Here is a 71,274-nt window from a genome sequence, read left to right as displayed (position 1 = left end):
GACCTTGGACACAATGAAAGGACCCTCCCAAGGTGAATTCAGCTTGTGTAGCCCCTTGGTGTCTTGTATACACTTGAGGACCATGTCGCCTGTGTTAAACGAATGTTCTTTAACATTGCAATCATGATAGCGGCGAATTCCATTAAGGTACCTTGCTGACTGGACGAGTGTTGCACAGCGAGCTTCTTCGAGGTTGTCTAAATCTAGACGCCTTGTTTCTTCCACCACAACCTCCTCGTATTGCTCGACTACTGGAGATTTCCACATGACATCGGCAGGGAGGACGGCTTCTGATCCAAAGATCAGGAAGTAGGGTGAGTACCCCATAGGCTTGCACGGCTGTGTGCGAAGCCCCCAGAGGACATTGGGTAGCTCCTTGAGCCACTTGCCAGATTTAGTGTTTCCAATGTCGTGTAGTCATTTCTTTAGAGCTTCCAGTAACATCCTATTAGCGCACTCAACCTGGCCGTTGGCCCGCGGATGAGCATCGAAGACGTATCGGACATCGATCCCACTGTTCTCACAGTATTCCCAGAACTCGTGGTTGTTGAAATTGGAGCCCAAGTCTGTGATAATGCGGTTGGGCAAGCTGTAGCGATGGACAATCTCATCGAGGAAGTCGAGTACTCTGTCTACCTTCAGGCAGGTCACTAGCTTCACCTTGATCTACTTGGTGAACTTGTCAATCACCACGAGTATTCGGTTGAAGGCCCCGGGCACCGTAGGCAGAGGGCCAATCATGTCTAGCCCCCAACATGCAAAGGGCCACGAGGGTGGCATAGTGATTAACTTGTAGCCGGGGACATGCTATTGCTTGGCGAAGAATTGACACCCTTGGCATGTCGGACTAGTTCTTCAGCATCGGCAAGAGCTGTGGGCTAATAGAAACCTGCCCTGAAAGCTTTGCCCATGATCATTCTTGAGGAAGCATGGTTGCCGCAGATGCCCTTGTGTATCTCCTCCAATATGTCATTGCCATCTTGTCATGAGACGCACTTCATGAGTAATCCTGATGATGCGCCTCATCTGTAGAGCTTGTCCCCGACTAAAATGCAGTTCTTGCTGCGTTGTGAGACTTGTTCTACTTCTGTCTTGTTGGGAGGCAACTTGTGCTCCTTAATGTAGTCGATTAAAGCGATTCTCCAATCTACATCGATCATCATAACCTCTTGGTCTGGTGCATCGTTGCCTCGATCGGTGGTTTTAGATGGTGCTGGCTCCACTAAGGATGGCTTGTGTAGCTCATGGACGAAGACCCCAGCTGGAACTTGAGAACAAGTAGATCCAAGCTTGGACAAGATGTCTGCGGCTATGTTATTGTTATGAGCCACGTGATGGAACTTTAGATCTGAGAACTTGTTCTCCAGTTTGCATACTTCAAGGCAATACGCATCCATGTTGTCCTTGTGGCGATCCCACTCATCATTGATTTGATTGATGACTACTAGTGAGTCAACGTAGACCAACAACCACTTAATTCCTAGCGAGACTGCCAGGCGGAGCCCGTGCAGAAGCGCTTCATATTCAGCTTCATTGTTGGAGATCTCCCAAAAGATTTGCAACAAATATTTGAGTTGTTCGCCTTTGGGAGAGATTAAGAGTACTCTTGCGTCGGTGCCCTCGACTTTGAGTGATCCATCAAAGTACATAACCCAATACTCTGGGTGTTCTGCCGGTGTGGGTACTTGATTTTCCTGTCACTCTGCCATGAAATCGACTAGTGCTTGCGACTTGATATCAGTCCTTGACTTGAATTCCAAGGACAGGGCTGCGAGTTCTACAGCCCACTTGGAGATTTTTCCTGTTGCGTCTCAATTGTGGAGGATTTCTCCCAAGGGGAAGTCTATGACAACGGAGATATTGTATTGCTGGAAGTAGTGTCGTAGCTTCCGCAAGGTGAGTAGTATTGCGTATAGCAACTTTTGAACTGGTGGGTACCTAGTTTTAGAATCCGACAGCACCTCACTGATGAAGTAGATGGGCCTCTGTGATGTGAACCTGTGGGGTTGAATCCCAATTTTTTGATGAGAGAAGGGGGATAAGTCGATTTGGGGATGGACATGGCCCGACTACAACCATCCAAGGATGCTGCGCCTTAGCAACCGATACACCATCTCCAATGGTCGTTGCGATCTTGTGGAGCACGATCAACCAAACCACTAGGGTAATTCCTACAAGCAATCGAGGAACAAGCAAGAACAAGTAGAACAACCAACTCAATTGCAAATATGGAGATAAAAACAAATCTGAAATCACAAAATTGGGGTTTTGAATCGAGTAGAACGGATGGTCTAGTCGACACACGCGTCTAAATGGAAGTAACAATGGCTAAACTTTGAACAAAACAAAACCCCACTATTCTTTGTGATGTCTAAGGGGTATGTGAATGTGGTAGGATGACCACCAGGGTGTTGGGGTCGTGCTCCAACCCTAGGACGCATCCCTAATGGACCCAACTTGATACACAACACTTTGGACAGAAAAACCTCTCGGTAGTAATTTGATCATTGTGACTGCCTCAGAACAGATATGGACATGAGCCCAGAACCATATGAAAATATACTTCATAAGGATTCCATCAAGTACTTGAACATCCAAAACGGAGTCTAGATGAAGTCATGGTGGCCGTCCCAAGTTGGCGTAGTGCTGCAGTCCGAATCCAGCCCCAAAATATATTGGATTTGATCTCTTTCTTTCCTTGGGCTAAAAGTGACGTGGTGGCCTAGTGGAGTATGTTGGGAATACTTGAACTTGGTCCCCAATCATCTTATTTGGTCCTCCATGCCTTCCATGTGTGTTTAACACTCTTTTTGATCCACATATGTATTTCTGAAAATGACAATGAACACACATCATGGTGCAACATCAATTCATCAAATGTATCAAATAAAATCATGATAAAGAATTGCTTCATCTTTGAATCAAAACTTGGTAATGTAGTTGTATCTGAATAGGTGATGTCCTCATCATTCTCCCCTTCTTAGCTGCAAGTTGTCCTCGACTTGCTCCAATGGCATTCAGAGGTGCTTGCTTTGATGTTGGAACGCGGAGCGACGGCCATGCTGCATGGCCACAACCAGCAATGCTCCCCTTCTTTAGGCTTACCCTGTTGCATAAGGGAAAAACTAGAAAAACTTTGCAAGACATTATTTGACGGGTCCATAGACCCGGGGTCCCCAACGGAACTGCCTTCCCGCGACACTTGGCCCAACGAAGGGCACAACCACAACGCGCACCTGGACCGACCCGGCTATGCGTGGCCAGGCCAAGGCCTCAATCCAGCCACTGGACATTTTCTCCAACCAGGAAGCCTAGTCGGCACCCCGACCAGAAGGAGCCAGTCGGTGGTAGGGCCACAGCTCGATCCCGGCTGAGTTCTCCCAACTGAGTTCTCCTGACCAAGTCCCCCTGACTGGGGATGCAGCGTACCGCTCCTCCCGACCGACTCAGTCGGGGCCAACTGGGACAACCAACCGGGGATGCCCTCCTAGTATGGGCCCAGGGAGCAGGTGGGATGGATAACGAGGAAGTGCTCAGGCCAGCCAGCTGTATGCAGAGCCGTACCCCGCCACACCCTGCGCACACCTTGCGTAGTGCCGATGTAAATCTACTCGCTATGACGGAGTGGCCTGATGAGGAGAACAGGGACCGAGGATGGAGGCCATATTGCACCAGACGACGTGAGCCCTGACAAGACTAGGTAGCGCCCAAACACTCACTCTCTTATCCTCTCCAAACTGTAAGGTTGTTCCCTTGTACTATAAAAGGGGACGGACCCCCCCCCCACTCTGGAGGGACTCTCTCTCACTCGGAAGTCCTAAGACTCTCAGACAAATGTTCTCTCTCTCACACACACACCCATACACACTTAGCGCATGTTTGAGTTCCTGCCACTCTCTTCCACTGAGACGAGAACAAGGCCAGGACTCAGGCACCCCCTCTCATACTCCTCTCATTTGTACCCCCACTACAAATTTTGAGCACCTAGGCTCAGGAATAAAGTCGACCGACTAACCCTGAAGGGACGTACGACGCATTGCTCGAACCAGTATACATCCTGTGTCATTATGTGATAGGCCATATCTGATCTAACGCACGACTAAACTACAAATATTTACATGTCGGCCAGATTTCCCACCGACAGTTGGCACCATCCATGGGGAAGACGATGTTGTGTTTGCATTTTGCAGGTCATCAGATGGCCCACCTCACCATCACCTTCGGCATGGCAGGCTCGAGCGATACGATTCGCTTTGGCTCGCTAGAGTTTCCTACTCCTACCCTCAGTGGGACGTGGGTTCCACCTATCTTCGCGTTGTTCCAGGCCTTCCGTTTCGGAAGTCTGGACGATTAGCTCGGGTACTCCACCTCCGCGAGGAGACGACTCCCCCGGCATCCCTGGGAAAGGTGGCTCGCATTGTCATCCGTGAGCCACTTGATGATCTCAATGTGGAGGCGCTTGCGCTCCACATCGAATCTATGTTGGGCACGAGCCCCACAGTTAACGACATGGATGCTGTCATGTATTCACTGGCTAACATTTTTAGCCAGCTCTACGGAGGTGCTCCGATGTCCCCGCCGTGCTCATCGTGCACCCGGCTCCCCTTCGGTCTTGCGTCCCCCGCGGATGCGTACACACGGGGGCTCTAGAGGGTCATGACATCGTCTCTCCACCCGTGCGAGCTCATAGGAATGGCGGGCTACGGTCCCACCTCCTTCCATGACCTCTGTGATGAGGAGCTCAAGAGCGACGGCTCTAGCATTAGTGACATGGTGGCGCTTGACCATCTCCCATCCTGGGAGTGCGCCATGGCAGACGCCCCAGAACAGCTTGTGGAGGTGGTAGAGTCTGTCGAGACTCACACCCTACCGAACAACCGCACGGAGGTCCTGGCGCAAGTGCAGGAGCATGGCGATGAGCTGTGACAACGGCAGCAGGACCAGCAGCCGCCAGTGCTAGTGTGCCTGGCGCATGACTCCGTACAACATGCACGCAACCTAGCAAGTAGCGTCCGGGGCCGTGGCCGTCAGGTCTAGCATAACATCCTAGTAGGAGGGTGTGACCTCGCACAATTCGCTCAGGCCAGATAGAACATCGCCACCATAGCGATGCCTCTGCGCAGCATCCCCGAGCCAGCTGATCCCCAGGAGTAGGCAATCCACCAGAACCTCTAGGTGCTGGTGGAAACTGTCGCCGTACAGTAGGCGGAGAGCTCCGCGTCATGATAACGACACGTGGCCTCCTGCCTGGCTGGCATGCTGGGGCCGCACCAGCCGAACCGCTCCATCCACTCACCCTTGTAGGCACGTCGGGTAGGACGGAGCGCTGCGGAAGCTCCATAGCCCAACCTGGCGTTAGCACCATGGCATCAGCCCGTGCGCGAGCAGATTGGGCCGAAACATGATGTGCGCAGTGTCATCCACGCGTTGGCGTGGCATGACGCCGACGTTGAACAGATGGTGGCAAGAGCGGCCGATGTGGCCCGCGACCGATCTGACGAGGAGTGCGAAGAAGTGCGCCCTAGGCATGGCGGCTGACCGAGCGACCAGAACGGTGACTGGAGCCCTAGCCCAGACGGACCGAGACCACGGGCCTTCGGTCGCTGCATCCAAAAAGCGCCTTTCCCATAGTGCTTCCGACCTCCCACCAACATCACCAAGTACATTGGGGAGACGAATCCTGGAGTGCAGCTTGAAGATTTCTAGCTCGCCTATTGAGCCAGAGGAGCCGATGATGACTATTTCATCATCCAGTGCCTCCCCATTTGCGTAGGGGAGTTCGTTCGAGCGTGGCTCAAGTTCCTTCCGCCCAATGGCATCCGCGACTGGGCAGAACATAAGAAGGTTTTTGTAGGAAACTTCCAGGGGACGTACGTCTGCCCTGGGAACTGCTGGGACCTTAAGAGTTGCAAGCAGGAACCTAACAAGACTTTGCTGGATTACATCCGCAGGTTCTTGAAGCAATGCAACTCCCTCCCTGATGTCATCGACGCAGATGTCGTCAGCGCGTTCCTGTCAGGGACAACGTGCAAGTCCCTAGTCCACAAGCTCGGCTGCATCAAGCCCCGGACCACCCGCGAGCTACTCGACGTCGTCACAAATCACGCCTGTGGTGAGGAGGTGGTCTTTACCGAGGATCGGGACAAGGGCAAAGCCAAGCGCGAAGACCGAGATGAGGGCCCCACCACGCAACGGGGCAAGAAGAACAAGAAGGATCGGTGACGCCCGATTGACCGGGCAACCAACCCCCGCCAGGCCAGCACGATCACTTCGAAAGGCTTATGGAGAGCCCCTGCACCAACCACGCCTACCCCGTCAAGCACCTCTACAAGGACTGCAAACTCCTCAAACGCTTCCTGCGGCAAGCCGGCAAGCCAAAGGAGCGCAAGAGCAAGGAGGTCGTGGCCAACAAGGAAGCCGTGATGGGCAAGGATGGGGATGGCTTCCCCAAACCCAAAACCTGCCTCATGATCTTCGGGGGATCCAATGCCGACCACTCCAAGCGACAGGGCAAGGTGCGTTACTGAGAGGTATGTGCGCTGGTCGAACCATGCAATCATGTTCGATCAGAAGGACCATCCTCCCTGCGTCCCCTGACCAGGTCAGTACCCTCTCATCGTCGACCCCATCGTCAACAGGATGCACCTCACTCGGGTGCTCATGGACGGGGGCAGCAACCTCAACATCCTGTATGTTGAGACCCTAGACGCCATACGCATCCCCCGGTCCGAGATCCAACCGTTGAGTGCGCCCTTCCACGGTGTGATCCTAGGGATGCAGGCGTATCCGCTCGAGCAGATCGACCCTGTGTGTCACATTCGGCAACTGCGCCAACTTGCGCACGGAGGTTCTGACCTTCGAGGTGGTGGATTTCCCTGGGTGCTACCACGCCATCCTGGGGCGGCCATGCTATGCCAAGTTCATGGCAGTCCCCAACTACACCTACCTCAAGCTGAAGATGCTGGGACCGCATGGCACCATCACGGTGGGAAGCACCTTCTCGCACGCCTATGCGTGTGACTGCGAGAACATCGAACTCGCCACCGGCCTCGCCAACTCCGCCGAACTCCCAAAGCTTGGGAAGGAAGCAGCACTGGCAATGCCCGACTACAATGAGCCGACCGCCGTGAGCGCCTTCAGCCCGACCGAGGAAACCAAGGCGGTGGAGATCGACCCCAGCGACCCGACCAAGACGGTGCGGGTCGGGACCAAGCTCCCGGCCAAATAGGAAAGCGAGCTCGTCGACTTCCTGCACGCCAACCGGGACATCTTTGCATGGAAGCCTGTTGACATGCCAGGGATGCTGAGGGAGGTTGCCGATCATGCACTATACATCGCCCCGGGCTCGAAGCCCATCAAGCAACGCCTGCGCTGCTTCAATGACGAGAGGCATAGAGCTATAGGCGAGGAGATCATCAAACTCTTGGTGGCCGGTTTTATCAAGGAGGTGTACCACTCGGACTGGCTCACTAACCCAATTCTTGTAAAAAAGAAAAATGGGAAATGGAGAATGTGTGTTGACTATACTGGCCTTAACAAGGCGTGTCCTAAGGATCATTTTCCTTTACCGCGCATAGATCAGATAGTCGACTCCACCCCAGGATGAGAAATCCTCTCCTTTCTGGATGCCTACTCGGGCTATCACCAGATTGTGATGAAAGAGTCTGACCAAGTCCTGACCTCCTTCATCACCCCATATGGTTCATACTGCTATGTGACCATGCCGTTCGGTTTGAGGAATGCTGGTGCCACCTACCAGCGGTGCATGCTACAATGTTTCACTGACCAGATCAACCCGCTTGACCAACCCGACCAGGTCGAGCGGCCAAATACCACTATTTCCATCTATGTGGACGACATCGTGGTAAAAACGGCTCGGGCAAGCGACCTGATCGCAAACCTAGCCACAACGTTCATGAACCTCTGAAGGTTCAACGTTAAACTGTATCCCAAGAAATGAATTTTTGGGGTTCCGAGGGGGAAGCTGCTTGGGAACATCGTGTCCGAGCATGGCATCAAAGCCAACCCCAAAAAGATATGGGTCCCATACGCAACATCAAGGGCGTACAAAGGCTCACAGGTTGATTGGCCACTCTGAGCCGGTTCATCTCCCGACTCGGCGAGAAGGGGATGCCGCTCTACAAGCTTCTCAAGAAGTCAGACGCATTTGTCTGGATGAAAGAGGCACAAAAGGCTTTGGAGAGCCTCAAATCATTGCTGACCTCAGTCCTAGTCCTTATCGCTCCCGAGCATGAAGAACCCCTCCTCCTTTACATCGCGGCAGCAACCGCATTGTCAGTGCCGTTCTCGTAGTCGAAAGGGAGGAGCTTGGACACGTGTTGAAGGTCCATCGACAAATGTACTTCATTAGTGAGGTACTCACTAACGCCAAGGTGCACTACCCCCAGGTCCAGAAGCTTCTGTACACCATGCTGATGGCAAACTGGAAGCTCCTGCACTACTTCACCGAGGACGAGGTAACGGTCATCACCTCATACCCACTGGGCGAGATCATCTGCAACCGTCACGCTGTGGGCTGGATCTCCAAGTGGGCGCTCGAGCTCATGGGGTACAACATCAAGTACGCCCCCCGCACCGCGATTAAGTCTTAGGCCCTGGCCGACTTCATCGTCGAGTGGACGGAGGTCCAGACCCCAACCCTAGACGTCACCCACGAGTATTGGATGATGTACTTCGGTAAGTCGGTCATGGGACCCGGTGCGGGGGCTAGAGTGGTCCTTATCTCTCCAGTGGGAAATAGGCTCCGCTACGCAATCCACCTCCACTTCAAGGCCTCAAACAATGTTGCAGAATATGAAGCCGTCATCAACGGGCTACGTATCACCATTGAGCTCAGCGTGACGCGGCTTTACGTCCATGGCGACTCGGAACTAGTGGTCGACCAAGTCATGAAGGAGTCCTCCTACAAAAGTCCACTCCTGGCAGCGTACTGCCAAGAGGTGCGCAAGCTCGAGGGCAAGTTCTAAGGAATCGAGCTGCACCACGTCCCGCGAAGGCACAACGACGCCGCTGACTCCCTAGCGAAGTTGGCGGCCAAGTGGGATCCACCCCCGGACGGGGTCTTCGTGAACGACCTCCACGAGCCATCCACCTACATCCGGGTGAATCCGACCCAGGCACAGCTCGGTCTTGACTAGGCACTTGGGGGCTCCAACAAATCAACGCGGCCTAACCCCGACCAAGGGCTCGAGGGCTCTGACCAGGACACTGTGGTGATGGCGCTCGACCCGACCGATTGGAGGGCACCGCTGCTTGCCTACATCCTCGAAGAAGTCCTCCCACCAGAGAGGACCAAAGCACGACGCATTGCTCGATGTGCCAAAATGTTTGTTGCCATCAGCGACGACCTTTACAAACGAAGTCCGTCGAGGGTACTCATGAAGTGCATCCCGACCGACCAGGGGAAATAGCTTCTCCTCGAAGTCCACGTAGGAATCTGTGGACATCACGCAGCTCCGTGTTCGCTAGTCAGGAAAGCCTTCCATCAAAGTTTCTACTAGCCCACAGCGCTACACGATGGAGAGAAGGTGGTCCGTAGGCGCGAGGGGTGCCAGTTCTATGCCCGGGAGACTCACCTGCCAGCGCAGGAACTCTAGACCATCCCCATCACCTAGCTATTCGCGGTCTGGGGCCTCATCATGGTCGGACCCCTCAGAAAGGCCCCAAGTGGTCACACCCACCTGCTCATGGCAGTGGACAAGTTCACAAAGTGGATCGAGGTGAAGTCCATCACCAACATCCACTCACAAGAGTTCTTCCTCAATATCATCTACCCGTTCGGCGTCCCTAACTGCATCATCACAGACAACGGAACAAACTTCACTGACAAGAAGTTCCTGAATTTTTGTGATGGTTACGGCATGAGGGTCAACTAGGCCTCAGTCGGACACCCGTGGACCAATGGTCAGGTCAAGCGAGCCAATGGCATGGTCCTCAAAGGACCCAAGCCACACATTTTCAACTGGCTCAAGAAATATGCCAAAAGATGGGTCGCGGAGCTCCTAGCCATCCTTTGGAGCCTAAGGACGACCACGAACTGGTTGATAGGGTTCACCCCCTTCTTCCTGGTTTACGGTGTTGAGGTGGTATTGCCATCCGACCTTGACTATGGCGCTCCAAGGGTAAAGGCGTTCGGTCCCGACCGAGCGCGGAGGCTCAACAGGACGCGGTTGACCTGCTCGAGGAGGCGCGTGAGACGGCGCTCATTTGCTCCACCCGTTACCAGCGGACCCTTCACAGGTACCATGAGAGGAAGATTTGGGGAAGAACCCTCGAGGTCGGCGACCTCATGCTCCGGAGGATCCAGACAACCAAGGACAAGCACAAGCTTTCTCTACCATGGGAAGGACCGTACGTGGTAGCTGAGGTGATCCGACCAGGTGCCTACTGACTGAAGGACAACGATGGCAACATCTTCACCAACACTTGGAACATTAAGCAGTTACGTCATTTCTTTCCTTAGCTCGGTTCATTACCAGTCCTTTTCCATTCAACATTTGCTCCTACAGCACCCCCGACCGAGCACTCTCGGCCTAGGTCGCTCGGGGGCTCCACAGGGGTACGGCACCACCCCCTCTTTACTTTTCGCATAACCACGCACTTCACTCGAACGAAAGGGTGCGCCCAAATGAAAGGGCATCCCATCCTCTAACTCACCCTAAAAGAACCTTATGCTCTAGCTTGCAGACCGATCGGACCCCGCCACGACTACGGTTACGAGCAGCTGAGGCTCGCGGGCCACACCCAGGTTCTTAAGGTTGCAGCCTACGGTCAACGGGTAGGCCTCAAAGGAAAAGGGCAAAAAGCATAAATTGCTTAAGGGTGAAAACGAGGACGGGTGGGACTAGCTCCCTGTCATAATCACAAATGAACTTAAAATTGTTCACTCAGGGGCTCATGATCCCCCCGCAAATTTCTCACATACACAAAGAAACTAACTACCCTTTTTCTACTACTCCCCCTTGGCCAGGTCGATTGGTGGCGCAGCTGATAGGGATGAGGGCTCCCCAGTCGCAGTCAGACCAACGCTCGGGTCGGTCTCAATTAGGACAACACCCGGCTCCATCCCAGACTGCACCATTGCATCAGGATTAGTGGCACCCTCCCGACTCACGCGTGCGGCCATCCATGAGCGGCGAGCCTCCATGACCCACGTCGCGGTCACATGCGTGGGCGATCGTTCACGTGCCTGGGGCCAAGCTCTAACCCAGCGCCTGGATCTCCTCGAAGCTCCTTCTGTCGGTGTACCCTTTGCAGATAGCCTTGATGTCTAGGTCAGGTTAGTGGGTCGCCACCGACATCAGCACCCTCGATGCCCCGTGGAACACACCGTTGGAGATAAGTGTTTTGACCATGTTCGGGACCTCCGCAAGCTGGAGGTAGGCCTGCTGGTACTCGGGCCCTACCCGAGCACCTCAGTTACCACCACCTACGCCACGTCGTGGAGTTGGTTGAGCTCATTCGCGAGGGTGGATAGGTCTTCTAGGGATCGGGCCAACGCCTCCGTGTTTCGAGTGACCATCGCCTGTGTCGTCCTCAACTCCCCCTCCAGGAGTGCACAAGAGGCCAAGTTAGTTGAAGGCAGAAAAGGGGTACGACCCTGCCTCAAACTCTCAGAATGGCAGGACTTACGCTCCATCGCAGTAACGGCCATGACGCGTCCCTCCTTTGACTGCTGCAGCTCTTGCCGCAGAAGGGCATTCCTCTCACCCAGCTCTTGACTAGTGCTCTCAAGGATGATTTGCCCCTCTTCCAGCTGGGTCACCCTCTTTTGTAGCTGAGCAGCCTCCTGCTCGGCATGTGCTCGAGCCACTCACTCTGCCCCCAAGGCCTTCTATGTCACGACGAGTGCCTACTTGGTGGCAGTCGCCCGCTCGGCCTTGTGGCACTCCGCCTCCTAACACTCTCAGACCGCCACCACAGCCTCTGCCAGGTGAGACTCCGTTGTGGCACACTCCCGCTCGGCAGCGGTCGTACGTGCCGCCTGATCCTGGGACTCGCGATGGGCAGCCTCCAGCTTGCAATGCCACTACATCCCATTCCTGATGACTGTGCTCCTTCCGGAGGAACCGAGACTTACCGGTTGATATCATCTCCAGGCCCTGCAAGATAAGGCCAGGTATGCTAAGGTAACAGGTTGAATAACAAAAGACAAGGGACAAAGTCAGGATTGCAGAATGCTTACCTCTCTGATGCGCGGCAGGTCAACGGACATGGCCCGATTGGCAAGGCCAGCTTCCTCCAAGGCCTCCTTCAACTTCACCATGATGGAGGTGAAGACTGACCGCACTGACAACCCGTCACTTGCGAGCAGGTCCCAGAGTTCCCACTCCCTCCCGTCGCGGATTATGAACCGGGCCTTCCCCAGTTCGCCCGGCTGAGGCCACAACGTCGTCAGCCGCCTCCGCCCACTTGAAGATCTGGCTGCCACGGTGTCGGGTGACGCCAGGATCATCGCCCACTCTGGAGATGGTGGGACGCTCGAATCTACCACCCTGGTGACCTTCCCTCCGACGGAAAAAAGGGCCACCATCGGGATGTCGCGGCCCACCAACAACGGCTATTCCTCCATTCCAGTTGCCTCCAACATGTCACCCCCGGGTGGGCTTGGGAGGGTACTCGCCCAAGCATGGGCCTGGCCAACTCGGGGGACATGTGAACCTCCGCTGCTTCATCGGCGGCCTCGACCCCAACTTCTCCGCTGCCCTCCAAATCTGAGCAGCAGGGCGAGCCGATGGCATGCACCCCTCCTCCAGGTGATACGGGGAGCACGGGTTCCAACCTCACCTCCTCCACGAACGGTAGGGGAGGGAGTGCCACAGTTATCGCCGTTGCGGGATCCTCCGTTGCCACAGGGTTCACCGTCGCCGCAACAGTCACCATTGTCACAGCCTCCGGCGCAGGTGCAGCCGTCGGAGGAGGAGGCAGCACAAGTCCTATCAACATGGATCGGGCTGACTCCAGCATGCTCCTCCCATCGCTCGTCGCAACCTGATGCAGGTTGGCCATCCACTCCATGTGTACAGGAGGCGCTGCGATGACCAGGGGAGCCGATGATGGATTACTACAAAAGAGGATAAGGGAACGGATTATTCACACTGAAAAACGCATTCACACGGGTGAGAAAAACTACAATCACGTACATGATCAGAGTAACCAGGAAGTCCATCAGACCTGGACCAGTCGGAGGCTGCCACCCGGCTCTCTCCAGGACGACCGAGGGTGGGGTCACCCCAGCCCGCGGCGGATCCACTTCAGCAGCCAGCGGAGCATCCCTTTGCCAAGGACCAGGTGCGTCTGCCGACTCTTGGGCCGCTGGCGTACGACCGCATCCCTTCAGCCGACTGCTACACACCATCACGCTCAACACCCAGGGTTGCGATGCCGGCAGCACCTTTGAATGGCGTGGCGGAGACTGCGCCCGCTTCACCTCCCGCTCGTGGGTGACGTCCCGTCTGCAGCGCACTTCCTCGAATCGGGGGGTGCCAGAGGGTCCCTGCGCACTGCGCACTCGGCCAAAGGCCGTGGCAGTAGGCTTACGGTGCCCAGTCGAAATCACGACGATGCTCCCGCTAGTCTTGTCCCCCGAGGTCGGAAGACTCGAGCTCCGCCCCTACAGTCGACGGGCTCTTGCCGCCATGAACCAGCCGACTGATTTCTCGCTGCCTCACCTCCTGCCTCTGGGCCTTCGCCGCTTTCTTCCTTTTCCTCTCATCTGCTGCAATCCTCTGGCAAGCCTGACGAGCCGCACCCTCTGGCCCTTTCGGGAGGCTCGGTCAGGACTTGTAACGCTCGAGCCCCTGCGAGGTGAATGGCTCACAATCGATCGGAAGGACCGCAAGGGGAGAGACATACCAAGTCGGGCTGCCTTCTAGCTTGGAAGGGCTCTGGTGTCCCACTAAGGGTCACGTCACCCCCCAACTGGAACACTTGATCGAGGTGCGCCTCGATCTCATTCTCTGGTAAGTCCACTAGCAACACGCGATCGGGATTTGACGGGCTGGAATACTTATACATTGGCTGTGCCCTCTGCCCCAGTGGAGCGATCCACCAATGGATGAAGGTGTCGAAGATCTGCAGCCCATTGAGGCCCTCCTCCACATGTTGCCGTAGCGCTAGCTCGAGGACCTCCATCTGTTTCTTCTGCTTCAAAGCGGGTCCCCACACCCAGCTCTCATGTCTTGTCAGCCTCCCTTCGGTGAACTTTGGGAACGGCACCTCTGCCAGGTTCCGGATGTAGAACCACTCACCGTGCCATCCCCGATTAGAGCGGTTGGGGGTGTACGGTGGGTATGCAACCCTGGGCTTCCTCTGAAGTGCGAACCCCCCGACCGAGGCTGGCAGGCTTGCCTTCCCCCTTTCCTCGAACCAGGCTCGCCCGGAGAAGAACTTCGCAAAGAAGTCCACGTGCGGCTCCATCCTGAGGAAGGCCTTGCAAACGGTGATGAAGCCAGCAACGTGCAGCACCCCGTTGGTGTTGAGGTGCTACAACTCCAACCCCCAGCGGTGCAGGAGCCCACGCAGGAACCAATGCACGGGATATCCAAGCCCGCGCTCATGGAAAGCGAGGAAGGAGATGACCTCGTCGGGCTCGGGTCGTGGGACGATGTCCCCCACCTTCGGTAGCAGCAACCCCTTCCTCGCGAAGTCTTCCAATAGTTCCTCCCTCACGACGGACAGCCTCCAATTCAACATCGTGCAACGGGAGGCGACGAACAGATCTGTAAGACTTCTTTTGCACCCTTGACCCTCCTCTCTCTCGAAACTCACCACAACGCACAAGGAAGTTTTGGCGTAAGAGCGGAAGAGGAAGCGGTATCAATCGAGGTAAGGTGAAAGGATGGGCTAAAAGACCTCTGACCCTTCCCCTATTTAATAGGGAAGGGGGCATGGAGCCCTGGCGGATAAGACGCAACCGACGGGACGCGACCCTACATGACAGGGCGTGGCTCGGGAGGGGCCCACCTACTTCTACAGCAAAGCCACGAAAAACAGGGCACAACCGCACGCAAGCGCCCCTTCGCCTTGCAAGGCAAGGGAGCGGAGGGACCAACCGTTAGAGCCTCCACGGAACCAAGGCCAGAAGGCACTCGGGTCGGTCGGACAGAGCGGAGGGACCCACCATTAGAGCCTCAACCGAACCGAGGTCGGTAGGCACTCGGGTCGGTCGGATGGTTCAGACATCCAACAGAGACAGGTAAAAGCAGAGGCAAACTAACATGCAGGGCATGACCGACCCCATCACGAACGACGGATACGGATTCCACTCGGGTGTACCTGCTATGGGTGCCTCGAGCCTGTCACTCGAACAAACTAACGTGCAGGACATGACTGACCCCATCATGAACCACGGATACGGATTCCACTCGGGCGTACCTGCTAAGGGTGCCTCGAGCCTGTCACTCGAACTATCGAGACAAGCAATGATAGCTTAGAACTTCCGATTGCGAAAATCGCGGACGAGGCGATGCTCCACACTTCGATCGAGGTAACATTACCGACCCCCCATTTACTCACTCTGCAAACAAGCACTCATTCATTCATCCATCTCATGCGTGCATGCATTCATGCATCGTACATTAATCCCATACATGCAATCATTGCATTTCAATTCCTTTGCATCACGTCACGAAGCAATTGCAGTTCATTCGATATGAGCTGCGACCGACCGAAGTTCGAAGGCTGGCCCGCAAAGGGCTTGAGGCCGCCTTGTGTCAAACAGAGCCAAGGGGAAAACACAGATGAAGCTAGAGTTCCTAACCTGATGGAGGAGAACAAGGGGTTGTCCAAACTTAATGGTAAACTGACGGTTTTGAATGAAGAGTTGACAAGGCACAAGAACGTGTTGTTGAAGAATTTCGAGGAGGTGGCTAAGGCTAAAGAGAACCTTGTCTCAGAGAGAGAGACGAGCTTCGCAATGAGATTGAGAAACTCAGTGGGATCAGGCGTATAATGTTGGTTTTATAGAGAAACTTCGCCGGAACATCGAGAAAGACACCGCGACTATTGCTGAGCAAGCGAAAGGAATAGCTCTTATGGGCGCCGAGCTTGAGGAGAAGACCAAATTCATTGACAAGACTCAAGCAATTTTGAAAGGGAGGTTTGATGAAAACTATGAGGCATATAAAGCCGCACTTCGCCCTTTTGGTGTCGAGCCCTATCCCTTGCCGGCTGATGGTGATGTCGTGGATGTTTGTGAGTGGATGAAGAATGAGTTCAAAAGCCTGCCCGAAGTCATAACTGGTCTTAATGATTATGCCGCATATTTCTACTTGGAAAGTACCCTTCAACTCCTTGAGGCTGAGGACTTCGATCACTTCTTGATGCTTGGAGGGGAGGAGTACAAATTCCCACTGGCTTCGGAGTTAGGTGCCCAAGAGAAAACTGGGAATGTGAGAGCGGTGAAGCAGAGTATTTTCATGTGACTCTGGGCTACATCTGGTGTAGAGTACATTCAGCAGCTTGCCAAGGAAAGGCTGGAGCGGGAGAAGGAAACGGCGGCCAAGCTCGAAGTTGAGGAGGAAGGTGATGATGAAGCTGTTGCACCTTAGACTGGGTAGGGTGCTGGGGGCTGAGGAATTCTTGTCTCCAGAATGGAGCCCCCCTAGCAAGGAAAAGAGTATAGTCCAAACTCAATGACATGAAAAGTAAATGCAGAAAAGAAAGTAAAGCTATCGCCTTCGACATTGTTTATAGTTCCACAAGCCGAAGAAATGTGGCAATGTTCCAAGAATGTGGCAATTCCGTGCCGAGTTGGTCCGCCAGGTGAAAAGAACCTGCCTTGCCACTTTTTGTAACAATGTACGGTCCTTCCCATGCTTCCTGCAATTTGCCGAGGTTTTCCCAATTCTTCTTTCTTTTTATGACAAGGTCACCGATTTTGATTTCTCTGTGCAACACTTTCTTTTCTTTCCATCTTCTGGTTTCTTTTGGTATTTATCAATATTTTCCAAAGCTTGAATGATGTCAAGCTTGATCATGTCCTTTTCAATCTTGATGACATCCTGGATGTCCTTGGTGCACACAACTCTCAGGCTATTGTTCTTGATTTCTTCTGGTGTTACGGCTTTGGAGCCGAAAAGCAGTCTGAATGGCGTGAAGCTGTAGCTCGGGATTGGGTAGTGTTGTGCGACCAAATTACCTTCGGGAGCTCATCGACCCATTTTTCCTTCTACTGGTCGAATAGACCTTTCTTGATTGCAGGGAAAATTAAGCCATTAGCTCTTTCTACCACACCATTTGATTGCGGGTGGTAAACCAAGGAGAATTTGACCTTTGTCCCGAGGCTGGCACAAAATTCTTTGAAATCGATGCAATTGAACTGTTTGCCATTATCGACGATTAACTCCCTTGGTACTCCAAATCTGTAGACAATGTTTTGCCGAAAGAACTTTTGTACTGAAGCTGAGGTTATCATTGCCAGGGGCTTGGCCTCGATCCATTTTGTGAAGTAATCTACGGCAACAGCTGCGAATTTGCAATTACCCTGAGCTGTTGGGAGTGGGCCGACCAGGTCCATTCCCCACCTTTGTAGTGGCCATGATGGTGGAATAAGTTGTATTAAGAGAGATGGTGAATGTCTCTAGTTTGCTGTCTTTTGGCAGGCTTCATAGTTTCGGACAAGGTTTTGGGCGTCATGTACGGCCGAAGGCCAATAGAATCCTTGCCTGATAGCCTTGCTTACGAGAGCTCTTGAGCCAATGTGAGATCCACAAAAACCCTTGTGAATGTCGGCCAGCACAACAAAGCCAGGGCGTTGAGATTCTGGCCTTGTAAAGTTCTCCGTCAATGATCGCATATCCTCTTACTTTTTGCTTGAGCCTAGCGAGCTCGACTTCGTCGCATGGCTCAAAGTGACCTCTCATGTATGCCATTATCTTGGCTTGCCAGTCGAAGTGCTGGATCGCATTTACATACTTCAGAGTTGGTTCTTTGGTGGATCGAGTCTCAATGACTTCGTAGAATGTGTTAGGAGGAATTGGTTCAGTCTGGGCTGTTGCTTTTGCGAGTTTGTCCACCTCGTCATTTTCTGCCCTCGGGATATGCTTGACGGTGAATCCCTTAAAATGTTTTTCCATTGTTCTAACCGTTGTGAGATACTTCACGAGCTCTTGCTCTTTAGCCTTACTGTCTTTCTCGATGTGCTCTTTGAGACTTTATGGCGCTTCTTCGTTCAAAATCAACCATGAACCCTGACAGTTCAGATGCCCACTTAGCAATTCTGCCCGAAGCTTCTCTATTTGAGAAAAGATCATGGAGAGGTTGGTTTGTGATAGCCACAATCCTATGTCCCTCAAAGTAATGACGCAGTTTGCGTGCTGCCATCACCACTGCATAGGCGATTTTCTCCAACTCTGAATAGTGTATCTTTGATCCACTAAGGGCCTCAGATGCGAAATAAACTGGAATTTGCTTTAGTTTGCTATCGATTTCCTTCTCCTGAATTCGGACGACGCTTACCGCCGTGCACGAAGCTGAGACATAGAGCAGCAGTGGTGACTTGGGCTCCAGGGGGCATAGCTTTGTCATAGACTGCATGTAATCTTTGAGTTCTTAGAAATCTTGGTGCTGCTCTTCCCCCCATTCAAAGGTTTTGGAGCTTCGTAAGACCTTGAAGAAGGGTAGGCTTCATTCTGCAGCACGAGGGATAAATCTGTTAAGGGCGACCACTCTTCCGGTAAGCCGTTGAACGTCTTTGACCGAAGCTGGCTCCCTTATGTCGAGGAGTGCTTGAATTTTGTCAGAGTTGACCTTAATGCCCTTGGTGGTGACCAGACAGCCTAGTACCTTGCCTCGCTGAACCCCGAATACACATTTCTTAGGGTTTAGTCTCAGATTTGCTGCCCTCAAGTTGGCGAAGGTTTCAGCAAGGTCACGAATATGATCGGCCCTTTTGTCGCTTTTGACGACTATATCATCGACGTAAGCAAGAATGTTCCTGTGAAGCTAGTTTGCTAGTACGATGGCGGTCATTTTGGAGAATGTTTGTCCTGCATTTTTGAGTCCCTCGGGCATTTGCACAAAGCAAAATGTTCTGAATCGTGTCACGAAGCCTGTTTTTCCTTCATCTTACTTTTTTATTCTGATTTGGTGATAGCCCGAGAATAAGTCCAATAGCGAGAGCATTTCGCTGTTGGCAGCGTCATCCATAACTTTGTCGACCCTTTCTAACGGGTAATCGTCTTTGGGGCAAGCTTTGTTCAAATCTATGAAATCGATACACATTCTCCATCTGCCATTCTTTTTCCTAACAGGTACAGTGTTGGCAAGCCATTTTGGATAAAGGATGGGTCTGATCACGTTGGCTTCGAGTAGTCTGTCTACTTCTGCTTTTACTACGTGGACCTTCTCGTCAGACATTTTTTGGCTTTGCCCCTAGTCTAATGTAGAGGTTGTGCTCAATAATCTCTCTGTCTACCCCCTGAAGATCACTTGGGGACTAGGCGAAGGCATCTTTGTTCTTGTTCAGAAATGCAATCATCTCATGCTCTTCTCTGGGTTCGAGGTTTGCTCTAATAGTGACGTATCTGTTGGCGATGTAGCCATCCAAGAGGACTCTTTTGGTTTCGCCGTCTGCACTTATCTTTATTTTATCTTTGTCTCTCTTGGGTTCGACATAGGGCTTCTTCGTTTCGTGCTCTTCAGCTTTGCTTGCAGCTGCGAGATGGTGGACATACTTTTGTCCCAGGGTTGAACCCCTCTCAATGTTTCTTGCCATTTTGCTGATCTCCATACACAAAGATCACTCCTTTGAGGGCTGGCAGTTTCATGCAGAGGAAGAGTTGTCTGATAGTTGCATCCATTTTGTTTATGAAGCCTCGTCCGAGGATGGCAAAGTAGGGGTAGCACATTTTGACTACATCGAAAGTGATGTGCTTTGTTCTCGCATTGTCGAGGTTTCCAAATGACACTGGCAGGGAAATTTTTCCAAGAGCTTTGATTGGTATGCCACTGAAACCAAGCAATGGGACTTCAGCCGGTTTGAGGAGGTGAGGGTCCATCTTCATCTCTCTGAAGGTATTGGCGAATATGATATCCACAGAGCTGCCTGTATCAACCAAGACTTTCCCTATCTTCCAATTTGCGATAATTGCCTCTATCACCATTACATCGTTATGCGAGGCTGTTTTCAATGTGAAATCATCCTCTGTGAAGGTGATTGGCATGTGCGCCCATTCTGGCTTCGATGGAGGGCCATCAAAGATGATGGTGTTTACTCGTCTGAAGTAGTCTCGCTTCTGCCTTTTGTTTTCAAACTTGAGGGTGGATCGTCCAATGATTGGCATTATTGTGCCGAAGGTTGGTATGGGGTTGGAGTTTGTTTCACGAAAGTCGGATTGTGAAGACCCTCCGGAGATAGGCATTATCATGCCGTAAGTTGGTATTGCGTTAGGATTGATGCTTGGTGGGTTTGGTTCAACTTTTGGGATTTCATTTGGCAAGTTTGGTGGTGGTAGTAGTATCTCGTGGCGAGACTGAGGTGGTATGTTTGTGTTTCACAGTTGGATTTGTGGTTGGAAGGTGTGCGAAGGTTGCTAGGTTATCGGTGGTTGGAAGTTTGCGAGGCTTGCTGGGCTTGGGTAATATGTTGGATGTGGGTAGAACATTGTGTGATGGATGGTTTTTGGTGCTTTTGCGGCTTCTTTGGTTGCTTTCTTTTCTACCTATCATTTTGCGGCTTCCAGAGTTATGGGACACCAATCAGTTGCATGATTGAACTGCTTTCCATGGAATATGCAATGGAATGGCCTTTGTTGTTTGGGCTGATTATTTGGCTTCGGAGGGCCGTTGCTTCGGCCTCTTTCTCTGCCATTGTGTCCGCCTCTGTGGTTGTTGGGGAAGTTGTTATGGCTTTGGTGGTGCTGGTTTTGAGCTTGGTTGTGATTGTGATTTTGGGTTTGATGCGAGGGTTGATTGCCTTCGATTCTCATCACGTGGTGGGGTTGATTCTATTTGTGATTGTATGGCGAAGCCTGCCAATTTCTGCTTTTTTTCTATTTGCCTGTGACTATTTCTTTCAGCCACCCTTCGTCTGTGGTCTTCATCTGACCTGATGTATTTCTCTAGCTCCATGAATAGTGCTTCCATTATTTTGGGTTTCTTTCTTCTTAGCTTCGATGTTGTCGGTCTTGAGTTGAGCCCCGCGATGCATGCTGAAATCGCAATACAGTCAGCCACATGTGGCATCTGCGACTGAAGCTGTACAAATCTCTTGACATAGCTGGCGACTGGCTCTTTATCTTTGTGTTTGGAATGGAAAAGGTCGGCTTCGTCGGTCATGGTTTGATAGAAGCCTTGGAAGTTCTAAGTTAACTTTGTTTTCAAATCTACCCAACTGCATACTGAGTGTGGAGGTAGCAGTGAGTACCAGTTTAGTGCTACCCCTTCACAAGCTATGATCAATGATTTTGCTAGCACGACATCGTCACCCCCAGCCGAGGCTATAGTAGCTTCGTAGCTCATTAGAAATTGGCGTGGGTCTGTCTGGCCATTGAACTTAGGCAAGGCAATTGACTTGTAGGTGGTAGGCCATGGGGCAGTTTGAAGTCCGATTGACAGTGGGGAGCTCTTGTCAAAGACTCCATATGTATTCATTGCAGGTGGAGGGTCGTGCGGACCGAAGTTGTGGTTGGTGTATATGACCCGTGTAGGACCAATGTTGAAGGCTTGGGTAGATGGGGGCGTTGGTTGTTGTGGTATACCTTGAAGGTACTCGAGTTCCTTTAATTCTTGTTGTAACTCTTCTAACTGCTTTTTGGCCTCGTTCAAGATTGCTACCTTGTTGGCTGCCTCTCTTTGAGCTTGCAGTTGCTGTGCGAATCTTTCTTTCTGCCTTTTCATTTCTTCAAGCTGCCTCAGGACTGAAGCTAGCTCATCCTCTGAGTTGCTTGGGGCTTCATCTTCTATATCTATTCGCGGCTGATATTCGTTGTAGGTGTCCTGCGCGGCATTTGCTTTCAGTGCTTTTGCTCTGAGGACCTCTTCGACTCTCATGTGGCGATCTGCTGAACTAGCTCAGATGAAACAAGTTGCCTGCCTATTGCAGCTTCGAGCTTGGATGTGGTATTCTTCTTCTTTTGCGGTGGCATTGTGGGTTTCTTGGTGGCTTAAAGCACCGTGGGCGCCAAATGTTGGGTCGTTACTCCTTGCGAAGCCAAGACTCAACAAGATTAACAAAGGAGTGGGAATACGAATTGTCACTTCATTGAAAGATGTAATGTCCCTTTACAATGGGAGGAGACCCCCCTTTATAGTGTCCGGAAAGCCCGTGCACTTTACATAGTTGCCCTCACTCAACTGCTACATTCCCAGAATATTCCTTACATTTGAGTCATTCGTGCGTCACGTTTTTAGGGCTATTCTAACAGTCCTTTGATTTCCGCTCTCACAAGGCTCCGTGTTTTGCGCTCCTTTTGTCACTCACGCCATCGTGTTTTGCAGGTTCGCACCCGAGGCCCAGCCTGTCTTCAGGCACTTTGGCCTTCTCGCTGGTGATTTTCTTCCCGGGGCTAGCGGCCAAAGCGAGCTTCGGGCGTCGCGTTGTCCTCAATCACTCACCCTAAGCTCTCTCAACCTCGGTCATGCTTGTCTTCTTTCCGGCATATTGACACTAAACCAAGATCATCAGGTTAGGAAAAAATGTTGATTCACCCTACCTTCGGCTCCGAGCCTCACATGGCACCCGAAACCGGGAAGTTATTCCCGAAGCTGTGAGCTTCGTGAGGACCCATGTTGTTGCTTGGTTCGACTGACCTCGAGGGTGGCCATGCTTTTGGGCGATCCCCAACAATAACATCATTTTTTCACAAGCAATACTTTTCATGGAATTATATCAAAATAATGATAATGGTTTACCTTCAAGTGATGTCATCCACAGGCACGATGCAATTTCACAAAAAGTGATTCTAGTCAATGCAGTTCCCGCCAGGCACCCTGTAATTGGAGATCATGATAATATCAAAATGCATCACAAGTCAAAATAAATATAATCCACAACAAAATAGATGGAACGTTGATACTTATGCATATTCTGGTCTACAACAACCTTTGCAACCATTGCAATGTGGTTGTGGACATCTGCTGCGAGAAATTGTTTATGCCCGTCGATATCGTTTTGATGGACCACCAAATGGAGGAATGCTAGTGTACTTTAATAGAGATGGTTTATAATGTAGATGGGTTATACAAAATTATAGAATAAGACATGATCTTATTTAAATAATTGTGTAACTAAATAAAACTAACTTTGTATCCGCCAAATAGATCACCATTGCTCCATATGGGTGAAGTAATTTGTAGTCTATTGGACCAACAAATACTACCACCGCTACTACATCCACCTCAGTCCCATGAGGTAGAGCCATTGCAATTGCCAGATTCATGAAATCACCAGAATTGTTCTGAATAAATATATAACAGATGTTGATGTAGTGGATGTGCACGTGCGTGAGTAATAAGGTTTACAATAGTAAATGAAGAAATATCAATTAAACATCAGCTGAAATACAGCTGAGTAGGCACTACCATGGTTTGGAAGGTAATAAGAAAATTCTTTGGGAAGATGAGGCATCCAGAACAACGGGAAAACAACACAACTGAAACAACATGTTAAACTAATCTGAAAATGACAGATCCTTAAATGGCTTCTACCTCTATAATCTATGTCTATGAGTGTATATATATATATATATATATATATATATATATATATATATATATATAAACATATATATAAACATATAAAAACTAAACTAAACAATTGAATTGATGCACGGAGCACTTCTCACCATCCTGGATTCTTGCGCGAGAGCAGCAATGAATCGATGGCACAACTTTCAGCGCTTCGGCACTCAAAAAACCGGACAGGTATGAGTGGGCAAGCAAGTGCCTCAATAGCATAGGACTCGCATATATATAATCATGTATAAGGCTTATAATTGGTAATAAAATAATTGTCCACTGCTGACCGGATTTTTTGCTGTTGACCAGCACGTCTTCTTTCTTTTCCACGTTTGCACTTGCCAAATTTGCTAGCATGCCATATTGCTCACGCCTAATTCTTGCAAAATGTTATATTCTTTCCTTATTTGCATGCATGTGGATCCATCTCTAATTGCTGCGTATGATTTTGTGTTGGCCGCAACATGTTAGTTAATTTCCTTTATTTACTTGATGTGTCTCGTGCATGCTTTCCTCCTTAATAAGTGCGGCCGCTAAAAAGGCATCAAATCTTGAATATAATACTGACTTATATATGGTTATTAATCTCAAAAAGGAAACATTATTTTTAGGGATAAAATAAAGCAAATTGTCCATTCCAATTATCCAAATCATGACACGGCACACAGAATTAGCCAAAATCGACGAAATAGTAGTAGTTAAAAATGAAATTCAACAAAACGCGCAGAGTAAGCCATTCACGATTACATGTTCCATAAAACAATGGTTAATGCATGTAAGTAATTCTGCTCGACATCCATAGACATTCCTACTACAGATATATAGACAACCTATTTACAAAGAAGATTGGAATTAATACAATATATCACAACCTTTGGAAGGTCCGCCAGGAGATTACGTGGTGTCGTCGTAGACGGGACCTCCACCATTCTCACTCGAGCCTTCCACACGACTGCGCTTGCTAGGTGGCCCGCTGTCATCGCTGTCTTCACCATCATCACTATCGTTGCTGTCATCATCGTCGCCATCGTCGCTGTCGTCGTCTTCGCTATCACCGCTGTCGTCATTGTCGCCGTCGCTGTCATTGTTGACACCTTCACTGATGTCTTCATCACTTTCAACGCCGTAGAATTCGTCAGCCAAAGACCCACGCTCACCATCAGATGACACTTCAATAGAGTCCTCCTTATCGTCATCTGAGACAACCTGCGGAAGCTTGGGAGGCCACAGCCCTGCAGGATCAATCAGGGAATCTAGCAGGGTTGGCATTGTTGTCGTACGCGTGAATCTCTATGCCTCCTACACTGTAAAAAACGGTGCAGTTCAGGAATGGAAATATGAGGAGGAAATGCTGTGGTTATGCATCAGCGCAGTAGTGCGATGGCATATTTATTAATCGTGATATGGCGTGACCGATAAGTTGCGTCGTTTCGTTCCAACAATTCGCCAATGCTCAATGGTCCTTTCATGCCTTCTGGCAACTGCACAATACGGTTCTTGCTGAACACGTGTGGCTGCTAAAAAGGCATCAGATCTTGGATATAATACTGACTTATACATGGTTATTAATCTCAAAAAGGAAACATCATTTTTAGGGGCAAAATAAAACAAATTGTCCATTCCAATTATCCAAATCATGACACGGCACACAGAATTAGCAAAATTTGACGAAATAGTTCAAAACCAAATTCAACAAAATGCGCAGAGTATAGCCAAACTAATGGAAATTCAAGAATTAATATATTATCCAACAATCCCTAATCAACTATATCTTCCGTGCCTTTAGTGTTGCTGCTCTCCTCATGGCTCTCTTCATCGGAGCTACCTGGTTTGTCCACGTTGTCCTTGCTATTGGAACCTTGGTTCTCACTGCGAGGCTGCTCATGCACTGCTCCAGCCATCTCTTGAACACCATCTTGATCTAGACATCTTCTCTTCTTACGTGGCTTGTCATCGTCTTCCTCTTCATCGTCTTCTTCGTTGTAGTCGTCCTCATCCTCTTCGACCTCATCTTCTGCTTGATAGTCCTCATCTTCTTCGGCCTCATCACTATCCCAATCATCGTCCTACCCAGCCTCCTCCTCCTCTTCTACTTAGTAGTCCTCATCCTCTTCCGCCTCGTCATTTTCCCATTCATCGTTGTCCTCCTCCTCTTCTGGTGCGGTCGTGTGATCCTCTTCTTCTCCACACTCCTCTAGTTCAGAATCACTGTCCTCTTCTTTATCCTCTTTTAGAACCCATTCACCATTCTCTACTTCATCTGTTGGCTCTACCTCAGTGCTTTCTTCTTCATGTTACTCTACATTAGACGGCACGTTACTGCCGTCTGTGGGAGACTCAAGCGGCTCTTCAATGCACCTCTTTCGGGGGACAAGGTGGTTTGTCAGCCGGCTCCATTGTAAGATTGTGTCTAGTGGGAAAAATAAACTGGTCGTGATTAGGACATATACAAATCTTAAATATAGTTTCCCCCATAACCATTTTTAGCTGAATATCAAAATTGATTGATTAATTTCCTTTTGCGTTGTAATATGATTGATTGATTAGTTTCCTACCACACAATTGATTAATTGATTAGGAAATTAATCAATGAATTGGTGATTTACTTCCAATCAATGAAGTAATATGCCGAATATTGGTTTCCATACGACATATAATTGGTGATTTACTTTCACTTACCTGGTTTATTACATAGACTTGTGTGAATAAAATTACATGATCTCTGAGCGTAAAGTTCCTTTTAAGTAGTACTTAAATTGTATGCAGCGAGATAAGAGGTATAGACTGATTGCTCCCACGATTATTGATCAACTACACGAGATCCTGCTTAATTAGCGAAGTTTCTTAGCATGCAGGATCAGGTGATGGTGGATAAATACTTGAACTTGTGAGCAGCAAGATATGAGATATAGACTGATTGCTGCCATGACTATTGGTCAATTATATGAATCCTGTTTATAATTAGCAAAGTTTCATTGCATGCAAGATCACGGAGGCATTATGCATGTGTCAGAGTTACACATGCGATACCACGTCTAGTTATTCATAGATGGATCAACAATTATTCGAATATGCTTCGTCAATGAGGCCGTACAAAAGCTCAATTCTGGGCGAGAAAAATAATTATATTATTGATAGATAGATGGATCAACAAATATCCAAGTTCATCAACTGATGTTCATCTAGAAGTAATTTGCCATGCTGGGAAAATAAACAGTTACAGCTATGCTTGGCAACCCTTCCAATCAGTAGAAACAAATAATAATTCATCTAGATGTATTTCTCGACATATGTGTTCCTTATGGAGCAAACAGTGACTCTTACATCTTCTGGTATGTTATCTGCGCTCTCATTAAAATTGGATTTCAGGACTTCAATAAGAAGCCACTTCCTGAGGAGTCTTGAATCCTTTCAATGAGGAAAAAATGAAATTCGCTATCAGCACTCAGGAATTTAAGTAGAGATGGAGATTGATGGACAAGGACATGTCAATACTAACCACATTGAGCAAACCATGAATCCGTTCACCATCCCACATGTTCATGAGCTCAATTACTAAAAACCCAGTCAAGCAGCTGGGCAAGTTAAGAGAAACATTTAAATTTAAACATCTCTAAAAAATGATTTATTCATCTTATGAGGTAAAGTTGTATTGTTACCTATCAAATGTCTTGGGAACAAGGCACAGATATATATGGTTCCAATCGTAAATATCATCATTCCAAGAGGGATCTATTTCATCCATGGCACGATCATATGTTTTAGCAATCTTCTGTATTCTAGGAAGATAGTAGTAGGATGGATGATTATACGCAGGATTATGATGAACTGGAGGTCAATTATAGCTATCATTCTAGCATGTTTGTCCAATACAAACATGCTGAAATTTCCGCATGCATAGTAAGGCACCACAACCTACATTGGTAGATGTTAACATAAAATGTGTTCCATTCAACGTTAGCTGATACATAGGTTGAGTTCAACTTACCAGCCGACATTCAGAAAATGAAACTCCACTGCGAGGCCAATCATCAAAGAACTTTGCAAGCGACTTAGGATCATGCTTGAGACGAAGACGAGAATGGCGTCTGTAACCACAAATGTACTGCAGAGAGGTAGAATTATAAAACAAAACAATATCAAACAAATAATATGAGCATGCAAATCAAAAGTTTTATTAGAAGATAACTTATGGAAAATGTCAATTCCATAAAGTGACTCTTTGGTTCCCTCAGCACCATAGCCATATCACATGCAAGCATGCGCACTGCTAGGTTGAACACATCAACGTCCATAGATCTACTGACATCAAGTATGTCTTGGAGGTTTTTCAAACTTAAGCTTATAGGATAAGGATCTGAACTCGGAACCCATTCTTTTCTCTTAAAAGACAATGTTTGCATGACACGACATAGATCTATTATGGATATAGATATTGTAGAAATAGCTATAATTAATTGACACTTGTACAAATTAGGGATGAAGTCATTTATATACATGTGACTTACACTAAAGCATCTACATCTTTGATGGACAGGACATAGTTGCAAACTGCTATAGCTGTATCTTTGTACCTAATGCACATCAGCTGGGACAGCTGTGTTTTATTTTCAATGACAAATTCAATGGTGTCAAATGTATAGTCATCTGTGATGCCGTCGTCCGGTAATTCCTTTGTAGTGTTAAGTGTTGAATCACAGAGAGTGGCAGCGAGCTTCAATCTGAAGTTTCTCATGTCGCTCTACGCAGTAGTATATATCTTGTAATTTACTTTTACTGTAGTATAAATTATAGCTAGTATATATACAGCAAATTTTTCATAATATTTACCTTCGTAAAAGTGTCAGATAGCTTCTTACCCATCTAGTATTCCATAAAGTTTAATAGAAACAAACCACATGACACCCTACGTGCCAAAAATAGAGTACCAAAGTATAGATAAAAAATTTGAAACAATGCACATTTTTATTTTTATTTTTATGTTTTGAAAAACTATAACAACGTACCCATCAGTCTGCATCCTGTGATAGAATTGCTCAACAACAGGCCATAAAGAAACTTGTAGGTCAGGCCACTTGTGGTCTGTAATATCCCTAACTCCTAATGCTGCATCAATTTGTAACTTCAAGCCGTCCAACTATGATTTCAAAGAAATGATAAGATATCTTATAAATGCACTTTATTAAAGTGCCAATAGAATATAATACTTACAACATGACCTAGGTCATCACGGCTCATTGGTCCCAATGAGCCGAGGACATGTATTTCACATCTTTTGGGGTTAACCACGGCAAGGTACCAATGCATTTCTTCGATATTAATTGGAAGAAACACCTGATGCAATCAAATAGCTCGCATGACATGTCACATGTAAAAGTATACAAGTACTAAACGCACCTTCGAAAAAATGTACAGTAAAAAGTTACCAAGTCATGTGCCACGTATTTCATCACCCTTTCAACGATGGAGTCCTCTTTAATATTTGGTTTGATTTTTTCCTTGTTCTTACCATCACGTTGGAGAAGGCCAACAATCAAAGTATTCCCTAGGTAAATCGTTGATTTTGCCATGCACAGCAGATGTTTTTCAGCCCTGATTAGGTTTATGTAGGCGTTTATAACCTGCAATATAAATACATCTATTGTTTATAAGTATTGTATATTATATAGTAGATAAAAGTGTGCATCAAAGAAATTATACATGTATGAAGTACTCACGTATCCATTAACATAAGCATTACGTCTTAGAAGGCATTTGAAGGTTTCGAAATTAATGAAAATGTCATCCACCCTCACTACAACATGCTCTTCCCGGCAGCCACCAATTGATTTAATAATGGATTCATCTTCCTCGTCACATGTATAATCTATATTAGATGAAAAAGGAAACACAAGGAAACACGCAACAGTGACAACTGAGGTGAAATACAAAAGAAATTTTTATTTAAAATAGTCACGTAACAAGTACCTTGGGGTTGCACTTCCTTAAAGTGGACCTTCTTTGGTTTGTTATGACGGGATACTTTAAGATCTTCCAATTCCAGGTCAACAGCATTCTCCAACGCATCAACTCTATTAATGAGGTCCAGAAGGTTATTACCATCTTCGGACTCCAGCACATCATCTTCAGCTTTGATCTCTTGGTTGGTAGCGATGGCATCTGATGCATCCACGCGTGTGGTGATCTCTAGATTTTCACGGGTAACAATGTCCTTCGCATCAACTGTGTCGTCTTCGTAGGGCACCACATCGTCATCTAATGTCTCAATCTCTCCCAGCAACATGGCAAACAAAATCACATCCATCATAAAGTATAGCAACCACTGAACAATCACATTATCACATTAAAGACTAAAACTAAAATGGCATTGTACCTGGCTTTGGATGATAGTGGATCATGGGACCATGTCGAGTATAGTTTCATGTTTTTCTTCATCGGCAACAATGTAATTATCACCTAGTGAGACAAGGTCGAGAGTGTTTTCTTGCTTTTCTTCATCAGGAACAATGCCAACACTTTGAGTCACCACCCTATAGGCAAGAAACAGTGCTAGCATGTGATGTCATCGTCTCTACCAGCATCCATGGGAGTAGAAATCGAGATGAAATACGTATAAAATCTACCGAGTAATCACAATAGCATATAAGTATAGATATAGATGATATATATACATACCAGGCATTGGGTGATAGTAGACCCATCTAACTTGACACGTCAATGGTGGTTTCTTCCGGATCCCCATTGCCAAGCCCTCCTTCACCTAACCCCGTGTCCTGCTCGGAAGGAACACCGATATCATCTGATGCAGCAACGTATCCCTGCATTATATTATAATAGCGAAAATCAGGAAATCCTATAACATAAAGAAAATCACAATCACAAGAAGTTTTCATCATCAACTTAAAGTGATAGAATTGTGTGACATTTGGAGAGTAAAGGAACATGAACCTCCATTTGTGAGATGCACTAATAGGAGACGTCAAAGAGCAAACTGCAAGTACACATCTGGGTAGCCTACGTGAGGAAAAAGAGAGAATAGTTGCAAAGTGGTACGTGGAGGGAATATATAGGCAAGTCGTGTTTGCTTTATAGAAGGAAAGGAATAACAAAATTGGATATACTGGAGGTCAGGCGGAGCGATTATAACAGAGATAAATTACCATGCACGAATTAAAAACTATACAAGGAAATGTGAAGTATAGAAAATTGATAAACATAATCAGGGGGGAAAATCATGGGGGTAGAAGAGAATAATCGTCAATACCTATCATTGAAACTTTGCCATATATCAGGACTGGATGCCACATTCTTTGCCATAAACCAAGGATGCGCACCTCAAATTAGGAAAGGATGATTGAATCTCCCACCCGACAAATCAGCCCCGTGTTTCCTTTTTTTTTCAAGGTGCGTACACACATTTATTTGAGTACTTGTCAGCGTTATCTGCTTGTGTATTCTCCTAGTTCTCCTAGCCCAAAGAAACCAATGCAAAAGCTTCTCCGCCATCTCTACCTTTGCAGCACCTTCGAGAACTCTATCATGCCGTCCTCCCTCGTGCTTGCAGTGCCAACTGTGCAATGGTGCGAAACTGCCTACCGAGACATGGGGCAAGATCATCAGGCGCATTGATGTGTTGTGATGAGGACATCGCCCTGCTAGACGCACACGAGTCATGGTCTTCCCCAAGTCACAAGTCGTCACCAACTCGATCGTTGCGTTCGGTTTGGATTCAGCTGACACCCCTGCACGGTTTCAACCATATCTCCCTCATACGACATCGAAATAAGGCGTTCTTTGATGCGTTGGAAAGGGGATGATGACGCCGTTCTTTTGGTTCTAGTCCTAGCTCCAGAAGGTTCATGGAACATTTTATGTGACTATGACAAGGTGCTGCATCACCTGTTTGGCCAACTTGGCCTTGTATCGTGTCGGGCCTTAAGCCCATGTTGTGGGCGCCTCCCCCCTGGTCGCCCCCAACTCTAGGATGCCCCTTTGGGTATAAAACTCAGTAGCCTCTGCCTTTAGAATGTGGGTTTTGTTTAGTTCTAGTTTTCCATTGAGAAACTGAGATTGATTCATTGTAACTGTGATGCCAAATCCGTTTACAGTGATCTAGGGCCCATGTTCTTGTTCTCCTCACCCTGTGACGACTAGTCCGTTCAAATGAAGAGCTTGAACCCCATATTGATGTTTGCTTCATCCATATGTGCAATTTCAGATTGCGTGTTTACTGTTCTCTTGCTTGTGTTCTTCGATTCACTTGTAGGGAAAGCCTTTTCGGCAAGGTCAATCAAGTTGTGCTTATTGATAACCAACGGAGCAATGGTGTAGCGGTTGCAGGGTTTGAATCGTGTTTGATTTGAAGCCGGATCATCAACATCGAGTCTCCATCAAATCGAGTTTATCTATACCTATCGGGCTAGTGCTACATCAAGTGGTATCAGGATTCCAGGTTGGTCGTGAGGTATACTATTGTCTTTCCCCTTTAGATTCAGTTTGTGTTCATCACCAATAGTCCACAAAAAAAAGCCCAAAAATATTTACACTTTCCGCTGTCCTATCACCTTTTTAGCCTTTGCAATTTTCATTTCAGATTCGCTTTGTTGAGCTCATGTCCGTGGTCGAGTCTTGTTGCTGATTTAGGTTGTGATTCGTGGTCATAGTGCAATCGCGCCATTGCTGTTTGTCTATTTCCACTGCTATCCCACCCACCATTACCCAAACAACGAGTCAAGCCACCACATTACTTGACTTGCCCCGCTAGCCGCCTTGTGTGAACTCTCACCGCACAAACCCTAGATAGGTTGCAAGCCATATTGTGTTGCCTTTGCATCGCAGCCCTTCTTGTTTCATCTGGCGAATACCTATTGCTGCATACCAGGGAAGTTTTGCCATTGGATTTGTTGCTGAGAAGCTTTGCTCAGCCGTGATCGGTGTTGCAAGGATAGGGAAGCTTTGCCCTAGCTGCCGCCGTCTTACCAGCCGAGTTGTGCCTTCCGAAAACCCGGCGACCTTCCTTGAAACAGACATAACTTTTTGCTCGGAACTCCGATTGAGGTGAATTTTTTTTCAAATTTTTAGAATGAAATTTTACACATACAATTCAACACCTTTGGCATTTTTGCGATTCTCATAAGTCCAAAAAAATATCAGGAAGTGGGAGTTTTCAAGCTCCTAAGTTGTTGCACAGTTTTCAGCAAACCTGCCTGTTTTTCTGTAGACAACATCACACCTCTGTTTAAGGTGAAACTTTTTGTGGTTCCATCTTGTGTGATCCCTGTTCAAAGTAAAATATAACAAAAATATTTGGAAAAAATAAAAAAGTGGTTTCCTACTAGTCCTGGAGGGACAATCAGGGAAAAGAATAAAAACAATTGCCTGAGTTGCTCTTTGCCTGTTCTGTGAGTTCTATCCATTGTCCTTTGTTTCAACCTATTGTGATGCGCCTAGAACACGACTTAGCCAACAATTGTGACTTGTACTTTGGATACTTATTGAACTTTGCTAATCTGATTCTTTGATGCGTTGGAAAGGGGACAATGAAGCCGTTCTTTTGGTTCTAGTTCTAGCTCCAGAAGGTTCATGAATAATTCTGTGTGACTATGACAAGGTGCTGCGTCACCTGTTTGGGCCAACTTGGCCTTGTATCGTGTCGGGCCTTAAGCCCATGTTGTGGGCACCCCCCCTGGTCGCCCCCAACCCTAGGACACCTCTTTGGGTATAAAACTCAGAAGCCACTGCCTTTAGAATGTGGGTTTTGTTTAGTTCTAGTTTTTCATCGAGAAATTGAGATTGATTCATTGTAACTGTGATGCCAAATCCGTTTACAGTGATCCAGGGCCCCTGTTCTTGTTCTCCAGGCCTGTGATGACTAGACCGTTCAAATCAAGAGCCTAAACCTAATATTGATCTTTGCTTCATCCATATTTGCAATTTCAGATTGCGTGTTTACCGTTCTCTTGCTTGTGTTCTTCAATTCGCTTGTAGGGAAAGCCTTTTCAGCGAGGTCAATCAAGTTGTGCTTGGTTGATAACCAATGAAGTAGTGGTGTAGAGATTGCATGGTTTGAATCGTGTTTGTTTTTAAGCCGGATCGTCAATGTTGAGTCTCCATCAAATCGAGTTTATCTATACCTATCGCAAGATGTGGCCAGTGCTACATCATGTTGGATGTCATCAGCTTCTCTTTGACCTGCAAGTCACTGGAGTCGGTTTGCAAGACCCTCAGAGCTACTATTTTGAAGTCAGGGAGGGCAATACTAGTCACATATCAACCAGATCAAGATGGCTGGGGGATTGAGGATGACCTGAAAATAGGCAAGTTTGGTTTACACGATGTCTCCAATGCATTGTCCTTTTGCTGTGTGAATGAGGTTGCAACGTAGGATCTGGTTAGGTGGCAAGGGTGATTGACTAGTTACTACAAATACAAGCCTCGACTTGGAGCTCCTAAACCAAATAACCAAAACTAAGGTTACACTACCATCCTTTGGTAATAATCTGTCTGGTATAGAACTACCATCTTATAGGGAACTTAGTGTAATATTTCCTCCATTTGCACGTGATGTCTGGTGCATCGTCCTTTCCCGGACGCCATCCCACAAGGATGGCTATGAGGCCATCGCACTTTTCTCTGATGGATTATTGACATACACAACACAAGGTGAACATGTTTGGAGGGTGTTGAAGAATCCAACTGACCATGATGACAACGCCTACAATCATTATCCAGAGGTTTTCTTTGATATCATAGTTTACCATGGATGGGTGATTGTTGTTGAAGAGGATGGTGACATATTTGCATGGGACATGAGAGGTTCTGGTATAGATGGCATCAGTGTAATATCTCCGCTGCCTTCTCCCTAGTGAGCGACGCCATCTCTCCCTCCCCATTTCCCATCTTCGCGTTCTTGTTCTTGTAGATCTTGCAAGGCGAATTTGGTGGTGGCTACTGACCGTCAGGCGGCGATTGGTAGATCTTGCAGGGAGATTGGTGATTAGTGTGGCGGTAATGCAACTCTATCTCACGTAGATCTTGCAGTGGGCGTCAGTTATACGGCAGCCAGCAATTTTGATGTCTAGTCCTTTTGACTTGCTGCGCCCTTTCAGCTCGAATATGTTTAGAATCTCATCCTCCCCCGAAACCTAGGTTTCAGCTGTCCCAGGTGCCTTCTCTACAATGGCCCTTCCCATTTCCTCGAGGAGATGATAGATAACTTTGTGCAGCAAAACCTAAATATTAAACATTAACAAGTCATATGACTGTAGCTAGGACGGCAGGACCCAAAAAGTTCAGTTTTGTTTTCATTCATGTGCCTAGTCTAGCTGTTTGGCTAAAATTAAATTGCAGGGTAGTCTGAAATTAAAGCCTCTTTCAGTCCTGTAATTTGACTATAGCAGTGCTGATCAGGCCATATGACTGATAGCTAGATCAGATCTATTCAATCTAGTTTTGATGGGAAATTGCAGTGTGCAACCTTTCCCTGTTCATTCTGTTGAGTTTCTTGGATGGATGGTGATAAACATGTGACGGCAAGAAGCATTACCTCAACTTACAGTTTCTGTAGCAAAAATATTATTTTAGCATTCATGTTTAAGTGCATTCTTTGCCTTAAACTGTTCTGAAAAAAATCTTTATATGTTTTATACTGGGTAGTGGATATGCCAGCTTCATGCTTTCCAATTTTCTATATATGTGTCATGAAAATTCAGTGTTTTCTATTATCAGAACAGTCTGCTTCAGTTTCTGTTTCTGTTCTTCTTTGCCGCCGCTGTCTTTTTTTTTTAGAACTACCGTTGATGTCCTAGGCAAGGCCAAATACAACCGTTCTAGACTTCTAGTCATCTACTAGGCATGGGTGGATGCATGACCACAGACCAGACAAGTATGCTATCGCTCTGTAGCCTTCTAGCCATCTGAGCATGGCCACAACATCCTATATGAGTTTCTTTGCTATCAGGTAATTGATGCGTTTGAATAGTTGGTAGTAGGCTTCTGCAGGTTCAGTATAACTGAGTATAGTGTCTTAAAAAAACTTCTCGGAACAATATGCTTGCTTTGTCAATCAAATTGCTCTTGAAGCAAAGATTATAGTCAATTATTGCAGCCTTGTGCTATTTTGTCAGGTGCTTTCCCTTTATACATAACAATGACATGCCAAACTGACATCCACTTTGCTGCTTAGGGAATGTTTAGTGCAGCAAACACCTCACCTGTCATTTATATTTGTGCTGACTTCTATGTGATGTGCTGACTTGTAGATCCCACCAGCACCATTAAGAGTTGGGGAAGGTGAACCACCCCTTTTTGGATCCGGTACCAACTCCAGCAGGTATAGAATTCTATCTATGTTTAAGTCTTTTATTTTTTTCTATTTAACCTGTTTAGCCTTCCATTTTATCTATTTAGCTTCTATTTGACTATAAATTTATATGCTTTAGTTCTACAATGAATATCTCATTGAGAGATCATATTAGAAAGAGGAGGGAGGAAGAAGATGATGATATGATGATGTATCTATTCCCTGCCTTATATCTGATGGGTTCTGCTAGAGAAGGGGGTAAAGAAGAAACGTCATACATCATAAGAAACAGGAGAGGTTAAGGTTTGTCGACTCCTTGAGGGACATATCAAGAACTGTCAAGTTACATTTAGGATGGAACCCCACATCTTCAAAGAGTTGGCAACTTATCTTAGAAGGAAAAGGCTCGTTGTTGATACAAGGATTACGAAGGAGGAGAAGTTGGGTTTCTTCCTATACATGTTAAGTCGCAAAGCCTCATATGAGGATCTTGTAGTGACCTTTGGGCATAGCAATGACACCTTCCATCGTCACATCAACCATTTCTTCAAGAAGGTCATTCCCACACTTTCTCGTCGTTTCCTCCAGTCCCCCATCCTAATCAAGTGCATTCGAAAATCCAAGATAATCCTAGATTCTATCCATTCTTCAAGAATTATCTTGGTGCCATTGATGGAACTCATATCCCCATTTCCATATCCCCTGAGAAGCATTCTCCTTTTAGGAATAGGAAGGGCACACTAAGCATTAATGTGATGGTGGCATGTGATTTCGATCTCAACATCACTTTTATTTCTAGTGGATGGGAGGGATCAGCTACAGATTCCAGAGTGCTAAGATCGGCTATGAGCAAGGGCTTCCAGGTACCTCTAGGCAAATTCTATCTGGTTGATGGAGGGTATGCAAATACTCCATCTTTCCTCGCTCCATATCGAGGGGTTCGATACCATTTGAAAGAATTTGGAGCTGGACATCGAAGACCACAAAACTCAAAGGAGCTCTTCAACCATCGCCACGCACTACTAAGGAACCATGTCGAAATGACTTTGGGAGTGCTTAAGAAGCGCTTCCCCATTCTCAAAGTTGCCACCTTCCATACATTGAAAAATCAAGTGAAAATACCAATAGTTGCAGCCATCTTCCACGATCTAATCCGATTACTTCATGGAGATGAGGAATGGTTGGATCATAAGCCGGATAATATCGATCCAACACACTTTGTTTCTCTACCAAATGGCGATCAAATCAATGACTCAGGCACTGCACAAGGCAATGCTTTGAGAGATGCCATCACCCAAGAAATGTGGGTTCAGTACCAGCAACATGTAAATTAGTCTTCATGAATTAATAAGCTTGTATCATGAATAAATTGATGAATAAGTTAATAAGCTTGTATCATGAATTAGTTGATGGATAAGTTTTTTCTTTGAAAAGCGATGGTTGGAAAAGGCTCCCCAAAGCTCAATGTGATTGCAAGTGGGTCACCAAAGTTGAGTAGGTTCCTGCCTACAAAAAGTGCTACAAAAAAGAAGCCTTCTCCTAAATGCAGTGGGGCAAAGAGGAGTGGAGGTTCACCATGAGGTACAGTGTTTAATGTTTATTCATGCTTTCTTGTTAATTTTGTATGATTGATGCTATGAAATTTTTATTACTAATGCTTGACCATTGTTTACGTAGGAAAACAAAGAGCAGACTAGAACCCAACTCTTGAGAAATCACTTGTTGAAATTCTGCATGAGTATAAAGATAGTGGCTATAGAAGTGACAACGGTTGGAACACTGAAGGGTGGAACAAGATGGTGAAGAAGTTCCATCTGAGAAACAAGTCTGTCTCATACACAAAGGCACAAATTCAAGATAAAGAATGTCAGCTTAAGACAGACTACAAGATGCTCAAAGCAGCAAGAATGCAAAGTGGATCAAAATGGAATGAACAAAGAAATATGGTTGAAGGATCAGCAGCAATGTGGGAGAACCTCATGGTGGTAAGTTAATTTCTTGAATTAATTCTATGGATAACCTCATAGTGATAACTTTGTATTTGATCAATATGTTTTCAAATATGCAGACATTCCCGAAAATCAAGAAGTTTTAAAACAACAAGGCAAGCTTTCCGCTCTTTGATGCTGTGGGAGAACTCTATGATGGTAAGTTTTGTATAGTAAGCTTTTTCCCAATCAAATCTCTATGACATAAAATAGGTGCTTGTCTTATTTCTTTGAATGCATTGTGCCAAATGTAGGTCATCTAGCTGAAGGGACATACAATTTCACTTCTATTGAGTCACAACGTGTGGAAGAGCCCCTTCACCAAATTGATGATGTAGAGGAAGAAGCTGAGGAAGAAGCCCTACAGGAAATTGAGATACGTGATGAAGAGGATAAAGAAAAGGATGCAAGAGATGAAGAGGAGGCAAGAAGTGGAGAACGAAGAATTGCAGCATCAAGAAAGAAACCAGAAGAGGAAGGACAAAGGTCTAGAAAGAGTGCAAAAATTGAAGCCATGATGGAGAGATTCCTGGAAATGAGGACAAAGCAAGTAGAAGATGAAGCTAAACAGCTAGCAAGAGAAAATGAGGCAAGAGATGAGGAAGCTGCTAAAGGTGATGAATACTCCATCAAAAGGTGCATATCGATCATTAACACAATGGAAGTGACCAAACAGGAAAAGGCCAAAGCTTATGCAATCTTCACCAAGAGCAAAGAAAATAGAGAGACTTTCATTTGTGCTAGTGAAGAAGATGAAGAATCCACTTTGATTTGGCTTAGGAATGAGATGGCCTAGCAGGTGAGATGAGATAAGCACATGCCTTCAGTTTGTTCATATGCCATTATTTGTTCAAAATTAATTTGCTCAAGACTGATATCAGTAACCTACTCTGGTCTACAGCCATGCTACCTACCTATCTATGTCGAATATTGCCATATATACATGTATCCAGAAATATCAATACTAGTTGCTTATTGTATGCGTCACACTTTGCACCTTTAAAGTTTGGAACTCATATGTGTAACTGGTAATCTACTATGTTTCATGAGACACAGCAGCAACATCTTTTTTGTGTGCCTACATAGTTTGTGATATGAGTCAAATCATTGTTCCTTTTTTCCTTTTGCACAACAATATGCTATTAGGAAACATTTTCATATTCTGCTATATCTGGATGAACAAGTTCGCAATGGTTGTTATGTTGACCTTCAATAATCAAGTTAGTTTATTCTCTCTAACCAGCTATTACTGGTATTTGTAGGGATGGAAAGTTTTCCAAAAAGGAGATGTCTCAAGTTTGGTGAGCTCGAGTGCATGGGTACAGAAGCTCAGACACGGCAGGGAATAATCTGAATTCGAAAGCTCTCGTTGATCAAATGGAATCTCTAAAATCTGGCTTCAGCTGAAGTGCTCTGTACTCTCTAGCATGTGTTCTTTAGTAACAATTATAGTCTGCAGTAGTATGGGAAATTTTCTCTTTTTCCTTTTCAACATACTATATGATGATCCTTGATCATTGCTCATGTTCAATATTTATTTAAATTTTTGAATTGAAATCATTGCGTTGGTGAATCTGTGATTTTGTTGAATATTAAACTGAAATATTTAAGTACCATAATCAGGTAGTCTTGTTCTGGTACTCTTTAAATATTGAATATACGATTGGAATGGTTCCTGTCCAGCCGAACATAGCTTTTTATGGTCTCGAATGGTTCCTGGGCAGGATTTCAAACAGGTCAGGATTGAGTGAAGGAAGGGGATCCACTTGATCCTGGTCAGGAACGGTTCCTGGCCGGAACCAATCCAAAGGAAACGAACGAGGCCTAAAGTAACATCTTCTCAGCTGATAAAATCAACCAGCTTTCCAGGAGCCGATTAGTGCTAGCGACGCATGCAAAAATTGTTTCATGCTCCAATTCAGCATCCCACTAGGCCTGCCAAAAGGGTGTTGACACAAAAATCAGGCGGTGACTAACACATGAAAGGTCTGGGAGATTTGTTTCACTCTGGTGCAGGTCCTGTAGATCGGCGCGTGTGGTGTGCGCGGGCGTGCCAGTCAATTTGACCATTCAACTGACAAGGAGAAAATGATCCTTCCGAAGTTTGAGGCAACCGGCCGATCAGGCCGATATGATCCTGGCACCAACGGTGATGATGACGTAGCAAAATAAAGCATGGTGGATAAATGTATCGGCTATGAAGCCGATTCCAGTATCTTGATGAGCATGGGTGTCTCATCGGCTATCCAAGCTGATGCACCACAATTTAGCAAAAACCATTGACTAGAAAGCCGATAGGAAATAGAGTGCCATCGAGCTCTCACTCCACCATAGCCAGAGCCACAAGCCAATGAGATTCAAACTAACATCGCTACCAATATTTGTAGGTGAAACCATAGCGATGCGCCCGGTAGTTGCAGCCTAGAAACACTTAGCAGGACGTCAATTTAAATCCCGCCAGCTGATGAATCCAATCACAATGGAACTCAATTCTAACAGCACTCGAAGGATAACCAATATTAAGATGCAACAGGCTATTAAGTGATCTATCATCTACGATGATACGATCTAGAGCTAATTAAAGCAAACTAGACGGCAAGATGATAGAACAGATAAATATCAGCTAATGCAAACTTAATCAAGGTAGGATAACTGGTGAATACCGTAGATCGAGACAGAAGCGATGCGCCGTAAGTCAAAGATCCAAGATACTCGATAACTGGTAGATGAAACCAGACCCAACGACAACGATGCGCCCGGAAGTTGAAGTCTAGTACACCTGATGACGGGCACTTACAGCTTGCCGGAGATCGAGGTCAATGCAGCTCAGCTTGCTAGAAGGAACTCGTCGAGAAGCTACATTACTCCTGCTCCTAGGGCAATGGCGTGAAGCCGAAAGGTAGATACGTAAAGGTAAATATGTTGTATTGATCGTGTGATGAAAATTACAATGGCTAGGGGGTACATATTTATACCCTGGACCAATGACTCGTGGCTGAGCCATACACAAACTTGCCTAATACTAAATATCTAAACAAAAGGAAATATTAAGATACATGGACTCTAATTCCCTTTCTATAGAATCCTTGCTATTGAAGCCTTCTCCAATCCATCCGTACCACGACAGATCTACCTGCGTGATTAATCTGAACTATTCCCATGTGATGTATGCAAGGCAAATAAACACACATGTCGTATCCTTCCTTTTTTATTTAATCACCTTTGCTTATACGTGGAGGCTTTTTCCTTCAATCTTGCCTATTTTATTCTAATTACCTTGCCTGACCAATCCGATAGAACCAACTCTTGTATCATAATCCCGGACTCCACGTCTGACAGCTTTGTCCACGTTGGATCAAAAAACATAACGGAGGTTTGGTCTTCTCTTGAACGAACAGTCAATCGGCTAGCAAAAAATATCTCTGAACAGGCCATTATTCTGATCACCAGAAACTTGCCGATCACAGTCTGCATAGATGCTTGCAGCCGGCCATCTCTCACTCTGGATCTTATGGGATTTTATTGGTCAAAATCCGATGTCAACAGCGCCTTAAAACAATACACACCAGAACCCTTTGCATTTGCTAAACACTGATCAATGGAAATCCCAAAGCTAGTGAAAGAGAAATGTGAGTTGAAGTACCGTATCTGTTTCCTGAAATATTTTGCATCCCTATCGGTTTGACTGGCAAACAACCAGCACAGCTCGTGCGGAACTTCTAGAATATATATGTGGACCTTCCCTTTCCTGCAACAGAAAGTAGAACATTCACCAGGGAATTTTTTCGCATTACAAAACTCACAATTTTTTACCTTTCTCAAAACGTGATGCTTTTTAGGAAGCTCCTTGTACACTCTATCAAATGGGACAGCAAGGTTGGAAGCCATTTCTGAATCTTTATAATACTCGTAATGGATATCTGAAACGGATGATAAATAACGTAAATTAAATTTCTTATGGTCGGGTAACAGAAACATCAGAAAAATATATCAGTACTTATATAACACATACATTGCTCAAAAAATACTCTAACTTCATCATCTTCTGACATCTCATCACCTAGTCAAGGATTTATCTGATCTAAATCATTGTCTGGGACAATGGAGAAGAAATTACAGTGAATTAGATGTAGAGAATGGATGTCGTACGTAGGTTTAAAATGTACCTTCTACACCATGTAAGGGATCATTTAAAATGTACCTTCTACACCTTGCAAGGGATCATCTGGTTCCCATATCTCATATGATCTGGCTCATCATCTTGTGTATGCATATTATCAGGATCATTGAAAACAGGGTGCACAGTCATTGCTGGCATTGACTGGACATTTTCACCTGCAATTAAAACACGACAATATAAATGATGCAATGTCTAGAGATAATGTGAGGAGAGCACAACAAGCATGCATTAGGACCCTACCACTTGTGAAAGTGACATACTAGTCATAGAATCAAGACATGAGCTGGGGATCAAGGTCAATGCTTCGCTCCCTATTTGTTTCATGCATGCAGCTGTATGAGGCCCATTGGAATAACGAACATGCGACACTACAACAATTTGACCACAATATTTGCACACACACGTACCAGGAGTATGAAAGACAATGTTGGCACGCCGATCAATCTTAAGTCGATGGTTTTCCCTCTGATTTGCCCATTTTAAATTTCTTTCTTCAAGGGATAACCATCCATATTTCCTCTTCTTTTTTAACCTATCCTTCGTAAACATGAAATATTTTATAAAATACACTATAATCCACTACAAACTAAGGCACCGATAATGACTATCGTGTTTACCTTTTCCTAATAATCATATTTCCAAAAAAGTCAATTCATCACACCCACGATCTACGGTTGCACTTCTCTTGCATGCATATGTATCATTCCGATGGAGCCACTCGTCTTGATCATCCTCATCACCATTGTCACCTTCAACCAAAATACCAGACATAAAATAGAACAAAGTGTACCCAGGTGTTTGCACAAAAAAAAAGACATCGGAAAAAATTACCTGACAACAGTGTTCCAATAGACATTCCGACTACAGACAGATAAAAAAAATTTACAAAGAAGAATGGAATTAATAAAAAACAATACATAAAAAGTCTTGAAAATACAAAACCTAGATAAAGAGTAGGCACACAACTTGGATCAGGAGTTGGGTTTGCCAATCCGGAAACAACAGTTATTGAGGGGCTCTGCAAGGAAACAATTGATTGATTGATCAACGATTGAGCGGCTCTGGAAAGAGTTGGGTTTGCCAATCCGGAAACAGCATGACAAACTGGAATTATGAAATTCCAAGATTTAAGGAAGTTTGTCTAAAGATTATACGCGATTAAACAAAGTGTACCTAGGTGTTTGAAAAAAAAACGCATCGGAAAAAAATAACCTGAGAACGGTGTTCTGGTAAGCATTACGACTACAGATAGACAAATAATTTACAAAGGAGAATGGAATTAATACAAAAAACAATACATAAAAAGTCTTGAAAATACAGAACCTGGATCAGAAGTTGGCACACAACCTAGATCAGGAGTTAGGTTTGCCAATCTGGAAACAGCAGCGATTGAGGGGCTCTGAAAGGAAACAATTGATTGATTGATCAACGATTGTGCGGCTCTAGAAGGAGTTGGGTTTACTAATCCGGAAACAGTACGACAACCTGCAATTATAAAATTCCAAGATTTAAGAAATTATACTCTCGCTATTTTTATACCTGAATTCCATGTTTGTTTTGTCAAACCAGCTTCTGGTGTAATCACTAAGATTGCTGCAGACTGCCCTGATGAGAACCCTGATGTGGAAGATCTCCACGAGTATTTACAGCTGCTGCCAGTTTCTCAACTTTTTCACGTGCATAATCTTGCCTCCGCTTTGCATTCATGTCAGCTCTCACCTCAGATGGCAAATTTGCATAGCTCTCACATCGTTTTGCCGTTTATGTTCCGTCACTGCTTGCATCTTAAATGAAACAAACAAGATCTTAAATAAAACAAACAAGATCTTAAACAAAACAAACAAGCTCAATCACAGAAACATAAAGAGAAACGTAAACAAGCTTCATGTTAAATCATTATTGTTGGAATCGTCAAATCGCCTCTTACTACTGCGAGGTGCACGACGAGATGTGGTGTTCATAATATCCTGGAACGGAATTCGTTCGCTCATTGCAACAAATCTGTGATGACAACGTGGGTTAGAGAAACCATGTGAAGCATGCGTGGATTAGACAAACCATGTTTCATATACTCACCTACGTCTCACGGCCTAGTAATGTAGACCTGACGACCTGGTGTGCCGCTAAGAAGCCGTGGAGCCAAAACAATACGTTGATCTCGCTTCTTGGACGCGCGGCCATGTCAGTATAGATTTATATAGCTACAACGATGATAAAAAAGGAAACTCGCGTTGATCAGGGGAAATTGAAAAGTGCGTATTTGATGAAGGGAAATAAATGATTGAAAAATCATGCGGTTATTGGTGGTAATTATTAGTTTTCATACAACACCACCACACGGTTGCTGGCGGGTAGAAAAACAAAAAAAAAAGGCGCGGTGTCAAAAAAATGAGCGCGGGCGGGATTTAGGTCCTGTTTGGCACGGCCCCACTCCTAAACTCCAGCAACTACATAAAAAAATTCAGCCATACACCCCAACTCCAAAACTCCATGGAGTTGCCAACTCCATGGAGCTGTAGTGCAAATGGAGGTGGATTTTGGAGCACCTCTTTTGCTGCTCCAGAAACCTCTCTTTTGAACCTCCTCGTGGAGTTGGTGGGTAATTACCCACCAATGCCACTGGTTACACAAAAAAACATTTCATTCTATTCTCCCTTCTATTCTCCCGAGCCCCACTTGCCGCCAGAGCCCCGCCTGTCGTCGCCCCTGTGGCCAGCCGGCCCCGCCGCCCGTCGCCGCCCCGCCGCCCGTCCCGCCGCCCGCCGTCCGCCGTCCAACCCCGCCCCCGTCGCCGCCCACCCCGCCGCCCGCCGCCCAGCCCCACCGCCCGTCACCGCCCCCGTCGTCGTCCACCCCGCCGCCTGCCGCCCAGCCCACCCCGCCACCCGTGGAGGGTCTTGTTGGGATACGAGGTAGGCTACACTAGCGCAAATCAAAATTTCTACCGCGTATAACCAGGAAGAACTGCCGTATAAGGATCACGGGATTACCACTCGACGCACTACTGGTGCGGAAGATGTAGATATGCGTCGATGCAGTGAAGACGATCACGTAGTCGTACGTAGTCGATCAACGTAGTCGTATGTAGTCGATCACGTCCAGCAGCTCCTCAGCAGCTCGTCCACGTGCACAGCAAGATCGCCTCCGGTACCGCGGCTCGTCGTCGGCTCGTCGTGGCTCGTCGGCGGCTCGTCGATGGCTCGTCCAAGTGCTGCAGGCGCAACACCTCCAAGGTATCCACACGTGCAGGGAGGAAGCGTCGCAAGCCGGACTGCTAGATCCGCGAGTTGCAACAGGCGAGGGCGTGGGAGGCGCGGCAGGTGTGTTTCGCCAAAAGGTGTAAACCCTAGGGCGCCCCCTCCCCTCTATTTATAGAGGTTCCTGATGGGCCTCTGGATCCGAGGCCCATTAGTACTCCTAAACCTAATCCAACTCGGATCAGATCCGAATTGGGCTTCCAGCCCCTTAAGTGTGTGACCCTATGGGTTCGGTTACGTATAGACATGGCCCGAGTACTCCTACTCGGCCCAATAGTCGGTAGCGGCCTCTAGCAAGACGTGCCAACTCCTACACGCACACGAAGATCATATCAGACGAACCATCACAACATAATATACATGCTATTCCCTTTGCCTCACGATATTTGGTCTAGCTTCAAGCCGACCGCTCTTTCTCGATCCTGTGATTCGGAATCCCTTTGTAGGTTAACTCTTAACCGTACGTAGCATGGCCATGCATTTTCGGATCCGATCACTCGAGGGGCCCAGAGATATCACTCTCAATCAGAGAGGGGCAAATCCCATCTTGATTGACCATGTCTCATAGCATGCTTCTTGACAAACCCGAAAGCTACCTTTATAACTACCCTGTTACGGCGTAGCGTTTGATAGCCCCTAAGTAGGTCGATCCACATCTAGAATACATGCGACAATCTCAGGTCTAAGGACAAAGCGTATATGTTGTTTAAAGAGAGAACTACTTCTCGTGTTGGGTCAGTCCTAACACATGTCTCCACATGTGTCCACATTATTAGTTCAACATCTCCATGTCCATGACTTGTGAAACATAGTCATCAACTAATACATGTGCTAGTCTAATATTCATGTGTGTCCTCACATGAACTCCGACTAGGGACAACTTTAGAATAACCATACAAGTAAAGAGTTTCACATACAATTCACATAATTGCAAATCAATTCAAGTAGCCTTTAATGGATATTCAATGAACACAATATACAAATCATGGATACAAATGGAATATCATCATCTCTATGATTGCCTCTAGGGCATACCTCCAACAGGTCTCCCGTGTGCGGCACAGTGCAGTGGAAAAAGGGGAAGAAGAAGATGGGATAGAGAGGATGACAAGTGGGGCCTTAATTGGGGGGCAACAATGGCAATCCACACTGAAATCGATCTTTTTTTGAGCTGAGAGCACCTATCTAGCCAAACACCCCATTTTTGTTCTGAAGTTTTGGAGCGAAGCTGGCTTCATGTAGAGTTCTGGAGTGGAGCAGCTCCACCCGGAGTTGGAGCCATGCCAAACAAGGCCTTAGAACGGCAGGATTACGACGAAATGAACCCCCTCGTCGTAATCTTCTACAGGGGAATACCTGAACAGTGAGTCCTCCTCGAGAGGTACGTAGGTATAACTCTTGGTGGGAATTGACATCAATTCTCTCACTTTTTAGAGTATAGATATGTTTGTGAAAGGAATGTAATTATTTTAAGCAATATTCTACAAGATGTATTTCTTCCTTTACTTCCTATACTCCAATTCCATTTTGGGCCTGCGCACGCTTTTATTCTGGACCGAGCCCATACACCTACCCTCTCCTGTTTGGGCCGTATCCTGGGCTAACCTGTCGGCCTCTGGTTTATTTTGGGCCGTAATTTAGAGATTTGGTTTCAACAAAATTTCTGTATGATTTGTTCTTTTATCCTATTTAGCTAGATTATTTATTTTTGCTGCAAAGACCATCAGGATTAAATAAAAGTGTCTAGTTAAGATTTCCTTTAAAACCCAATGCTTACTGCATTTGAACCATCCGGCACATTTTTAGTTCCTTACCATAACTTCCATTGCAGTTTGTAGGAAGCCTTTCAGCTGTGCAAGTAATAAGTTGAAGGTTACTTAATCTGCACAAATGTCACCTTAGCGTTAGCATGGTGGGTATTAGAGTTAGAAGTCCTCCTGATAATTGCAACAAGAAATGGGCTTTCTTTTTTTTAGATAGTAAGAAATGGGCTTTCTTAAGGTGGGTCTACCACCAGGAAGCCCAACCCACAAAGCTCACACAAGCAAGACCGTCAAACTGCAAAAAGCGTGAAAACTCCTGTGCCCAATCCAGGTCTTGATGGCCCACTTACCTCATCCACCTCCCTCCTTGGTCACGAACGCCGGCCTCCGCCTCGTCGCCCCCGTCGGCTAGCATGACCGCCGCAACCACCTTCCCCGCCCATGCGCGTCGCCCTTCAGGTTCTAGGGCGGCCTGTGCCCGTGCGATCTACGCGGTGGCGCATTTCTATGATTACCCATTGAACCTTATCTCTTAATGGTGATGAAAATCCTTTTTCATGTCCTTAGATTTCTGCCGCGCTGTGCCGGTCACTGAGGATTTCCTTAGATTTCATTCTTGTTAGGTTGTATGCATTTTATCATACCTTCTCTTTTGGTCGATTCTGCCATGAATTTGAAAATTGGGGATTCTATGATCACTGTAGCCAAGATTATGGAGAAAGGAACAGTAGTTGTACATCGTAAGTGTTTGCAGTTTTCACTCAAAAGTGACAGGCAAGTGATTGATGTTCATAAAACTACAGGCTGGGAAACATGTTATATTTTTTTTCTGAATGACTTTCAGAAACTACATTCTGGTAGTAGGCAGGAAAGCTAATGATGGTCCCATTAGCCTGGCTTTTCTTCTTTCATATAAAGCATGATTGATGAATACTTTATTATATAATAGTGGGAGAGCGTGGAGCTTTGATTTGGAATCAATTCTTCTTTATGCAGTCTGTAGATAACGCTATCGCTAGGTGAGTGCACAGCCAGCAAAATAAAGGAAGGTAAAGTCAAATAGTTTTCTTTTTCCACGATTGATGACACCATTGATGATTACCACCAGTCCCAGCACATTATAAATTTCTTTTTCCACGAAGTTCGTCTCCTTCTTTCTGAAGATCCCATTTTTCGTGGCATCAACAGCCTAACTTGTCCTGCAATAGATCAATTCCCTCAGTGCATCACCCTTCCATTCAGATCTCAACAAGCTCAGCCACCACCAGTACATCCTCTTCTCTTGCCCATGCAGATCCTTCTGTCACTGCTCACTGGCATGAACAAGAGGGATGGAAATATTCTCCTAGGATCTCTGAGCACTGGGGATTGTTTTCTGAAGGTATGTGCTGCTGCAGTTACAGTCTATAATGATTAATGAGCAGGACTTGATGGTTTCATCTTGTAGATCTCTTGATTAAAAGCCATGTTGAATGTTGCATAAAACTATTTTCATAGCCTTCGGTTAAGATTGAGCTGAGCTCCTTTTCCTCTCATCCTTGTTCAATACCATCCACAACCTTGGGTTGGAATTGGGGATTCATCTATTTATTATTGGAAGTCTTCCGTTTTCAGATTAACTAGAACATTTTGGTTATCTCACTCCTTTCTTTGGTTTGATTTTCCAGTTAGTACTGAGTACACACTAATTGGGGTAGAAATTTAGAGCAAAAAGATCATGGTTTATGAAGCTAGGTGCACTAGAAGTGCTCCACTTTATGTTGCATGCCAGCATGGTACTCATTTTGACTAGACTGTTAAAATTGTCCAATGATTTTGATGAACTATTGTCTTCAAATATGCAGAATCACTTATCAAGGTCACATAAACTGGATTTCAGAACATAAAGCACAATCATGTTTATTGAAGTCTTTACTGCACAGAATTTGCTTACGTATCACAGTTAATTAGTGCTAAATATCTGAGTAGATATCTTAGAATCTGCTTATTGGGCACAGTTAACATACTCTTCATTTCATTTATCTCCAACTGCATCATGTTTTTTGAAGTTTGCAGTTTTAATCGTCAATTCCTGCAATTTAGCAGGTCTTCTGAGGCTCTGACTGCATAAGCAAATTAAACAACCCCCAAAGCCAAAAGGATACCACTGCACTGCCTCCATTGAGCAAAATGGAGCTTGCTCTTGGTACAGCAAACTGGTTCCTCGGGAAGGTGCTAAACAAGCTTCCAGCAAGTTAGTGGAAGCGTGGGTCGCAAGCTCGGGGCTCAATGGCAATATGGAAGCTATCAAAAGAAAGCTGTGGTACACACATGGCATTCTGCATGAAGCCCAGAAGAGAGATGTGAGCGATAACCAGGGCTTACTGGTGCTGTTGCACCAGTTATGCAACACAGCTGATCAGGCAGAGGATATACTGGATGAGTTGGACTATTACCTCACCCAGGACAAGCTTGATAACACCCATGAGGCTGCTGCAGATGTGCATGTTGTCCTTGATGGTTTTACCTTTCATGCACGCCATGTTGGTCGCCATTTTATGCGTAAATGGCTCTCATGCTGCTTGTCTTCTCATGGATCTGAACATGGTAGTGGTGATGACAGTGGTGGTGATGATGTCAACACTATTACTGGTCCACCTAGGCCACTTTTCAATAGAGTGAACATGTCCAAGAGAATCAAGTTACTGATAGAGAACATGCAAGATCTCTGTGGTCAGGTCTCAGATCTGTTGAAACTGAACATTTCCAGCCTTCCGCAGGACATGGCAGTTGCTTCGCAATGACCTGTTACGACCTCAATGTGTACAGAAGTCACACTGTTTGGAAGAGAAACCTTGTTTGATAAACTGGTTGATGACATGACAGCTGGTCAATATCACCTTAAAAGACTGTCAATTCTTCCTGTTGTCGGTCCTCCTGGCATTGGAAAGACAACTTTGACTCAGCATTTGTGCAATGACCCAAGAATACAGGAACAATTCTCCATCATAATTTGGATTTGTGTGTGACTTAATTTTAGTGTGCACAGGCTCACTAATGAAATTTTCAGGTGCACTGAAAATGAAGGCAGCAGTGGAGCACGTGAACTGACAAATTTGGATCAACTTCAAAAATTAATTGAAAGAGGATTGAAGGCAAAAAGGTTTTTAGGCATCGGATGATATGTGGACTTGCAAAAGTGAGATTGAATGGAGAACACTATTAGCTCCACTCACAAAGGCGGAAGTAGATGGCAACATGATTATGGTCACAACAAGATTTCACAATATAGCAGAATTGGTGGAAACTACAAATCCAATAATTCTGGAAGGTTTGGAGCCTAAAGAGTTATGGAAGTTCTTTCTTGCATGCACATTTGATGACTACAGAACAGAGAAGGACGAGGATTTACTTGATATTGGAAGAAAAATTGTAGAGAAACTGAAATTCTCTCCTCTTGCAGCCAGAACTGTTGGTCGATTATTGAAGAAAGATTTCACACGGGAGCACTGGATGAGAGTTCTTGAAAGAAAAGAGTGGGGATATCAAAAAGGCGATGAGGATATCATGCCGGCACTGAGGATAAGCTATCACTATCTTCCTTTTCATCTGAAAAAATGTTTTCAATTATGTGCTCTTTTCCTTGAGGATTATGAGTTTGATGGTCTAGAATTGATTAATATGTGGAAGGCACTGGGAATTATTGATTTAAGTGGTCAAAACACTAGCATCGAACAAGTAGGGCTGCAATATCTTAACACATTAGTGAACACTGGCATCTTCAGTAAAGTAAACAAAGAAACATATTCCTACTATGTTGTGCATGATTTGTTCCACGAATTAGCACAATGCATTTCATCATATGATTGCATGAGAATAGATTGCTCCAATATTAGATATGAAAGCGCCCAATCATCAATCTGCCATATATCATTCATTGCACAAGATAGCACCACCTACAGTGAGGGATCAGAGTTTTATGAAAACATTAGAAAGGAAACAGACAAACTTAAACAAACACTAGATATTGGAAATTTACGTACTTTGTTGTTTATTGGAAAATATACTGCAAGCTTTGATAAAATTTTCCAAGACATGTTTAAAGAACTGAAAGCTCTGCATGTTCTAAGCTTAGTTTCAATACCTTCAAACTTTTACCACACAGATTTTCAAAACTCATCCACCTTCGTTATCTTAAAATCCAGTTACCATTTGGTTCGGTTACTTCTTTGCCTGACACAATCACAAGATTTTATGACTTGGAGTTTTTCGATCTGAAGGGGTGGGATGGTGATTCTAGTTTACCTAGAGGCATGAGCCGTCTTGTCAATTTACGCCATCTTCTTTCTCATAAAGAACTGCACTGCAAAATTCCTGGGGTTGGAAAAATGAAGTTTTTACAAGAGTTGAGAAAATTCCAAGTTAGGAAACATGACATTGGATTTGAACTACGTGAGTTGGAAGAATTGAAAGAACTCGGAGGGTCACTCAGCATATGTAATCTCGAAAATGTCAAAACAAAGGGAGATGCTGCTAGAGCTAAACTAATGTTGAAAGATAAGCTAGATAAGTTGAAACTAGTCTGGGATAGCCAGAGGAACAGGAAGCCAACTCTGGAAGCAGATGTTCTTGAGAGTCTTAGGCCACATCCCAATCTTAGAGAGCTTTGTATTAAAGATCATGGGGGCTCAACATATCCAACATGGTTGCGTGCTGACAGCTCCATTAAAATGTTAAAGTCCCTACATCTACATGGTGTTTCGTGGACAACTCTACCACCTTTTGGGCACATGTCACATCTCATGGAACTCAAGTTGGAGAAAATTTCTTCAATGCATCAGTTTGGAGGAACTGAATTTGGACATATTACTGATAGAAGCTTCCAAAAGTTGGCGGTACTTAAGTTGACTGATATGCCACAACTTGAAAAATGGGTTGGAGAAGATACTCAGCGTTTGTTTCATCAGCTCAGAAAGCTTGCTATTACAAACTGCCCAAAACTTACCGAACTATCTTTCTCAGTTTGCACTGGTTCCTCCCCACAAGATTCTAACACAACTTGGTTTCCCAATTTGCGTGAGCTTGTGATAGAGGCCTGCCCACAGTTGTCTCTACCTCCCCTTCCACATACTTCAACAATTGATCATGTTAGTGTCCAAACTACAGAAGGCTGCTTCTCCTATCATAGGAAGGACCTGGTGATTGATGCTTACAACTGAGCTTTGGCTTTCCACAATATGCATAAACTGGAAGAGCTATATGCTTGCAAGATCTCACTTTTGTCACTGACAGGTCTCCAGAAGCTAACTTCCTTGAGAAAATTGGATATAAGGTATTGTGGCAGTGTGCTATGTGATGCTAATCTGGGCGGAGTTATTGCCCTTCCTGTTAAATCTCTCATGATTTATGACTCTGCTATCACAGGAAAAGAATTGTCAAACCTTCTCAAATGTTGCTCTGATCTTACATATTTGGAGGTATTTGATTGTCCAAATATAACAAGATTGTGCAGAACACATGATTTGGAAAGGGAGGATGAGGTTGAGGAAGGCTTGCTTTCATTCCCTTCCCATCTTTCCATCTCACTGCTCAAGTTAGAGATCTGCAACTGTAAGAAACTGTTTCTGCATCCAGAGGATGGAGGAATAGGGCACCTCACATCCCTCCAGTCATTACAAATACAGGGATGTGACGAGTTATTGTCATGGTGGTCCATGGAAGAAGCGATTGTCCACAGGCCTTTCCCTACATTCCTCAGAAAGCTTATTATTAGATAAGTATCGAGCTTGAAGGCAATGTATTTACTGTCAAATCTCAGATGTCTTACCCATCTAGAAATAGTTGACTGTAATAATCTGAACATTGATGGGTTTGATCCTCTCCTCGCTCAATGCCTCACTAAACTTGTGTTTGTCAACCATCACGATTGATTCTCCTCAGTAACAGCTAATCTGATCTCAGCAGTAGCAAGGACAAAGGTGACAGGTTCAATTCAATTGGAGGAGCTTAGAATAGATAACATTTCTGAACTTCTGGTATATCCCATTTGCGAGCATCTCTCTGCCACCCTCCACACCTTATGCTTTCAATTTGACAACCGGATGCAGATCTTCACAGAAGAACAAGAGCTGGCACTTCAGCTCCTCACCAACATCCAAAATCTCTATTTTAGGGGCTGCCAGAGTCTGCAATCCCTGCCTGCAGGGTTTTATCGCCTTTTTTTCCCTTAAGGTGCTACTGATCGACACATGTCCTGGCATTCAGTCACTGCCTAAAGAGGGTCTCCCCACTTCACTTGAACAACTAGAAGTCTACAATTGCAGTAAGGAGTTGAAGGAACATTGCAAGAAATTGAAAGTTGAAAAGCTCAAACTGTACTAACGTATGGTAAATACATTATACACATACTCCCCTGATTCTTTTTTATATTCCCCAAAATACTTTATGTGCAGTTTCTTTCACTAACTGTGAGTTATTTGCAGGTTGTTAGGGAAGTTCCTGGTCATATCTGGATTGCAACCAGCAAAGAGAGTGGTGAAACTGGTATGGTGCCACAATCCATTTCCACAATCCATTGTAATTTCTATTTGAATTGCGATGAGTTCAACAAAGTAAGGCCCATTCTATATGAACTAACATACAAGTTCTTGGTCTAAAATCTGTTTGGTTATTTGTAATACAAAAAAGTGACCTTGAACTGTATGTTGCTAAGTTAGAGAAGGTTTGTATGGTTATTTGCAAATGTGAGCATGGTTGGCAATCTGGCATATATCATGCCCCACATTTTTTTTTCAACTTATTTTAGCATATTCACCATGCAGGCATCTATTTGACAGGTTAAGATCAAGAAAATGAAGGGGAATGGAACATGAATAATCCAAATGGTGAGAAATTCGTGAGACAGAGCCACTGACTTTTCCTTGCAATTCAGATATCTGAAGACTTGGTTTTACCCTGTCGCAGGTTATGCTGGTTGGACTTGGTTCAGATATCTGAAGACTGAAGTCTTTATTTTTTATATGATATGCTGGTTGGACTTGGTTCAAAATTTCTGTATTTACTTATTAATGTGTTCTGGCTGTATATAGTTCATGCATTGATGTATCTGTTTTATGATATGTTATTAGGATCACAATTTGGGGGTTGAACACCATCATTAATTACAACAAGGGTCTCTTTATATATACACATGTTCTCGATGAACAATGTTTAATAAACTATATTTCTCGCCAAAACAGGGTGCACATGAAACCCCAAACTACTACAATTCCATCACCACCGACCAGACTGACAATTGGTGTGTATCCTACCATTTTGCCATGCAGCCATCAAGAATTTTTTTTTTAGATGCACTGATAATTCCTGCTGCTGTTCAATTTGGATGTATGAGCAAGAAAGACCTTGCCTTGTTCAAGGCCATTCTCAGCAGAGGATTTCAGTGCAACACCAACCATTTTTCTTGCCTTACTACTGGCTGAACTGCCTGAGCAGTGAGCACTGCGTCAGCATATCACTTGGTCATGCTTTTTATCAAGAAAGAGGTGCACCATGAGCTACATGCCACTCAACCAATGGTGGATTTTGGCTCAAGATTCAAGTAATTACACAGAGAAACAAATAAATCAGTATTATACCAATAATTAATTTGGTATGTTGTTCTCTTTTCCATAATTACCTTTATTTCATTCACGGCTCACACCATAACATGCATGGTAGCACAACTAGATGCAATACAAGTGCATGGCCTCGAAATGTTTTGAGTACTTTAGTTTCAATTCTTCCACCAGTGCTGCTGTACGATGAGCAGAAGTTAGCCAATCTTCTTGTTGGATTCGCAGAGGTATGCCCATGCGACAACTGCAGCAGCAACTGCAACCCCAGCTGCAGCTTGTACCAGCAAGGACTTCTGTTTATTTCCGGATTTGCACGAGAAAGCAGAGCGAGGGGGCGTGAAGCACATCTCGGAGAGCTTCTTGTGTGATTCTGCGTAGTCCCTAAAGAAGGCCTCTTCATCCTGCGAGTGAAGATTGAAAAAAATGTTCAGTGAACTAACAAGGATTAATGTCAAGTATTTTTAGTATTGAAGTTTAAGATTGCAGGAATTTTGTCACTCCATGGGCAGAAAATCAAAAGTAAATAAAATGCAAAAAGTATCACTATCAACCTGATAGATGCTTTGGCTAAACAATTCGAGCTTATGAGAAAACAACTACTACTGTTTCAGGAGCCGTTGGAGCATGAATGGAAGATGGGAACTGAATTGTATGAACCTTGGCATATTTTTCAACATAGCACCGGAATTCAGGATCTTCCACAAGAGCCTTGTCAGTAGGGAGCTTCAAGAGCCCTTCAGAGTCACCTTTCAGCAGTTCACTGTATCATACAAAGCGACGAAAACAGTGTGACATTACTGCACAATCTTAAAAGAAAAAGGTAATACAATCCTGCTCCTATTTGTTGAACAAGTGATATTTAGGCAAGGCTTACACGAAATAGGAATTGTCAAATTTCAGTGGATCTTTAGTCCATGCTCCATCAAATCCTGACCTCTCTGGATGTGCCCTGCCCTGAAAATTGTATCATCGGGATGCACATTTCAAATAAAATAAGAATCAACTATGATACTCTAATTCAGAGCATGTTAATCCTTTTTAACCTTTCAATACTCAAAACAAACGTGCTTGCTATATACATGTACATGAAAACAGTATTATTATGTTATATACCAGAGTATGGCCACCAGAAAGTGCCACTATGTCCTTGTCAGACAAGCCCATCCGGTAGAAGACGTCTCGAATGTGCGAAGCACCTTAGCACCAATACAAAGTTCAAGAAAAAGAAAAATAAACATTATCAGTAATTTTGTTGGAAGCAACCTCTTATTTACAGTAGATCAGCAGGATTCTTTTGCGTTGCAAATTTCCAATTGCGAGGTTGTAGCCCTTGTTTCGTTCGGAAAGAGCAAACATATGTTGAAAGATCATATTGAAAATCATTGAACAGCACTGTACTAGATAGTGCCAGTGATGTGTTGGGAAGCTACCTTGCTTTGCATCCGGCAAGCGTCCTTCCTCTGGACAAACTGAAGAATCCTGGTCAAACATGGAAAGGTAGTAAGAAACTTTGACATGATATACTCCTTTCGTTTCGCTGATAAAGTGTGGTAATCTCGTGTACTGACTCACCTTCCTGCCAGGAACGAAATCGATGGTTGGTCCACCAGTAACTTCGACGGCAACAACTCCAGCGAGCTGGTCAGCAAAACAGTATTAGATATGGTATGATATCATTGAGTAATAATCTGTGCGGATGTAGTTGTGTTACCTGATACAGGTCTGCATATGTGATCTTGGGGTGCTTCTGTTTTATTGGCTCTGCGCAGGAGGAAGCAGGACTAGGGTGTTAAGACTTCATCCATTTGATGATAGGCGTTTCAAAAGCACCAGGAGGCTACTCCAAATATATTCACTTGGGACTACAGAGAGGAGCAAGATGTATCTGATGGAAGAAGTACTGACCTAAAAGGTCAATGGCAATCTTGATCCCTGCATTTGCGCCGTGGCTGTACTCCTGCTGGAACCTAATGGAGCCGTTGGGGCCTCCAGTCTTGGTCTTGGCGTCGTAAGTGCCGGCGTCATGCCATCTGCAAGACCGATCGCCATTGGTTGTTCCGCAAGGAAATGTTTGCAAATTAGACCACACATGGGGGACATGAGGCTGAGGACGTACGCTAGGCGGAGCATGATGGGTGCGCAATTCTTGCTGGCGATGAGGGCACGGAGGTCCCGCCGTGCCTTCTCGATCTCCGCCATGTACTCTGAGTCCACCATGGGCGCTGCCTCTGACATTGCTGCTGAACTGATCGCTCTGTGGAAACAGAACCACCGAAGATGAAGCAGTTGGCCAAGCCAAGAAACAGGGGAGCTCTGCTCTGGTTTGGACTTTAAAGCAGGATGGAGAAGCAGGGGAACTCTGGTTTTGTAGGAAAGGGAGGGAGAAAAGGGAGGGAAAAGAAGAATCGAATGGAGTGGATGCGTGGAGAAAGCAAGGGATGTCTCCAGACGTGAGCAAACGTGTTTTGGAGGGGAGGATCTGCGTTGAATTGGTTTGATTGGATACTCAAGGCTTCAGATCTTTCTACCACATTCGTTTCTTCTGATCTGATTGGTCATTGTCAAATCACCTGCTGTAAAATTCGCAACAGGTCTAGAAACTGCAGCTACCGAAGGAAGAGCATGCCACTAATATGTTCCTCTTTCAAATTTACTGATCACTCTTGACTGTAACAGGTCACACTTAGCAGGTTATTAGATGGTATTGTCTCCGGCTCTCCGCGTTTCTCTTCTTTAATTTACAACTTAGTAGCTTTGTGCTTCAAGAACAAGAGAGAAGTTTGTGTACTTGTGGTTTTGAACATTTGATTCAGTCTTTCAAGGACCATTCTTATGCTCTCAAGTCTCAAATTCCGAGCATCATGACAATTTTAACTGAATTAATAGTCAAATCTCAACATTTTTTCACTGAGTTAAACTGTTTTTTTTTGGGATTTCGGTTGTTTCCACTGTAGCAATTACCTTGAGCTTGAGGGTACCTGTATCTCATAGTGAGAGTTCCACTGAGACGTTTTAATTTCAACGAACATCATGGCAATTTTCGTCAGAATTTGAATTTCAAGTTTTCAGATTTTCTGACACCACTACAAGTCCAACGCCAAGTTTCAACAAAGCCTAGGATTGCCAAACAAATTAGGCAAAATAGTCATATCATGGCAATTTTCGTCAGAATTTGAATTTCAAGTTTTCAGATTTTCTGACCACTACAAGTCCAACGCCAAGTTTCAACAAAGCCTAGGATTGCCAAACAAATTAGGCAAAATAGTCATTTTAGTCCCTCATCTTTGCTCCAAGGGTTAAGTCATTCTCAAACTTTTAGATCAGTCAATCTAGTCCCTCAACTTTTTATTTTTAGGTTAAATTCGTCCTTGTGCTGATGTGAGGCTTCATATTAGCATGAGACTAATACGAAAAGTCACTTTTACCCCTAACTCCTTCCCTCAATTTATCATCGTTTGCGTTGACCAGGTCCGAATGAATTGAGTGTAAGTCAATGCACGCTCCTAGTGTGTGATGAACAAACTAATTTTTATAATCTTCATCATCATCCCTTTATGACAAATCAAACCATTTCGTGGTAATGAAATGGTGCACGTAAACTTCAGCTTTAGAATTAGTCACGGGTCAGGATAGGGATTAAGCTTAGTCCTAATTATTTTGCCCACACGCACATACATCGTGACCCACGATTATTATACAGCACATACATGGAGCATTGGCCCATCTACAAGCAAATCCCAAAATTGTTTGTGCAACGGCATTAACATGCATGCCTAAACTTCTTGATTAGAGCTATCATTTTATCACTTTTGGGAGTAGTGTACATGATGCAGCAGCTACGCCGCAAGTACCAGTACCAAGAGCAAAGTGTTTTTTCCTGTCAAACTGCAGCTAAATGAGGATGAGAAGAAGCCAAGGGTAAAAATGACCTCTTGCATTAGTCTTTAGCATAAAGTGCATGCTAAAGTGCCACATCAGTACGAGAACAAATTTGATCTAAAAATAAAAGTTGAGGATTAGATTGGACGATCTGAAAGTTGAGGAACGAATTTGACCCTTGGGATGAAGTTGAGTGACCAAAATGCTTATTTTGCCAATAATTTTCAAGAACTGGCAGCACAGGCTTTGAGAAAGATAAAGGAGGAGAGGGATTTACCATATCAAATGTTTCCTGAGCTTCCAATAGATTACTAAGTAGTGATCACCAATAAAAGAAAAAAATATTTCTCCTTTAATTTTTAAATATTTAGTTACTTGTTGTAAAAAGTTAAGTCAACAAGAAAAATGTTAGTTCAACATTTCTTATAAGAAATAGTTGAAATAACAAATCTCAGATAAAAACATTGAATCAATTCGGACTAAAAAATGTTAGTCAATAAGAAATAGACATGGGAAGGAACATCCCAAAATGGGAAGATGTGGAAACTACTAGCCCCCAAAAGGAAAGACGTAGGACCACATGAGGAAATTTGCTAAAAATTAAAGAATGGTGGGGGGATATTGGCTAAAAACAGAAATTGACCACTACTTGGACAAGTAGGGGTGCCCCAGCAAATAGCAAAATCCGTCATTTACACGTGTGATAGTTACTTGGACATAATATATGAAAAATGTAAACTAAAGATTATACGGATGCATCTTGTTCATTTTGAGGTAGAAACTCAATTTCTGATGCATCTTACAGTAGTGCCGTGATGCTTACAGTTTTTTGAGCAATCAACAAAATTATTTTTAGTTTACGAGAACGGTGTTGCGCATTTTCCATCATGAAGAAGAGAGTCCGACCAAGTTACAAAGTTCCAATCCGTCTCTAAACTTGCTTCTAACGAGATATGACATGGAAACTCGTCTTCAACCTGTTTACCATTGCGATTGAAACTGAACCTGCAACAACGACACTTACTGCTCCATCGGCAACACGGATCAATCCAGCTCTCTGCACCGAAGATCTTCCTCCTCCATGATCTTCTTCACCAACTGCGTTGCTTAGATAGGGTGACCTCTAAGAGCCCCAATCATTTCTTTCGTTCCATAGAAGCCAAGCGGTTAGCAACACCAGCCAGGGAACCGAAGGTTTCTCTTCCAAACCTCTGTACCCTCCTGCAGGAAGACAACCACCAAGGCACCAAGACACGATGTGGTTCGTCGTCGGCTGCCAGCGTCAGACCTTGCCATTGATCAACGTAGAATTCTCTACCAAAGTTTAACCGAAGTGCGGAGAACATAACTGCTGCACTCAAACCTTAAAAATGAAGTTCAAGATAACTTCGTTGTGAGCTCTATACGGATTGTACAAGTCCTACGATGGACATCCTTATTGTTCTGCTATAGCCTACATGTGATGTGACAGCCTACTTTATTTAACTAGTAATACTCAGATCAGAAGAGAAGTTCTAGATAACTGCCACAAGAGTTGAAGCCCAAAGGTCTAGTCTTCTTTGGGGTGAAGTTCAGCATAATCACCAGGGCCATAGATTCCAAATAAATCCGCGAAAAATCCTTTCTTCCTTCTAGGGTTGCACCCCATATCCCGGCATAGCTGATCATTGTACCAGATGTGAAGGAGTCCGACGCAGGACCTGCGAAAGTACCTGCCAGCATACCTTTTCATGTACTTCTCCCATTCCAGGACATCGTTCTGCATTGCTGCCACACTTGGTAATCTGATGCCACCATCCAAGAAATGCGCCAGCCACTTGGCTCGAAGTTCTGACGTGTACAGATTTGCAATGCTCTCTGAATAACCGAGAACAGCAAGCTGCGGTATCTTAGGATGTATACACTCCCTGTGAATTACATGTCGCAGATCAAAGAAAATGGTTTAAACGAAGAATTTAAACATTCACAGCATTGTAACATTGTGCATACAGAATTACCTATAGAGAGGTACAGTTGTGGATGTGGACCCAACTGCGATACTTCTAAAGTACTCTGATTTGAACATGTCCTTGATCTTCTGATCTCCCCTGAACCCGGTTCCAAATATCACTATGTCGCTCTTTATCGGTGAGGATTCACCTTCCACAAGAACACCTTCCTTGCAAAAGGTGAACGTCTTTGATTTCTTGAGAATTATGCTTCCTTCTTCTAACCTCTTGTAGAAACCCTTCGGTTCTATGGCAATCAAACATGTAGCTAATGCCTCAAAAAGGCTGTGATCAGGCACCATGTCATATTTCTTCATAGGGATGGAGTAGTAGCTCTCAGCAAACTTCGAAAATAGCCACCTCTGCAAAACACACATGATGCATGTGTGATTGATCTAGACTCTTAAGACAGATGTGAAAGTTCTGACAAGGGTATCAAAATGCATTATTACCAATGGAGCCAATAGGGTCGCGATGATCCAAAGGAGAAATCCTTCACCAGGTTTGTGAATAAGGAGTTCTGCAAAGCGATTTAGGTATAGCAGCGATATGTGGATTCCCCAAGCAAAGAAGTCTGGTATGATCCAATGCTTTGTTCGGACCACCATTGTACATGGATGATCAGGTCCTACATACCGATGAATAATCTATCAACAATAACAAGGAAACAGTATATATAGCATTAAAATGTTCATTTAGATAATTTTATAAATTCTGCTAGCAGAGTTAAAAAAATGTGATGCAGAATTCTTCAGATAATATAGCCTGAAATGATTCAATTTATATGGGCCAATATATATACGACCAGCATAAGAAGTGAAGAGGACTCTGTTTTGTACCATTAGCTTCAGCACATTCAGCAGCAATGTCAATTGCCGATTTCAGATAGCCAACGACGGTGACATGCTTGCCCTTGATCATCTCCTTGGCTTTCTTGGTGCCCATCTTGGCGTAGTCCATGGAGTGGAACACCTGCCCATCAAATGCTTCTGGACCTTTGCCTGGAGGGAATGTGGGTATGTTGGGCACACCACTGAACCTCCCAATGCAGAGAATGACAAAGTCTGCCTTGTGTATCTGGAGAAAAAAAGGTGAAGAAATTCTGGGTTGCAGGAACAGTCATCTTTTAAAGGGGAAAAAGCTAACAGTTTTTATCCTTATAGCTCTATTTCATTCTATAGAATTTTTGACTTTTTAATTACAAATGATTCTAATTATAATACTGAACGGATAGTCTCAATTTTCAGATAAAGTCCATATAAAGCCTTTATATAAAATTTAAAACTAATGAAGGGAACCGATAGACCGGAAAGTCCAATCCGGTGTCTCCTCTGCATCATCCATGATGCATTGAAACAGGTCGCAAGCTTTCACCACAGCTGCCTCATTCAAATCTAACACGTAAGGGAGCTAATAGGTGCGCGACCAGCAAAGGTTTGCCGCCACCTTGGACGTTTGTGCTGCATTCTTCCAACCTCTGCACTTGTCACCGGATCGCGCCCATAGCTTGCGTTTTTGGACTGCACTTGTCATTTTCAGCTCGAAAGACGTCGGCGTTACAGCTTTTGTTGACAAAAGGATATATACGAGGAAAGAAAAAAGTGGAATATCTTCCGATGCAACAAATTTCATGTAGTATTTTCATCCAATGGATAGAGATATTTTGCCATTCAGGTTAATTTTATGCTGCAAAATCCATGATTCCAAGAAGTATATAGATACAGAAATACTATACTGACCTCAACATGTCCCTCGTCGTCGGCCACCGTGAGGCGCCACTCCCCGTCGCCGGAGCCGAACGCCTCGCCTGTCCCGGCCCACTCCTCCCACGCCGCGACGTCCTCCTCGCCGACGCCGTCGTACTCCATCCCGACCACCCGGCGGCCGAACCGGACGCAGCCGAGCACGCCGAAGCGGCGCGCGTACGCGTCCAGGTAGGCCATCACCTGGCGGTGGTCTGGGAACACCTCCGTGACGGACTCCGGCCACGGGAAGTCGGAGTACGTGTACAGCGGCCGCGGCGTCTGCAGCGCCGTGCAGTCCGGCACGCGCGCCCACACGCCGCCGAGGACGGCCTCGGCCTCGAAGACGGCGGGGCGGCAGCCGCGCTCAAGGAGGTGCTTGCACACCGCCAGGCCGCTCACGCCGGCGCCGACGATGGCCACCCGCTTCTTGTCCATGCCGGCTTTACTTGCTAGCTTGTGTTGTGGGGGTGACATGTATGTTTTTTTTGTGTTCAGAGAATAAGAGGGTGTTTGGATATACTAAATTGCAGTACCTGTCACTTTGGATGTTTGGATACTAGTTAGGAGTATTAAATATAGTCTAATTACAAAACTAATTGCACAAATGGAGTCTAATTCGCGAGACGAATCTATTAAGCCTAATTAGTCCATGATTTGACAATGTGGTGTTACAGTAACCATTTGTTAATGATGGATTAATTAGGCTTAATAGATTCGTCTCGCGAATTAGTATAGGGGTTCTGCAGTTAGTTTTATAATTAGCTTATGTTTAGTCCTCCTAATTAGCATCCAAACATCCGAGGTGACCATCCTAACGTTTAGGACCTCGTATCCAAACACCCCCTAAAGTTCAGTCTCCGTCACTCGAATGTTAAAATACTAATTAAAATATTAAATATAGGTTAATTACATAATCAAATTGTATAAATGAAGTCTAATTCACGAGATGAATTTATTAATCCTAATTTCATGATTGACCATGTGATGCTACAGTAAATATGTGCTAATCATGAATTAATTAGGTTTAATAGATTCGTATTCGTCTCGTGAATTAACCTTCATTTATGCAATTAGTTTTGTAATTAACCTATATTTAATACTTCTAATTAGTATGTTAACGTTCAAATGGGACTGAGACTAAAGTTTAGTCTTGAACCAAACACAAGCTTTCGTCGTCCCTAGCTCTCTTGAGGACCCAGCGATATGGTTTATTTTGAGCTCTTGAAATATCTTGCTATCTCTGTATCGCACTTGTAGGCAATGCAAGCATCGAAGTAGGTGGATCTGTAGGCATGTGACAATAATTTAGATTAGGCATGCAGGCTTTGTCAGCTAGCATCTCGGCCTGTCGTCTTATCAAACGAGCTGATGCAGACGTGTATGGTTGGGCAGTACACGCACGAATATGCAGAGAGTGAGATGATGATGATATGAACCTGAATCTATCTCTACAAAGATTCAGGATCGCTGCTCTAAAATGTAATTTTGGTGCTGGCTCTTTATCCTCTTTCGCTATTTAGTTGTTAATAATTAGTTCTTTCCTGTGATCACAAGCTTGTTAGCTCACATGCCGTAGTGGCAAAACGTAATTGGCATGGAAGCAAAAATTCTTGCTTTTGTCACGAGGACGAGACGATTCAACATTTTTTGTGTAAACAATATTTCGCTCGATGCTGTGTGGTCTATTATATATACAGCGTAAGGTCTATCTTAGCCTCATAATGTGTCTAACATTTTTGGAAGTTGGCTCCGGGGTACTGCAAAGTATCTAAGCCGCTATTTTTATTCTGCTAGGAGCGGCGTCCATATATGTTGGTTATTATGTCTATGCAGTAATGATAGTCTTTGAGGAAAAAATATAAGTTTTCTTCCTTGTAGGTTATTTTTTTTTATACGCTGGCTCCGCACCGTGGATTATATTATGGAGGTCGGTTTTACAGGACTTGGTTGTTCTGGTATCAATGCGATTGGCGCAAGTGGCTAAGGAGTTTTTACCCAACGTGAGGATTGATTGTTAATAGAATGTTTAGGTTATGTTTTATATCTTCTTTTACGTTGTGTGCATCCCGCTATGCTGAGGTCGGGAGTGTTTTAAGATATTGTATCCGCTCGATGTAATGCTTTGAAAATTAATAAAACTTTCATTATAAGAAAAATGATAAGCCGCCCACCAAGGTATCCAGGGTATCGAGGAAAGAAATATGGGAACCTTCTGAGCCAAAGAAAGGACAGAAGCCCGCCCACCAAGATATCTAGGGTAGGGATGAAAGTGTTACGGAAATTATCCGTCCGTTCGTCCGACCAAAGAGGTTCAGACACTTAAATGGATAGTTCGTACACGAATCCGGACGATCAATATTCATATCGTATCCGAATCTGGATACTCAAAGTTGGATATTAGTATGCGAATAGAATGAATATCATTATTCGACACATCTTGACACTATTCGTATCCGTATTCAATTCGAGAAAAAAAATAACTATCTGTATTTGTATCCATACATGTTCGTTCGTATCTGATCCGTTTTCAACCCTAATCCAGGGTATCCAAGGATAGAAGACTGTGTGATGCTTGTCGGTGTTTTAGACCGGCAACCCGCCTAGGGGGTACCCTAGGTGGTCTTTTGTGCGGTAAGAGTCGTCGAGAATCAAAGAATCAATGGTGACGCAAGGAACACGATTTAGATAGGTTCGGGCCGCTAGATCGCGTAATACCCTACGTCCTGTGTGTTGGTTTGTATTGATTTTGGATGAACTGGAGTTGTTCGTGTTTGAGGGGGTTCCCTGCCCGCCCTTATATACACGGGTGGGCAGAGTTACAAGTCTGAGTCCTAGTCGAGTACAATTACAGAGTTCTACTCGGTATAACCCAAGTAGTTTTCCATACATACATGACTAGTCCGAGTGGGATAAGCCTATCCCTTGTCTTGATCATAACCGAGTACGCCCCTTAGTGGGCCATCCAAGGTTTACTCGTGGGCCTGGTGTGCATGCCCGACAAGCCCCCGAGTACTTTGTAGTCGTGCGCCACAGTCTTGGGCACTGCGGGCACTATTCGAGTAGTTCGTCGTAGAGGTTGCAGACCGAAGTGCTCGAGTACTATCGCGTGGCTGGAAGGTACTCTTCTTGTTCCTTCGAGTTGTTTCTGTTCCGAGAATTTTTATATGGTAGTGCGATGTCAATCGCACTCCATATGGAGTAGCCCCCGAGCCTTAGGTTGAGTCGAAGAGTCACGCTTAGGGTCAATCCAGCTTTTTGTCTATTTTTACCCTTGGAAATCTTGAAAAAGAAAAAACTGACCATCGGGTACGGTACCCGCAGACCCCGAGCACTTAGGCGATCTCTGTCGTTGAAGTGGTCAGTAGTCCATTGAAAATAGTAGCTGTTGAGTGTTTAAGGTGATTAATCTGCAATTAATCTGTTTAAAATCCATCCGTTGCGTAACTGACGCGTGGAAACTGGAGCTGGCGGAGATAAAACTGGAGGGCCCCCTTTCGGTTAGATTTGTGCTGTACGGTAATCAGATCTGTATTTCTTCCTCCCCTGCTCTCCTGCTCCACATTTGCGCCATTGCAAGTTTCGCCGCCGCCATAGCCGCCCCTTGAGAGAGATCCGAGGGTGAGTGCCGTTTTAGCTTGAGGTTGAGTCCGTCGGATGCGCACCAAGAAGATGGGCAAGAAACCCGAGAAGATCCAGGGCAAGGCTCCGGCGACGGGCAAGGTGAAGTCCAAGAAGGGGAAAGAACTGGTGCTGCCGGCGCCGAAGGTGGGGCCGACGAACCAGACTGCGCCGCCGCCGTCTGGAGCAACGTGGCAACATTCAGTGATGAAGGAGGAAGCCATGCAAGCGCTAGTGGATGCGAAGCTTCTGCAGCCGAAGGAAATTCTTGAGTGGCGCCCCGCATTTCCAAATGCGTGGCAATTTGAGGAACATCTAGGTGAGATAGTGATGCTCGCGCACTTTGTGGAGAGGGGGTTGGCAGTGCCCACCTCCGACTTCTTCAGAGGTATTCTCGAGTACTATAAGCTTCAACTTGTGCATTTGAACCCCAATGGTGTACTGCATATGTCGATTTTCGTACATCTCTGCGAAGTGTATTTGGGAGTTCCTCCAAATCTCGAGTTGTTTAGGAAGCTGTTCTGCTGTAAGCCGCAGCCTAGTGTCCATAGGACAAAAGTCTTTGGAGGCGCCGGGTTCCAACTCAGGAACTCGGGCGCATACATTGAGTATAACTTGACTGACTCCCATGGGGAGTGGAAGAAGAGGTGGTTCTACATCGGGAACCATGATCCTCGCTTGCCTATGGTGACTGGTCATGCGCCCAAGCATGCAGAAAACTGGGTGAGCGAACCTGAAGACACCCCCAAACTTGATCACTTGATGCAACAAATTACCGAGTTGAAGGCACTCGGTCTAACTGGGATCAATGTGGCGGCCAGCTTCCTGAAGAGAAGAGTCCAGCCACTTCAAAGTCGTGCTCACTCGGGAAGTGAGTACACTGGTCTTAAGGATCCATCGCGTATGTCCGATGAAGATATATCCGATGATGATGTAGAGGCGCTGTTGGCCAAGTTCTTCAGGAACTATCAGGGAGTACCAGTGATCCCTGTGGCTCTTCGTCAGTACAATGCCTGGTATGAGCCAGAAGTGGTATGCCTTTGCACCTGACTTGTACTTTTCTCCTCGTGTGATATTTGTTGTTAATATCGACTTTTTTTTTGTAGTCTCGAGTTCTTGCCGGCTACTTGGAGTAGTTGGAAGAAGAGTCAGAAACTGTTGCTGAGAAGTCAGAGGATGAACCCTCTCCTCCTGTGAAGAAACGCAGAGTAGTCCGCAAGATGTCTGCGGCTAAGTCTGCTTCAACCCCTGAGAAGTCTCGGGGTACCAAGGTATGTAGTTGTGAACTCATCTGTAGCTGATGAATTTGAAATCGCTATTGTTGTGACTAATTTGTCTTGGTCATAAAGGCTGTTGACACGGCGCTTGGTGATGATGAGGCTGCTTCTGAAGAAGTAGTCGTGACCGACCCAGACGTCGGTAATGTATCTGTTGATATGGTGCCAGAGAGGGTGCCATCAACAGAAGTTGGAGTAGCCCCCGAGCTATCCGTACCGACTCCGTCGGCCGCCATGCTGCCCGTTACTAACCAGGCTGTCTTGGGGTTGCCTGCTGGAGCAGCTGGTGTTGCAAAGGAGGTGTCGCCAGTAGTCGCTACTGGTTCTTTGTTGTCCAGTGTGATCGTCAGTGGTGAGCGTTCTGTCCCGACTAGTTTTGCTTGTCTAAGTTGAATTGGAGTCTTGACTTCTACTTTAAAGGTCTTGGCGAGAAGACAGCGCTGGCGGCTGTTCCTGCGGCGCCGACTACCTGGCCACCTATTGTCGAGAAGAAACGTTTGCGATTTCCGCCACGCTTAACTCGGTGAGCTTGCTTATCCGGTGTATACCTTTAAGTTGTCTTGAAGTCATATAATGATGTTTTTTGATGCAGAGATGCGGAGGAGTCTATCCCTGTGGAAACAGGGGTAGAGTCGGATGCTCCGACTATGTTATCTTCTCCCTTGGAGGATTTAATTGTTGAGGAGGTACCCGAAGTTGACACCGGTCGCCTTGGAGCTACCATGTCTATGCTTCAAGACGTCATCCGTTCGGTGGAGGTTCCTGCTGCCGCGTCGGGTTCGGGGAGTGCTACCTTAGCAACATCCACTGGCGGAACTTTGGCTGTAGTGGAAAAATCCAAAGATGCAACTGCTCCAGGTATGTTTCTGTGGTTCCGTTATTGTAGTCATAGCAAGCGGTTGACTGATGACAAATGTTGTAGGTGCCACTTTGGGTACAACTCCTCATCTTGCGGAGAGTACTCAAAGACCAGTGCTCAGCCTGCCATCTGACTCGGAGTTCCAGAGGGCCGTCGATGTTTTATGGAGCTTCTAGGTGAATTTCCTTTGAGTTGTCACATAGATCGAGTAATTGTGAGGCTTTCAACTGATCGTATTGCCTTGCATACTCGGACCCTTTCAGGAATGAAGTCATCAATTGGAACAGGAATGTGCTCGACTGATAGAAGCTCTAAGGGTTCATGAGGTTGGAGCGAAGTCTTTTGCTGTGGAACATTCGGATCACGCAGTCCTGCAGCAAAAACTGGAGAGCCGCTACAAGTCGCTGAACAAAAAGTATCAAGGTGAGTAATTTGCATACTTCGAGTATGTCTGCTTGTAGTCGGCTGTGGTTGAACTTGTTTGTCTTGTAGAGCTCAAGAAGCAAGAGGCGGCTGCAAGGAGCCAAGTCCTCGACTGGAGAAACGCGCACGATCGAGTGGCGGATGAAGCTGAACGTCTTCGGGCCGCGCTGACGGAAGCACAGGCTGCTTGTGAGCATCAGCGGGACAGGAAGATGCAGAATGGTGTGATGCTTGCCATGGCCATGGTGGCATGCAGGGATCATGCCCAGACCCTGGGAAGACTTCGAGGTGAACTCCAGGAGCTAACTATAGCAGCTGAAGACTTGGTAAACGCCATAGTCCCCGTGGAAGAAGGCGCAAGGCCGCAATCACTAGTCGAGCGATTGAAGGCTGCCCCGAGTAAAGTGGCGGGACTCTGCAAAGCTGTTTGCAAATACGTCCTTACAGTCGTGAAGTCCTACTACCCGAGGGCAGACTTGGCGGCGGTTGGTGACGGCGTGGCTTGTAAGTGCACAGAAGAAGCATATGCGCAGTACCTCGAGGAGGCGGATCCTATCGCGTCGAAGATGTCAGAGTTTGTCTCTCCGGAAGAGCCTTGAACTTTTATGTACTCTTGTAGTTGTTTTCAAGTAATTTGAACGATACTTTGAGAAATGGATGCTGGTTCTCTCTTGTTGCATGAAGTAGTCGTCTTTAAGTGGGGGAGGAGTGGTTTACTCCGCTTCGCCCGACCCAAAGTCCTAGGGTCGGCTGAGCCCGACCCTTTGAGGGAAGAGCTCCGCCTCGTCCAACCCGAAGTCTTGGGGTCGGAGTATTCCAAGCCCCCGAGATAATGATGTAGGTCGGGCTTGGCTTAGAGTAGTGCTGGGTTTCGAGTAGTCACAATGCTGTCGAGTACTCTGCTTTTGAGGGTACACAAGTGTACTATACTCTTTTGTCCTTTGTGGATGCACGACTGTACTATACTCTTTTGTCCTTTGTGGCATAAGTGCCTTCACGTGGGCAGAGTCAGAAGTCGTCAGACTGCATTGATCACGGGCACATAGTAACTCTTGGGTAGGTGGTAGTTGCAGCTCTCGGCTATAAATAGATCCATCTAGATGTCGACCTAAACCAAGTTTCTGAGTAGCAATGGATTGTCTTCGGTTGCTGTTGTTTGAGTGTAGAGAGCCATCAAAGAGTGCACCGGTGCTAGAAGATTCCTCGTAGATTGAGGCCACCTTCCCTCCACAGACTCCTGTGCTCGTAGGGATAGCCGCGATGCTAGAAGAATCCTCGTAGGAGGTTTCATCGCACGCCTTATCTTGCAGCTCGTGATCCAGTGGGGTACGCGCTGGAACTCGCGGGTGATGGGTGATGAGTGCCGCGGTCTTTATCCCGCTCTCTTAGAGGTGGAGGTGTGGTCGTAGAGTGGATTGGCTCCGCAAGGCTAGCAAAAGAGCAGCCTTGGTTCCCTCTAGGCGCGTCGCGCGGGATTCATCGTTGCCGCTGTCAAGGCAGTGGCGATGCAGGAGTTCCTAGTGTTGCCTTGGGTAGAGGACCTGGATATGGCTGCGTTTTGCGCAGCTTCCTTGCGTGTAGGCCCTTCCCATTGTATTCGGCAGACCTGAGTGGCCTTGTGATATAGTAAAAGCCTGAGGCATAAATGCAGCCCGCCAGTAGGCAGTTGCTTGTAGTCTTTGTGTATTTCGAGTACTCCTACTCGTATGTAACTTTGCTGATGTATCTTCAATTTTGAATAAAGAATTACTTGACGGGAACTTTGAACCGGGGCAATGATCCTTGTTGAGTTGATAACTCTTGTCAAAACTAATGTATCTTGAAGTCGGTAGTCGGGAGGTTAGCCCGAGTAGTCATCATGAGTTGTTGCCTCGAAGCATTCACTCGGGTGCTGCTATGGGTAATAGCGACAAAGGTGTTCTATATTCCAAGAGTTTGGCACTTGTTCTCCTGAGAGCTCTTGCAATCTGTAAGATCCAGGTCCCGTAACCTTTGATATGATGTAAGGACCTTCCCATGGTGAATTGAGTTTATGCAACCCTATTGTGTCTTGGATTCGCTTGAGGACCATATCTCCCACATTAAAAGATCGTTCCTTGATGTTGCGATCGTGGTAACGCCTCAAACCGTCAAGGTACCTAGCATATTGCACTAGCGCTGCACATCTTGCTTCTTCGAGACTATCTAGATCTATTCGCCTTGTTTCTTCTGCCAGTTCTTCGTCGTATTGTTCAACTGATGGTGACTGCCACATGATGTCGGCGAGTAGTATGGCTTCCGAGCCACACACGAGTAAATAGGGCGAGAGCCCGGTAGTCTTGCATGGCTAGGTACGTAGGCCCCACAGAGCATTGGGTAATTCTTTGAGCCATTTGCCGCCTTTGGTGTTGCCAACGTCATGTAGTCTTTTCTTCAGGGCGTCGAGTATCATGCCATTCGCACGCTCGACCTGTCCATTGGCTCGCGGGTGAGCGACCGAGACATAGCGAACGTCGATGCCGCTATTCTTGCAGTATTTCCAAAAGTCGTGATTGTTGAAATTTGACCCTAGGTCTGTGATAATCCTGTTGGGAAAGCCGTAGCGGTGTACGATTTCATCTAAGAAGTCGAGGACCCGGTCTGCCTTGGGGCAAGTGACTGGTTTGACCTCGATCCACTTGGTGAATTTGTCGATTGCCACGAGTACTCGGTTGAATCCTCCTAG

General features: G+C 45.6%; 3 protein-coding genes and 1 pseudogene across 15 annotated transcripts; 2 read left to right on the top strand and 2 right to left on the bottom strand.

The window, feature by feature from the left end:
- Positions 1 to 31,372: 31,372 nt before the first annotated feature.
- On the top strand, positions 31,373 to 37,335 carry LOC140223403 (uncharacterized; annotated as a pseudogene).
- Positions 37,336 to 47,510: 10,175 nt separating this feature from the next.
- Positions 47,511 to 57,623, top strand: LOC117863383 (putative disease resistance protein RGA1). Of its 13 annotated transcripts, none has more exons than XM_072295446.1 (11): positions 47,511 to 48,570; positions 49,275 to 53,555; positions 53,651 to 53,711; positions 54,005 to 54,052; positions 54,132 to 54,198; positions 54,296 to 54,816; positions 55,007 to 55,300; positions 55,393 to 55,601; positions 56,069 to 56,278; positions 56,365 to 56,446; positions 56,551 to 57,623. In XM_072295446.1, the coding sequence occupies exon 2, from the start codon at positions 50,352 to 50,354 to the stop codon at positions 51,444 to 51,446; it is 1,095 nt and encodes a 364-aa protein (XP_072151547.1). In that variant the 5' UTR covers positions 47,511 to 48,570; positions 49,275 to 50,351; the 3' UTR covers positions 51,447 to 53,555; positions 53,651 to 53,711; positions 54,005 to 54,052; positions 54,132 to 54,198; positions 54,296 to 54,816; positions 55,007 to 55,300; positions 55,393 to 55,601; positions 56,069 to 56,278; positions 56,365 to 56,446; positions 56,551 to 57,623. The 13 variants fall into 13 exon arrangements, with proteins under 13 accessions (XP_072151547.1, XP_072151545.1, XP_034602945.1 ...); XM_072295444.1 differs by having other exon boundaries at positions 53,990 to 54,052; XM_034747054.2 differs by having other exon boundaries at positions 53,990 to 54,052; positions 54,132 to 54,465; positions 54,563 to 54,816.
- On the bottom strand, positions 54,770 to 57,033 carry LOC117863384 (probable L-ascorbate peroxidase 3, peroxisomal). Its single transcript, XM_034747069.2, has 9 exons — positions 56,898 to 57,033; positions 56,687 to 56,811; positions 56,493 to 56,542; positions 56,354 to 56,419; positions 56,212 to 56,260; positions 55,895 to 55,977; positions 55,656 to 55,735; positions 55,439 to 55,541; positions 54,770 to 55,182 (listed from the first exon to the last, which is right to left on the bottom strand). Exons 1-9 carry the CDS (start codon positions 57,014 to 57,016, stop codon positions 54,979 to 54,981), a joined length of 879 nt encoding a protein of 292 aa, XP_034602960.1. The 5' UTR covers positions 57,017 to 57,033; the 3' UTR covers positions 54,770 to 54,978.
- A 2,371-nt stretch (positions 57,624 to 59,994) lies between the features above and the next one.
- On the bottom strand, positions 59,995 to 62,881 carry LOC117862386 (probable flavin-containing monooxygenase 1). Its single transcript, XM_034745843.2, has 5 exons — positions 62,388 to 62,881; positions 61,488 to 61,725; positions 61,101 to 61,276; positions 60,658 to 61,010; positions 59,995 to 60,567 (listed from the first exon to the last, which is right to left on the bottom strand). The coding sequence occupies exons 1-5, from the start codon at positions 62,865 to 62,867 to the stop codon at positions 60,210 to 60,212; spliced, it is 1,605 nt and encodes a 534-aa protein (XP_034601734.2). The 5' UTR covers positions 62,868 to 62,881; the 3' UTR covers positions 59,995 to 60,209.
- Positions 62,882 to 71,274: the final 8,393 nt, after the last annotated feature.

Source organism: Setaria viridis, chromosome 7 (assembly GCF_005286985.2).
Source record: "Setaria viridis chromosome 7, Setaria_viridis_v4.0, whole genome shotgun sequence".
In the NCBI taxonomy this organism is placed as follows: domain Eukaryota; kingdom Viridiplantae; phylum Streptophyta; class Magnoliopsida; order Poales; family Poaceae; genus Setaria; species Setaria viridis.
Note: the sequence above shows the minus strand (reverse complement) of the source record. Positions and strands in the feature narration are given on the sequence as shown.

Coding starts and splice junctions, on each gene's coding strand:
- LOC117863383 (XM_072295447.1), top strand. CDS start 50,352: ATGTGGACTTGCAAAAGTGAGATTGAATGGAGAACACTATTAGCTCCA.
- LOC117862386 (XM_034745843.2), bottom strand. CDS start 62,867: ATGTCACCCCCACAACACAAGCTAGCAAGTAAAGCCGGCATGGACAAG. Junction 61,277..61,487: donor TGAATGTGCTGAAGCTAATG/GTACAAAACAGA, acceptor ATCGGTATGTAG/GACCTGATCATCCATGTACA. Junction 60,568..60,657: donor ACAACTGTACCTCTCTATAG/GTAATTCTGTAT, acceptor TGTAATTCACAG/GGAGTGTATACATCCTAAGA.
- LOC117863384 (XM_034747069.2), bottom strand. CDS start 57,016: ATGTCAGAGGCAGCGCCCATGGTGGACTCAGAGTACATGGCGGAGATC. Junction 56,543..56,686: donor GATTGCCATTGACCTTTTAG/GTCAGTACTTCT, acceptor CCTCCTGCGCAG/AGCCAATAAAACAGAAGCAC. Junction 55,736..55,894: donor TTTCTGGTGGCCATACTCTG/GTATATAACATA, acceptor TACAATTTTCAG/GGCAGGGCACATCCAGAGAG.